Genomic DNA, 71,490 nt, shown 5'->3' with positions numbered 1-71,490 from the left:
CTCGCATGTTTCTGAACTGGGCTGTGCCCCAAGTCGACTGAGAAATGAGAGAGCAGGGAGGCGGCCACAGTCCCAGGGTCCACGGAGGGCACGGAGCCATCTCCCAGGGCAGGAGGCCTGTTGCCCTTCCGCAGCTGCCGCGACAGGCAGGCACCACAAGCAAACCCCAGCTCCCAGGAGTCCAGCTGCCCTGCAGCAGGCCCAGCAGCTCACACAGCTCCTGCTCCTCCAGGTGCGAACCATCAGTCTGTCCTGCCCCCAGGTCCCTCTGTGATAGCATGAACAAACGTGACTCCATTTGGGTTTATGACTTCGTCCTGTAAAACAACCATGCCAAGTAGAAGAGTCATGACTGGAGCAAGATGTTCTTTTCCTTTTGCTAAAGGAACCTTTAAGAACACGGAACTACCTCATGGGGTATTGTTTCAGTAACTAGGGTGATGGGCTCTGTTTCTGTAACTGGGGTGACTGGGCTAGCTGTGATTGGTTAGGCTTCCCTCCGCTTGACCGCACTTGTCCTGCTTCTGTAACCTGGCTGGCTTGCATTGGCTTGACCCCCCCGAACATCCCCTTTGCGGTTTTCAGGCTTATAAGGAGTGCCCTTGCAATTGTTCGGGGCTGATCAGGGGAACAGCTTTATGTTCTGGTCAGCCGCCACCGGTGTGCTTCAATAAAGGCTTGATTCGATTATATGTGAGTGGTCTGGAAGTCAGTTTATGAAACCCTGGGACGAAGCTTGAACTATAACATTTGGGGGCTCGCCCTGGATCCATTCCTTCCCTACCCTCACGCCAAATTTGCCTCCAATGACGGGCCTTTGGACCTCGGCCCCGGAGTAGAGGGGAGCTCCTGAGAGACGTTCCTCAGCCTCACTCCGAGGACGACTCCAATCCGTCCTAGGACGCTCTGAAAAGCCTCCTGCCAGCCTGTCAGTTCTGGTGAGTCGACGCTTCTCTGGGGGAAAAGGTCAGATTGGACGCAGTCGCTTACACCTTCCCCGGGACAGGACAGACGTTGTCACTGTCTCCCTGGAGGTCTCCCTAGGAGGCCTCATCTGTCTGTATCTGGGGCCCACTGGAGGCCTCCCTGGGAGGCCTCATCTGTCTGGGGGCAGGACGAGACGTGGTCTCTGCCTCATTAGAGGTCTCCCTGTGTGATCGATTGTTGCTTGTCCTGTGTCTGTTCTGCTGTTTGTCATTTCTCCAGCATCTTCTTACTGTTTGTCATCTGTCCTGTGTCTGTCCGCCGGCCGTTTGTCTTGTGTTTGTCTATCTGAGTGTTGTGCGCGGGCCCTTTTCTTGTTCCCATAACCGCTCTTCTTTCATCAGGACTCCTTCGCTCCACCGACATCAGAGACAAGGCAGCACTACAGAGGTCTCTACCTGGACCCCTTTAACTTGTTTTCTTCACACTTTTCAGGACTTTGTCTGTTGGTTTGTTTTTGTTTGTTCCCTTTGTGTTCTGTGTTAATTTCTACCTCAGTTTGTTCCTAATGGAAAAAAAATGGTTAAAACGGTTTTAACTGTGCTCACTTCAGCTTGCATTAAATTGTAAAGTGCTGCCAACAGGACTAAAAGAATTGTCAAAAGTAAAAGCTAAAGGTAAAAAGAAAAAGGCATTCTAGAGATTGCCTTCATTTAGGAGCTGGGCCAGGTGGCCAACTGGGTAAATCATGTCACTTCCTATAGAGGACAGATTAAAACTAAAATGTTTTATAAAATTATTATTCCTAAATTGTATAACAAAAAGCATAATTTTGTCTAGGAAATTTGGCTTTTGTCTCTCAGTATTTACAAGCATGAATAACTCCCAACTATTAAAAAATGGTCTAAAGATTTTTCAATGTCAAGCTAAAAGTTGGTGGCCGCTATCCAAGAAACCAGAAAAAACAGTTTAGAATGGGACCCCACCCTGGGGGACTCTCCCAAGGAGACCAATGAAGCTGCGTCTTTGGGAAGTTCCTCCGGGGAAAAATAAGCCCCCTTCGTTTGTCTATGTTCCCTCAACTCTTTTCAGCGTTCATGAACAGGACCACCTCAGGAAAAAGGTCAGAAAACTTTTAAAATTCTATATTTGTTAAACTCATAGTTTTGATCCAATATGCCTAGGTCAATATGTTTTTCTGATGACACTCTGCTTTATTCTGAGGCCGATTTACAAGGGTTAACTCTCAATCTAATAGGTTTTAAAAAATAAGCTACAAGGCTTTTGTGTGTCTGTTTGCTTTGTGTGGGTGCACCAGTGTACTGTCTGTCTACATGTATTGCCATGTCTACACGTATTTGGTACAAAAAATTGACATATGTGCTCATAAATTAAAATTAAAAAAATAGATTCAAATACTTTTGGTTAATATGATTTAAAAGGTTCAATTCAAATTGAGAAAATAGATAAAAGTACAAATGTCTTTAAAGTTACTAATGCACAGTTTTGTTTCTAGATGGTTAAACGGCTATTAAAATGTTAATGTCTATAAAGTGTCTGATATCCATTGTCTCTAGGATTTTTATTCAACAACACACACACAAAAAAAGATTACCAATACTATTCAATGCACTTGTCTGATACCTTGTTTTTTAAAAAAGGATACATACATTTCATCTAAAGATATATGAAATTAATCATGGATGTGTTTGTTAGAGACATCTAATTGGTTTACAAAGTTAAAATGCTGACTGTTAAATATAATATCAAGTACTTTTAACTCCTTAAATTCCATAAGGTAAAATACTTAAACAATGTTGGTGTTTTCATAAATTGGTAAACTGAAAAGGAAATTTGTAATCATTTTGTGTTATTATAAAACAAGGTTACTCTAAATTACAAAGTCCCAACAGGTATAATTCCACATACAAGGAGTCAAGAGGTTTCAACTGTATTTCAATTAAAGTACTGTAAGTAACAAATATTTCATCTTATTAAAATAGATCAATTTATCTAAATTCAAAAATTTATAAGGGTTATTTCAAGATACAAACAAAAAAAGGATCAATGGGTTAAAAAATTATTTAAAAGTTCTAAATATAAAAATATATTTAATAAAAAAACATTTCCAGGTAAAAAGTCTTTATGTGGTAAAATATAATTATAATACATATAAGTAAACAACAAAAGGGTCTAATTAAGTAATATAAAGGTCTATAAATAAAAGACAAATATTAAAAGGTTTATATGTAACTAAGTTGGTTATATATGTAACACAAATAGTTAAAACTATTCAAAGTTGTTCCCCAAGGACAAATAATAATGTACTGATATATTTATATGTTAAAATGACAAGAATTTCTAAAAATATTAATTACATTATGTCTGTTAAGTTTTATCCCCTAGAACAAGTAATCTTGGAGAAATTAAGGTTTGTACATCTGTGGCTAAACAGCAACTGTTATTTTAAAGTATTGTCCTACATTACAAATTTCTAGATTTTCCTTTAAAAGCTAACCTTGGTTAATATAAAAAAATCAATAACAGTGTGGTACATTACTCTTCTTTACAGATTAAATGTGTTCATATCTTTCAGGTATACAAGTCTTTAAGGTAAAAGGTTTAAAGGAACATTTTATCAAGCTGGTATTCTCCAAACTAAAATTGTCTGTAATGGTAATTTAAACTTATAAAGCTAATAAATGTTATTGGGGATTTATTTATATTCTTTGATGTTTTGTAATCAAATCTTATGTTACCTTTTACACTAAGATATAAAAATTTAAAGATATTTTAAAAGTAATGAGAGCCTAATCTATTTAAAGATTAATATTATAAAACTTTTCCACATGTAAAAAAAATGTTAAGAGCTCTCAGCCTTTCCTTAATTAATGTTTCAGATGTATGTCATATTGTGCTACTAACATTCATACAGAGTCAAAAACAATATATGTAAACTTTATAAAATGATATCTAAAAAGAGAGACAAAGATCAGGTTTAAAACTAAAACACTTTACCTAAGATTTGTAAAAGGCCCTGCCTTACCTGAGATAAGGCTCTGCACCCCACCTTACAGCATGTCAAAATAACTTCAAAGTAGGCCAGATTTCAGTTAATTTAAAGTTATATTCAAAGATTAATTTATTACAAAGATTACTGTTATCTCAAATAAAAAATATAATGTATAACTCAGCCAAGGTTCAAAATTATATACAAGCTAAATATGTTTTTACTATTGTTAATTTCACTTTGTAGTTTCATTATATCTAAAAAAAATGTGACCACTGCACTCAGAGCAACCAAGAGACCTTTACTGTGACAGTGTCTGATTAACAGAGAGAGAGAGAGAGAGAGAGAGAGAGAGAGAGAGAGAAAGGGAGAATGAGAGACAGGGAAAGTGAGAAAAAAAGGAGAGAGCAAGAGAGGAGGACCTGGCAAAAGAGAGTTTTTATAGCCAAAATCTCATGGGCTCTCTGGATCTGCAAGCTGCCTTGTTGGCTATAGTGATTGGATCATACAGTAAAAACTAAGGTGTCATCTTCTCCTTCAGGCAGATCTTCAACATTACATAAATTAATAAATAAAATAAGGATATTGTGTTATGTAAAAATTAACTGTAAAGTTATAAAGATTAAAGTTAAAGCCCAGCATTCTTACTTTCAAACTGGAAAAACTGACTTGCTGGATGTTTAAGGCCAAATTTAAATATTAAAGTTAAAATAAAGGGGCCAAAGAAACCAATATTTGGCTCTTGCCCTCTAAGTCAGCCTGGACCCAGGACAGGGGAAAAAGCTTTGCAACTCCGGGCCACATAACCTCCCGATAAGGGAGATTAATGAGACCAATGGAGAACAGAAAGCCAATGAGTGTACATGCTGCAAAAGAGGAGGGTCATTTAAAAAGGAGACATGCCTGATGCTTCCAAGGGAAGCCATATGGTCAGCAAGACCTTGACCCATCCTAATGCAGATGACACTAACAGAGCTAAAATGCTACTCACACTTTCCCCAAGAATGTCCTCTGAGGAAACTCAGCTGACTCTTACCAATAGATAGAAACAAGGTCAGTTTGACCAGCTTGGTCTTAAACACCTAGCAAAAACAGTTAAAACCAAAGCACAGCCATTCCTGGACATTTAAAAAGAAACAACAGTTATTTTAATGTAACTTAAAATGTACCCTAGTGTTAACATCCCCCCAAATAAGTAAGACTGGAGGCAACAAAAGAAAAATTCTTAGGCAAAAATGCCTGATAACTATCAATAAAAAACTGCCAGAAGTTTTTAGTCAGTTTAAGGCCTACAGATCTTCCTAACTTCCTACACAGGTAGATGTAATCAATGTTTATTAATATAATTATCTAGCCTTGAGTAACAAAAGGATCTTTACTGAACACAGTGGTCATGCCAAAAAGGTATTTTTACAAAAATCAGATGACATTACCTAACTTAACTAAATGTTGTGTCTACATTCCTGATAATTCTGACAATGTTAAAGATCTATGTTCCCTAAAAAAGTGCCTTATTAGTCTTTGTTAGGCCTTGTTATGGGGACATTTTCTCAGGTCTTCCGCCTCCTGGTAAACAATTATTAATTTCTGTCATTTTCATGATATTCATGGACAGGTTCCAGATGCTACAACTGCTATTTGTATTACTCTTACTTCAGCACTCGTGTCTTTTTGTTTCTCTCATAGAAGTGCCCACCCCAGGTGAACTGACATCCTGTTCTTCCTGAGCCAGATTTTTACCATGGACTCCTTGACCCACTCAGTTTCTAAAAAGGGACTCCAAACTGCTTGCCCACTGCACATCGCCCCCTTTCAGCTGGAAGTAGCAAGAACGGTCATCGCCCTTTTCCCTTACGGCAGTTGGAGGTCCCTAATATTAGAGGAAAAATTACGGTCAACGTAGATGTTCGCCAATATGTCTAGCTCAGGAAGATGTACCTGGGAAACTACTCCCAAGATCACCCTGGGTGATCTCCCATAAAGAGACTCTTGTTCCACAACCCAACTTATAAGCGGGACAACTCCCCATTCACCAAAAATTGTGCTTCTCAGTTCCCACTTTGAACTCCTTGACGAAATCTCCAAACTGTCAATAACTCTGAACTATGTAACGTACTATTTTGATGGAGTAAAAGGAAAAGAACACCTGGACTTATTAAAAGGCCAGGCCCCACTGATTTATCAACATAGACTGGATACCCCCATTTTAGTTCCCCTCCTGGCTGGTATCTACTGCTTTGGAAACTACAGCTCTTATCACAAGCTCTAAAAATTTTAAGTCCCTCAGCCATCAAATAAATATAGATTTAGGAAAACTAGAAAGGTCAATCTCCAAACTAGAGGTTTCACTAGACTCTCTGACAGAAATAGTCTTACAAAACAGATGAGGTCTAGATGGTCTCTTTCTGAAACAAGGAGGACTTTGTATGGCTCCAGTAGAAACTTGTTTCTCTGCAAACCATTCTGGGATAATAAAAAACAGTTTGGCGCTTGTGAGAAACAGGTTAAAGAAAAGAGATGAAGCACTAGAAACTTCAGGCAATTGGTTCTAAAACCTACTCTTATGGTCCCCTTGGTTGACTACCATCATTTCAGCCATAATTGGGCCCCTAGTCCTTCACCTGATTGGTATTACCGTAGGACCCTGCCTCTTTAAAACCCTCCTAAACCATATTCACAAAAAAAATGTAGATGGGGTCAGACTTATGGTCTTGCGAGCCCAGTATAGTCCCTTAGACACAGAAGGATGAAACAAAAACTGATGCCTCATGATGTGCAAGATTGACATCAAACCTACTAAAACCAGTTGTTGAGAGCCACAGCCGAAGGGGCCCCAGGAAACTTTCAGACTGCCAGCTGATGACTGGCTCACAGCGGCCCCAGCAACTTCTAGCTGATTGGCTCCTCTGTGGGGATGCTCATTGGGTTGTTTCCCCACCCTTTCAGACTACGGAGCTGCTCATTGGGGGACTTTTTTGGCTCCACCCACGCCACCCAGCCAATGGGCCTCAAGAGCAGGAGGAGGGGGGGGGGAGGTGGAGAGGCTTGTGGGAAGCCCGTGGTGGCAGTTGGGCTCTGAGGGTTTTCCTGAGGAGCTGTGTGGTGTGTGTGTGTGTGTTCTAAAATAAAGTTCGTTTCTTTTGACAAGTGGCTCCTGAATTGTGCCCAGCCAGACTGCGGCAACCAGTGGGGAATGTGATAGCATGAACAAATGTGACTCCATTTTGTTTTATGACTTCGTCCTGTAAAACAACCACGCCAAGTAGAAGAGTCATGACTGGAGCAAGATGTTCTTTTCCTTTTGCTAAAGGAACCTTTAAGAACACGGAACTACCTCATGGGGTATTGTTTCAGTAACTAGGGTAATGGGCTCTGTTTCTGTAACTGGGGTGACTGGGCTAACTGTGATTGGTTAGGCTTCCCTCCGCTTGACCGCACTTGTCCTGCTTCTGTAATCTGGCTGGCTTGCATTGGCTTGACCCCCCGAACATCCCCTTTGCGGTTTTCAGGCTTATAAGGAGTGCCCTTGCAATTGTTCGGGGCTGATCAGGGGAACAGCTTTATGTTCTGGTCAGCCGCCACCGGTGTGCTTCAGTAAAGGCTTGATTCGATGATACGTGAGTGGTCTGGAAGTCAGTTTATGAAACCCTGGGACGAAGCTTCAACTATAACACCTCTGCCCCGTCATACTGTCACCCCCAGCACAACTTCTGTGATGCTTCTTCCTGAAACACACTGGGGGCTCCTCCCAGATCACAGGGAGGGTCCCCAGCTGCCAGACGACCCTGCACTGTGGAGCCTTGGTCTTGCCCAGGCTGATGCCCATGGCCCCATATAAACCCCAACACAGTCTCTCTCCCTGGACACCACCTCATGTAGCATAGCTGTCCACACCACCAAGGCCACCCTCATCCTGCCCCACCATCTCTGGAGAGCTGGACCATGCTGAGAGTGGGGGACCCTGGGTCACTCCCTGCCCTTCCTCTGTGTGTCCCTTGCTCCACATGGATTTAACCCCTGCTGCAAGAAGGCCTGGCCTGACCAGCTCTGGGCTTGAGCTCTGGGCCTGGCCAGCCTTAGAGAGCTGCCTCGAGGACCTTCCTGGGGGGAAGCAGGCGGGGAGCATCGTCTGTGCTGGCCTGTACAGCACCTCCAGATGGTGGCAGCAGGTTCTGCCCCAGGCTTCCTCCTGACCCTGACAGGGCACCCTGAGGGCTTCAATCAGAGAGCCTCTGAGTCCTCACAGAGGAAACATCTCACAACTACAACAGCCCACCAGGGACTGGATGCCAGCATTCATTTACAATCTTTGATCCGCGAAGGAAACTCCTCTCATAGCCCTGGACCCCCAACAGGAATGTCTGTCCTAGCCCTTGACCCACAAAGGGAAGAAGCACTTGCATCGGCCCTGAACATCCCCCAAAAGAAATACCTGTCACTTTTCCTGGACCATCCAACAAAAAGCCTCTGTGAATAGCCCCGGACCCACCAAGAACGCCTGTGCTCATCCCTGGATATCCCAGCAAGAAATGGACATTGGGCTGCTAGACTCACCAGTGAAACACGGCTTGATGTAGATTCTGGATCCCCCACAGAGAAGCACTGAACATGGACAATGGGTTTCTCAGAGAGAGCCACCTGTCTTTAGATCTGGTGCCCCCAACAAACTCCCGTCATTTCCTTTGCTTACCTCCCAAGAAATGCCTGCCACAACCCAGTTCCTCTTTCTTCAGGGTCTCCCAGGAAGACGGAGGTGATGGGTTTGCAGGTACAAGGCAGGGGTCTGGGCCGGGCTCCTGTGGCGACAGAGACCTGCGCTGGCCGTCTGTAGGCTGCAGGACCAGGGAAGCCGCCCATGTGCCTCTCACCAAGACCCAAGCCCAGGCCAAAGGCCAGGGAGCCTGGAGGTCTGCCATCAAGGGTGTCCAGCCCCAGAGGGGACACCACCCTTTGGTTGCAGCCTCCCTGCTTGGTCAAGGCCCAAGGCCATTCGATGGTGCCCGTCCACAGGGAGCGAGGCCTTCCCCACTCGGCCCCTGGCCCACAGGCCAGGCTCCTGCAGAAGCACCCTCAGGGACACCCCCGATGGCCCAGGTCTGCTAATCTGGTGCCTCCTGGCCTCCCTTCCAGGAGAAGAGGGTGGCTGAGCCACAGGCACTGACCACGACTGAGCTGGTGACCTGGTGACCCAGAGGAGAAGCAACACCTTGCCAGCTCCCTGGTGCTCCTTAATCCAAATGCCACATCACCCCCCACAGGAGCACCTCCCATTAGTCCTGTCCTGCCACAAGGAACACCTGACAACTTGCGGGTTCCCCAGGGGAAACGTCTGCCCCCAGCTATGGGTCAGGGATCCCGAGGCAGAGGCCCTATGTGGTCTGTTATTGCTCACAGCCCTGTGGAGTTTCCACTCCAGATGTCAGCAGGCGAGGGCCAGCGCAGGCGTCCTCTGATCCTGAGCCTGGGGGGCCAGTGCATCCTGGGCAGTGCTGTGGCCTCCCAGGACAGAGCTGTGGGAGGCGGCCTGGCTGAGGCTGGAGAGGAGGGCGGGAGGTCCTGTCTGCTTGTGGGGCTGGCCTGAGGACCCCTGTGCAGCTGCCCAACACTGCTGCGCCTGGGGCCTGGGCCTGTCCACACGCATGCCACCGTGGGAGGCAGGGCCGACTGGGTGGTGTGGGGGGCAGGCAGGAAGGTGCCCCAAGCTGCCAGGTGCCAGCCCCTGAGGAGCGCACTCTCTGGTAGCTCCTCTGGGTTCTGTGATCAGGAGGCTGTGGTTTCAGCAAGGAGGGGGAAAGGGGACCCTCGGCGGGAATCACAGACCCCACGATTCCACACACGCTACTGGAAGAGCCTGCCCTGGGGATGGGGCCCTGTGTGGACGATGTCCCTCCCCGCCTCCTCACACAGGTGCGTGTGAACGTTGGTCTCTGGGAAGTCCGGGACAGTGATCCCGAGGGACAGGCAGGACGAGGCTGTGGGAATGCAGCGACCATAGGTTCTGTGCAGCCGGTACCACACGATGACCCCTCGGCCCCCGGGGCCCTGCCAGCCTCAGGTGGCCGCCTGCAGCAGGAGCTTCTCGGTGCTAGCTGAGTGCGTCCTGGGTCTCTCTGGCTTCCCTTCTCCTTGATGATGCCGCCAATGCAACAAAGAGCAAGTGAGCCTGCAGAGGTGCCCGGGGCCTGGGGATCCTCCCTGCCCTGGGAGGCGCGGCCCCCAGGCCCAGCGGGGAGGAAGTGGGAGGGCAGCCTGCTGAGGCACTCTCCCTTGGGAGCCAGGGCCATCCACCTGCAGACGTTGACCATGGAGGCCCCTGGCCTTGGGCGGGAGCCCTGCTGGGCCACCCTGCCTCCAGGCTCGTTGAGGTCAGATGATGGCAGGACAAAGAAGTGAGAGTTGCCGTCTCCCTGACCACAGGGCTCATGGGACCCAGGGCGACCCCACAAAGAGGGGCTCGCCTCCAATACCCCGGTGTTGCCCAGAGCCCCAGCCGTACCTCAGCCTGGGTCACTCTGCTCTCCTGCAGGGGACCTGCGTGCCCCCCTCCTGCCCGCAGAGCCCTGCCGCCTTCCCGTCCCTGGCCCTCCCAGGGCTCCAGCTCCCACCCCAGGCCCTGCCCCAAAGGTAGGTCTGCGTCAGCTGTTTCCAGACAGCAGGACCCTGCCCTGTCCTGCCCCAGAGGTGGGAGTGCCCGCCACACGCCCCTGGCCCGGGCTGAGGAGGAAGCCGTGACCTTCTACCTGCCATCTCTGTCCCATGCTCTGCTTTCTGCTGGAATGGGAGGACGGCCTGGGAGGCAGCCTGTGGGGAGGCTAGCCAGGGGCCAGGGGAGGCCCTGTCAGGGCTGGAGTGGGGACGATGAGGCTTCTGGGAAGAGGGGATTTTAATTAGGGACAGTGAGGGGGACATCTGTGGGCCGCAGCGCTCAGGAAGGCCTGCCACATGTAGGCTGGCATCTGTCCCATCGCCCGGGTGCCTCGGGGGGTGTGGGGCACCGAGGGGCTGGCCAGGTCTGCACCCTCAGGCTCCAGGTGCAATAGCCTTCGGGCCGGGGCCAGGAGGACAGTGCTCCAAGGCCCACATGGCCACATGGCTGTGTTCAGCCCCATCAGCCAAAGGGGCCCTGGTGCAGGCTCCAGGAGTGCCAGGACCAGGGCCCGACAGAAGTCCCCGAGGCAGAGGCCAGTATTGACCAGCACAGAGAGGGGCAATTGACCAACCAGGCCCAGCACAGAGTACAGACCCAGCCCAGGCACCTGTGCAGGTGCCCATGGTGCAGCGGGTGCCAAGGAGAGGCCCAGTGGAAGCATCCAGTGTCCTTGTGAAGGGTGGAGGCTGCAGTGTCCTTGTGAAGGGTGGAGGCTGCAGTGTCCTTGTGAAGGGTGGAGGCTGCAGTGTCCTTGTGAAGGGTGGAGGCTGCAGTGTCACCATGTGGAGTGGAGGCTGCAGTGTCACCATGTGGAGAGGAGGCTGCAGTGTCCCTGTGGAGTGGAGGCTGCAGTGTCACCATGTGGAGAGGAGGCTGCAGTGTCACCATGTGGAGTGGAGGCTGCAGTGTCACCATGTGGAGTGGAGGCTGCAGTGTCCCTGTGGAGTGGAGGCTGCAGTGTCCCTGTGGAGTGGAGGCTGCAGTGTCACCATGTGGAGAGGAGGCTGCAGTGTCACCATGTGGAGTGGAGGCTGCAGTGTCACCATGTGGAGAGGAGGCTGCAGTGTCACCATGTGGAGTGGAGGCTGCAGTGTCCCTGTGGAGAGGAGGCTGCAGTGTTACTGTGGAGTGGAGGCTGCAATGTCACCATGTGGAGAGGAGGCTGCAGTGTCCCTGTGGAGTGGAGGCTGCAGTGTCCCTGTGGAGAGGAGGCTGCAGTGTCCCTGTGGAGTGGAGGCTGCAGTGTCACCATGTGGAGTGGAGGCTGCAGTGTCCCTGTGGAGTGGAGGCTGCAGTGTCCCTGTGGAGTGGAGGCTGCAATGTCACCATGTGGAGAGGAGGCTGCAGTGTCCCTGTGGAGTGGAGGCTGCAGTGTTACTGTGGAGTGGAGGCTGCAGTGTCCCTGTGGAGTGGAGGCTGCAGTGTCCCTGTGGAGTGGAGGCTGCAGTGTCCCTGTGGAGAGGAGGCTGCAGTGTCCCTGTGGAGAGGAGGCTGCAGTGTCCCTGTGGAGTGGAGGCTGCAGTGTCCCTGTGGAGTGGAGGCTGCAGTGTCCCTGTGGAGTGGAGGCTGCAGTGTTACTGTGGAGTGGAGGCTGCAGTGTCCCTGTGGAGTGGAGGCTGCAGTGTCCCTGTGGAGTGGAGGCTGCAGGGCTGTCCTTAAGGACAACTTCCTTTGAAGTAGCTACACAGAAGTTACTTCTTTTGCTCCAGCGTTGCAGCCAAATCTGCTGATGAGGCTAAAACACAGCCTCGGTGCTGGTGGGTGACGTGGTCGGCTGTTCCTGGATGACACAAGGCCGTGTCTCCTCCACTGCCGCTGGGAGTCCTCTTTTGAGGATGGCCTTCTGACCTCTCCAAGGGCAGAGCAAGCCCAGGTCGCAGGGCCTGTCTCACAGGAGTCGGGAGTAGGCGGAGGGAGGGCCAGGTGGGAGCACCTGAGGCTCAGGAGAGGTGAGGAGCCACCAGAGCCTGGGGTGCGGCCCGCACAGTGGGCACCAGCATGTTGGGCAGGAGGGAAGAGTGCAGGGGTTGTCACTTGGGCCATTGTGTCGCTGAATCGGCCTTTTTTTTAGTTGTAGGTGGATACAGTACCTTTATTTATTTATTTTTATGTGGTGCTGAGGATGGAACCTGGTGCCCCACATGTGCTAGGAAGCGCTCAACCACTGAGCCACAACCCCAGTCCTGGCTTCTGACACCAAAGCTGTGGCCCTGGGTTGACATGCACGCCCGAGTGCTTGCACACACACACACACAGCCGCCGGGAACCCACACCCAGAGCGCGCAGCCAGGACCTTGTCTGGTAGGTTTGCTCTGCGGAGCTCACAGGTGGGGAGACACTTTCCTGGGACCAGAGTCCTCCTGCAGCACAGGGCTGGCCCCTCTGCCCTGCGTCCCCCCAGCCAGCCTGCACTTGCCCACTGAGGACCTGCACCAGAAGATAGGCCTCCGGGTGCCCATCAGTGATCACCAGAGGCTCCCTGACCAGAGGTTCCCACGTAAGGTCCCAGGGAGGGCACCTAGGAAAAGCCAGCCCTGTAGGCTCACAGCTGAAGCCCCACTCCAGGTGCAGGGAGGACCCTTCCAAGCACAAGACAGTGCTGCCCTGAGCCGCCAGCCTCCTGCTCTCCATCTCCTCCACCACAGCAATGTCCACAGGGTTCAGGGGAGGGGCTGAGGCTGACAGGAACTGGGTCCACACTCTGTTGGAAGAGAACCCATCACCCACCTGTAGGGAAAGGGCAACTCTGGCATGGCCGCTCCGAGTCTGTGGATGGGAAACATGGCCATCAGGATGCCAGCCGGCTCCCTGATCTTATCTGTGCGGCCTCCCCTGGACAGTGGCCCTGAGCTGTGATCATCAGCACTGCTGCAGGACGCCTGGGCAGATGGAGACCATTTAAAAGACAGAGTCATGTGACCGCCTCCATCAGGATGTGTTGAGGTCTTGCTGGGCAGACAGAGGCAGGGAGCTGGAGTCCAGATGTGGGCCCTGAGCCCTGGGGCCGCCTGCAGTCTTTGGTCCTGAACTAGGCTCTCCCTGTGGGGGTTGCAGACCTGCCCGGCTGTGCTCACCCAGTGCTCAGGGGCTGACGAGGGGCTTCTCTCTGCCTGTTAAGGTTGCAGACCTGCCTGGCTGTGCTCACCCAGTGCTCAGGGGCTGACTACAGGCTTCTCTCTGCCTGTTAAGGTTACAGACCTGCCTGGCTGTGCTCACCCAGTGCTCAGGGGCTGACGCGGGGCTTCTCTCTGCCTGTTAAGGTTGCAGACCTGCCTGGCTGTGCTCACCCAGTGCTCAGGGGCTGACTACAGGCTTCTCTCTGCCTGTTAAGGTTGCAGACCTGCCTGGCTGTGCTCACCCAGTGCTCAGGGGCTGACGAGGGGCTTCTCTCTGCCTGTTAAGGTTACAGACCTGCCTGGCTGTGCACACCCAGTGCTCAGGGGCTGACTACAGGCTTCTCTCTGCCTGTTAAGGTTGCAGACCTGCCTGGCTGTGCTCACCCAGTGCTCAGGGGCTGACTACAGGCTTCTCTCTCCCTGTGGGGGTTGCAGACTTGCCTGGCTGTGCTCACCCAGTGCTCAGGGGCTGACTACAGGATTCTCTCTGCCTGTTAAGGTTGCAGACCTGCCTGGCTGTGCTCACCCAGTGCTCAGGGGCTGACTACAGGATTCTCTCTGCCTGTTAAGGTTGCAGACCTGCCTGGCTGTGCTCACCCAGTGCTCAGGGGCTGACTACAGGATTCTCTCTGCCTGTTAAGGTTACAGACCTGCCTGGCTGTGCTCACCCAGTGCTCAGGGGCTGACAAGGGGCTTCTCTCTGCCTGTTAAGGTTGCAGACCTGCCTGGCTGTGCTCACCCAGTGCTCAGGGGCTGACTACAGGCTTCTCTCTGCCTGTTAAGGTTGCAGACCTGCCTGGCTGTGCACACCCAGTGCTCAGGGGCTGACGCGGGGCTTCTCTCTGCCTGTTAAGGTTGCAGACCTGCCTGGCTGTGCTCACCCAGTGCTCAGGGGCTGACGAGGGGCTTCTCTCTGCCTGTTAAGGTTACAGACCTGCCTGGCTGTGCTCACCCAGTGCTCAGGGGCTGACGCGGGGCTTCTCTCTGCCTGTTAAGGTTGCAGACCTGCCTGGCTGTGCTCACCCAGTGCTCAGGGGCTGACACAGGGCTTCTCTCTGCCTGTTAAGGTTGCAGACCTGCCTGGCTGTGCTCACCCAGTGCTCAGGGGCTGACTACAGGCTTCTCTCTGCCTGTTAAGGTTGCAGACCTGCCTGGATGTGCTCACCCAGTGCTCAGGGGCTGACTACAGGCTTCTCTCTGCCTGTTAAGGTTGCAGACCTGCCTGGCTGTGCTCACCCAGTGCTCAGGGGCTGACTACAGGCTTCTCTCTGCCTGTTAAGGTTGCAGACCTGCCCGGCTGTGCTCACCCAGTGCTCAGGGGCTGATGCAGGGCTTCTCTCTGCCTGTTAAGGTTGCAGACCTGCCTGGCTGTGCTCACCCAGTGCTCAGGGGCTGACAAGGGGCTTCTCTCTGCCTGTTAAGGTTGCAGACCTGCCTGGCTGTGCTCACCCAGTGCTCAGGGGCTGACTACAGGCTTCTCTCTGCCTGTTAAGGTTGCAGACTTGCCTGGCTGTGCTCACCCAGTGCTCAGGGGCTGACTACAGGCTTCTCTCTGCCTGTTAAGGTTACAGACCTGCCTGGCTGTGCTCACCCAGTGCTCAGGGGCTGACAAGGGGCTTCTCTCTGCCTGTTAAGGTTGCAGACCTGCCTGGATGTGCTCACCCAGTGCTCAGGGGCTGACTACAGGCTTCTCTCTGCCTGTTAAGGTTGCAGACTTGCCTGGCTGTGCTCACCCAGTGCTCAGGGGCTGACTACAGGCGTCTCTCTGCCTGTTAAGGTTGCAGACCTGCCTGGCTGTGCTCACCCAGTGCTCAGGGGCTGACAAGGGGCTTCTCTCTGCCTGTTAAGGTTGCACACCTGCCTGGCTGTGCTCACCCAGTGCTCAGGGGCTGACTACAGGCTTCTCTCTGCCTGTTAAGGTTACAGACTTGCCTGGCTGTGCTCACCCAGTGCTCAGGGGCTGACGAGGGGCTTCTCTCTGCCTGTTAAGGTTGCAGACCTGCCTGGCTGTGCTCACCCAGTGCTCAGGGGCTGACTACAGGCTTCTCTCTGCCTGTTAAGGTTGCAGACTTGCCTGGCTGTGCTCACCCAGTGCTCAGGGGCTGACAAGGGGCTTCTCTCTGCCTGTTAAGGTTGCAGACCTGCCTGGCTGTGCTCACCCAGTGCTCAGGGGCTGACTACAGGCTTCTCTCTGCCTGTTAAGGTTACAGACTTGCCTGGCTGTGCTCACCCAGTGCTCAGGGGCTGACAAGGGGCTTCTCTCTGCCTGTTAAGGTTGCAGACCTGCCTGGCTGTGCTCACCCAGTGCTCAGGGGCTGACAAGGGGCTTCTCTCTGCCTGTTAAGGTTGCAGACCTGCCTGGCTGTGCTCACCCAGTGCTCAGGGGCTGACACAGGGCTTCTCTCTGCCTGTTAAGGTTGCAGACCTGCCTGGCTGTGCTCACCCAGTGCTCAGGGGCTGACTACAGGCTTCTCTCTGCCTGTTAAGGTTGCAGACCTGCCTGGATGTGCTCACCCAGTGCTCAGGGGCTGACTACAGGCTTCTCTCTGCCTGTTAAGGTTGCAGACCTGCCCGGCTGTGCTCACCCAGTGCTCAGGGGCTGATGCAGGGCTTCTCTCTGCCTGTTAAGGTTACAGACCTGCCTGGCTGTGCTCACCCAGTGCTCAGGGGCTGACGAGGGGCTTCTCTCTGCCTGTTAAGGTTGCAGACCTGCCTGGCTGTGCTCACCCAGTGCTCAGGGGCTGACGAGGGGCTTCTCTCTGCCTGTTAAGGTTGCAGACCTGCCTGGCTGTGCTCACCCAGTGCTCAGGGGCTGACTACAGGCTTCTCTCTGCCTGTTAAGGTTGCAGACTTGCCTGGCTGTGCTCACCCAGTGCTCAGGGGCTGACTACAGGCTTCTCTCTGCCTGTTAAGGTTGCACACCTGCCTGGCTGTGCTCACCCAGTGCTCAGGGGCTGACTACAGGCTTCTCTCTGCCTGTTAAGGTTACAGACCTGCCTGGCTGTGCTCACCCAGTGCTCAGGGGCTGACTACAGGCTTCTCTCTGCCTGTTAAGGTTGCAGACCTGCCTGGCTGTGCTCACCCAGTGCTCAGGGGCTGACGAGGGGCTTCTCTCTGCCTGTTAAGGTTGCAGACCTGCCTGGCTGTGCTCACCCAGTGCTCAGGGGCTGACACAGGGCTTCTCTCTGCCTGTTAAGGTTGCAGACCTGCCTGGCTGTGCTCACCCAGTGCTCAGGGGCTGACTACAGGCTTCTCTCTGCCTGTTAAGGTTGCAGACCTGCCTGGCTGTGCTCACCCAGTGCTCAGGGGCTGACGAGGGGCTTCTCTCTGCCTGTTAAGGTTGCAGACCTGCCTGGCTGTGCTCACCCGGTGCTCAGGGGCTGAGGAAGGGCTTCGCATCGCCTTTTTCTCACCAGGAAGCGATTTGCTTCCTTTTGGGTGTTTTTGTCTCCCCTGGCTCCTCTGCAGGCAGCTTCTGGTGCAATGCTGGCCTCAGAGCACCCTGGGCGGCCTGGGGTAACCCAGTTGGCCTGGGGGGCCGGGGGGCAGTGGAGGGCGGAGCCCAGGTGGACTGCTGTCCATGGACTGCTGTCCATGGCTGCTTCGCCATGCAGTTTAAACCAAGCAGCTGCCCCAGAGGTGAGAGCCCACGGAGTCCTGCCATCCACGGCATACAGGGTGCTGGGCTGGACTAACTTGGTCTTCCTTCTTCCATCCTCTGAAGAGCTCAGTGCCTCCGAGCACCGCAGAGTCGGTTCCCACAGTACCTGACCAGCCTCCTTGGCACCTGCGATCTCCTACACAACGACCCTAGGACTTTTTATAAGTCGTAAGTGCCAGGTATCCTTTGAGGATGCCAGAGAACAAGACCTTCTATTAAACAAAAGCACAGGCCAGTGAAGAGAATGGACGTCGGCTGTGTCTTCTTTGGCCTGCTGGAGGGCCTCATGGACAGGGGAGCTTCTGTTCAGGGGCCATTTTCAGATGAGAAGTGAGGCGCCGTAGAGGTGGAAGGAGCCACCTTGCTGTTCCTCCCTTGGGTGACTCTTGGCAGGCTGGCCCTGGCGGCTGACCCCAGTCAGGCAGAGCAGCAACCTTACCGGATGGTCACACGTGAGATGCAGAGATCCAACCCATAGACTGGGCCGTAGGAGGCACAGGGCCCGGAGGGTGGGTCAGCTCAGACCAGAGGATGGGGACAGCGGTCCACCGGCTCTCCGTGGAGAGGACAGACCTGGCAGAGCTGTCCGAGGTGTGAGAGTTGTACCTGCCGTCCCCACACCTGGGCCTGGCAGACGGCTCCACTTGCTGTGATAAGGAGGTGCGTCAACCTCGAGGCTTGGGGCCTGGCTGGTGGCCGTGAGGCCTGCTGTGTTCCAGTGGCTGTGAAGCCTGGGGCCTGGCTGGTGGCCCCTGGACGTCCTGACACGCAGCTCGGGGGGCCCCCTGTGGTCCCTGCTCTGCAGAGCTTGGGGGGCCCCTTGTGTCCTTACTGCCCTAGCTTGTTTTGAGCACCTTCCGTATGCTGCCCTGCTGGCCCCCTGCCCAGCCCTGGCCTGCAGGGTCCTCTCACTAGGCCTGCAGGGGAGCCCTGTGGTGGAGTCCTCCATCCATGTCCCTGGGCGTTTGTCCCTATGGGACCTGGCACACAGCCCTCCAGGATTCAGGGGTGCTGCAGGAGCTGCCTCAGTGCAGACGGCCCATCTCCTGCTGGACAGCCCTCCCAAGTGGGCAGGCCTGCGGGCCTTGAGGGGCACTGGGCAGCTTTCCCTCCCCCTCCCCGTGTCTCTCCATTGTGTGGGTGAATTGCCAATCGTAATAGGAAAAACATGGAAGCCTCTGAAAAGCCCCTCGTCAGAGAAGCAGTTGAATTGTGGTGCAGACTGAATGTCCCGCAGCCTCCGAGGCTGCACAGAGAAGAATGAGCCCAGGGCGTGGCGCTGCGCAGTCCCTGCCCAGCGTGGGTGAGGCCCTGGGTTTGAGCCCCAGCAGTGGAAAACAGGGAACTTTAGCACGACAGCATATCATCTGGGTGGCTGGACTCCAGTCTCCAGCATGGTTGCGCTAGGAGCCAGGGCCGCCATGTCCTCTGGCTGGTGCCGTGAGTCCCTGGCCCTGGCTCCTCCAGAACAGGGTGCCAGGCCGGGCAGGCGCTTGCTCCATGTCCTGCCTGGGCACCGTCCTGTTGGCTAGAGATGTTCTCGTTCCTGCGTGAATTCCTGGCTGCTCTGCAAACCTCTGGCCATGTCGGGTCAGACCTGGGTTTCCAGTGCCTCTTGAAACCACTTGCAATGCTGGGCTCACACTGCCCACCAGGGCAGCCCGGGCATGGCCCAGCCTGTGTCCCCATGGGCGTGTGCAGGTCCTCTGCACTGCCCCAGCTCGGTGGGCCCACTCAGGGTACAAGGCTCGCTGCCCACATGGAGAGGGGTGGCACAGGCCAAGGTTTCTGACCAGGCACCACCAACACAGGACAGAACAGAGGTAGAAGGACAGAAAGGTCACCCTGCTCTCCTCTTCGCATGGGCGCCAGTTGCCTGTGCGTGTCTGAGATGCCAGGTGCCCACAGATCCTGCCAACCGTGACAGCCCCTTGGTGCCAAGCCCGTCTCGGTCCATCAAGACCAGGCACCCACACGTCAGTGCCCAGAGTCACCACACAGAGAGGACCTGGTCACCAGAAGCCCAGAGGCTCTGTGTGCCCCAGCAGACGCTGTGCACAGACACACACACACACAGACACACACACAGTCACACAGGCAGCCCTATGTACACACACACACACACATAGAGTTCATCACACACAGGCTGACCTGCACACACCCATACACACACACACACACACAGTTCATCACTCACAGGAGACCAGTACACACACACACACACACACACACACACAGAGTTCATCACACACAGGCTGACCTGCACACACCCATACACACACACACACACAGTTCATCACCCACAGAAGACCAGCACACACACACACACACATAGAGTTCATCACACACAGGCTGACCTGCACACACCCATACACACACACACACACACACAGTTCATCACTCACAGGAGACCAGTACACACACACACACACACACACACACACAGAGTTCATCACACACAGGCTGACCTGCACACACCCATACACACACACACACACACAGTTCATCACCCACAGAAGACCAGCACACACACACACACACACACATAGAGTTCATCACACACAGGCTGACCTGCACACACCCATACACACACACACACAGTTCATCACCCACAGAAGACCAGCACACACACACACACACACAGTTCATCACCCACAGAAGACCAGCACACACACACATACACGCACACACACACACACACACACACATACACATACAGAGTTCATCACACACAGGCTGATCTACACACACACACACACAGAGTTCATCACACACAGAAGACCAGCACACACACACACACACACACAGAGTTCATCACCCACAGAAGACCAGCACACACACACACACACATACAGAGTTCATCACACACAGGCTGATCTACACACACCCATACACACACACACACACAGTTCATCACTCACAGGAGACCAGCACACACACACACACACACACACACACATACAGAGTTCATCACACACAGGCTGACCTGCACACACCCATACACACACACACACACAGTTCATCACCCACAGAAGACCAGCACACACACACACACACGCACACACACACACACACACACATACACATACAGAGTTCATCACACACAGGCTGATCTACACACACACACACAGAGTTCATCACACACAGAAGACCAGCACACACACACACACACACACACACACAGAGTTCATCACCCACAGAAGACCAGCACACACACACACACACACACACACACACATACAGAGTTCATCACACACAGGCTGATCTACACACACCCATATACACACACACACACAGTTCATCACTCACAGGAGACCAGTACACACACACACACACACACATACAGAGTTCATCACACACAGGCTGATCTACACACACACACACAGTTCATCACACACAGGCTGACCTGCACACACCCATACACACACACACACAGTTCATCACCCACAGAAGACCAGCACACACACACACACACACACACACACACACACACACACACAGTTCATCACCCACAGAAGACCAGCACACACACACATACACATACAGAGTTCATCACACACAGGCTGATCTACACACACACACACACACACACACACACAGAGTTCATCACTCACAGGAGACCAGTACACACACACACACACACACACACACACATACACACACAGTTCATCGCACACAGGCTGACCTGCATACACACACAGTTCATAACCCACAGAAGACCAGTACACACACACACACAGAGTTCATCACACACAGGCTGACCTGCACACACACACATACACACACACACACACAGTTCATCACCCACAGAAGACCTGCACACACACACAGACACACATAGAGTTCATCACACAGGCTGACTTGCACACACACACACACACACACTCACACTCACACAGGCAGCCCCATGTGCACACACACACATAGTTCATCACACACAGGCTGACCTGCACACACCCATACACACACACCAGAGTTCATCACCCACAGAAGACCAGCACACACACGCATACACATACAGAGTTCATCACACACAGGCTGATCTACACACACACACACACACACTCACACAGGCAGCCCCATGTGCACACACATACACACACAGTTCATCACCCACAGGCTGACCTACACATACACACACACACACACACAGTTCATCACCCACAGAAGACCTGCACACACACACAGTTCATCACACACAGGCAGACCTGCACACACACACACACACACACACAGTTCATCACCCACAGGCTGAGTTGCACACACACATACACACACACAGTTCATCACACACAGGCTGACCTGCACACACACACACACACACACACACAGTTCATCACCCACAGGCTGAGTTGCACACACACATACACACACACAGTTCATCACATACAGGCAGACCTGCACACACACACACACACACACACAGTTCATCACCCACAGAAGACCTGCACACACACACATACACACACATACACACACACAGTTCATCACACACAGGCAGACCTGCACACACACACACACACAGACACACACACACACAGTTCATCACCCACAGAAGACCTGCACACACACACACAGACACACACACAGTTCATTACCCACAGGCTGACCTGCACACACACACAAACACACACATACATACACACACACAGTTCATCACCCACAGAAGGCCAGCACACACACACATACACACACAAACACACACATACATACACACACACAGTTCATCACCCACAGAAGACCTGCACACACACACACAGACACACACACAGTTCATCACACACAGGCAGACCTGCACACACACACAGACACACACATACACACACACAGTTCATCACCCACAGAAGGCCAGCACACACACACATACACACACATACACACACACAGTTCATCACCCACAGAAGGCCAGCACACACACACATACACACACATACACACACACAGTTCATCACACACAGGCAGACCTGCACACACACACAGACACACACACAGTTCATCACACACAGGCAGACCTGCACACACACACACACACACACACAGACACACACACAGTTCATCACCCACAGAAGACCTGCACACACACACAGTTCATCACACACAGGCAGACCTGCACACACACACACACACACACAGACACACACACAGTTCATCACCCACAGAAGACCTGCACACACACACACAGACACACACACACACAGTTCATTACCCACAGGTTGACCTGCACACACACACAAACACACACATACATACACACACACAGTTCATCACCCACAGAAGGCCAGCACACACACACATACACATACACACACACAGTTCATCACACACAGGCAGACCTGCACACACACACAGACACACACACAGTTCATCACCCACAGAAGGCCAGCACACACACACATACACACACATACACACACACAGTTCATCACCCACAGGCTGACTTGCACACACACACAAACACACACACAGTTCATCACCCACAGGCTGACTTGCACACACATACACACACAGTTCATCACCCACAGGCTGACTTGCACACACACACACACACACAGTTCACCACACACAGGGTGACCTGCACGCACACACAGACACACACACACAAACACGCACACACACACACCCGGTCGCATGGGCCTGTCTGGCTGCGTTTCCTCACAGGCTGCATGGCTGGAGCTCTCCCAGGGGAAGAGGCAGAACACCAGGCATCTGAGGGTGAGTGGCCATGCGGGGAGAGTGACAGCTGGTGACTGGCACCTCTGTGCAAGCCATCAGCTGCAGGCGGGCGGTGCATGGCGACCCCTGAGGTCAGGCGCCACTGTGCATGTTCCCAGGACCTGTGCTGTCACCCTGGGAAGGTAGGCAACACCACACATGTTGTCTTCACTCAAAGCCCCGGAGGGAGGAGGGTGCGGACTGACCGCCCAGGGGTGGCAACAGGACACCGCAGGAGGAGGCCAGCCCAGCAGCTGAGTCCAGGAGGGGTTCAGATCAAAGGCTGGCAGCTGCCCTGCCGCAGTGGGGAGGGCCAGCCTTCCACAAAGCCAGCGGCCGGGAGCTGCTGTCCAGGGCTGCTGAGAGCCAGTGTCAGCTGGGGCGCCGGTCTCAGCAGTCCAGGAAAGCCCTCTCGGCGTCACTCTTCCTGGCTGGGCTGCTCGAAGGCTGTCCTGTCCATGGCAGGGGGCCTGTTGCCCAGCCACCATTCCCCGGGACCCCTGTTCTGGGGCTCCTGAGCTTGGAGGCAGACGGGACCCCAGGTCCCCTGAGTGCACCTGCCGTCCCCAGGACACGCCTGGGCGCAGGGCCTCTACACCACGGGAGGCTTTCTGTGGGCTGGGTTGAGAGGGGGCCTGAGAGGCCCTGGGGCCCCTCCAGCTCCCTTGGCCACCAGGCTCTGAGGCACAGGGCATGTGCCTTGGTGGGCACGAGGTGGGCACACAGATCACTTCTTGCGTGGCTCAGTCCCATCTGCAGAGCCTGCTGGCGGGAGAGTGTGGTGGGACAGCCTGTGCCCAGGAGTGAGAACCGGCCTTGGGCAGGGACAGTGGGCACACTTGTCCTCTCCATGGCCCCCAGCAGCTCTCCACCCTCGGAGGAGCTGAGGTCCCTCCAGGTCCTGTGTGCTGTGTAAGAATGAAATAAGGTCCTGGGCTGGACATGGGGACGCAGTGGCTGAGGCCCCGCTGGGGATCTTGAGACCCCCTGGGCAGCAGCTGTCTGTGCCACAGTTGGGGGGACACTCTGAGACACCATGTCCAGATGGACACCATGAGACACAATCCCAGATGAACACCAGGTCCATTTGGGATTGGAAGGGGCCTCTGGGCTGGCATGCTCCAGGAGGGCCACCATGTCCAGGCTGGAGGGATGTATCTGTGTCAGTCACACATGGGGTGGGCAAGGGCCCCGAGGAGTCCCATCCCTGGTCCCAGAGAGACAGTGCAGGACCTGGGGCCCCAGAGCTTGAGGCGGGACAGAGCCCCTGCCTGAGAGGGTCACACATGGAAGCAAGGCAGCCCTCAGTGACACAGGCACCGTCTCCACCAGCTCTGCCTCTGTCACTTGGCTTGAACTGTTTGCACCGGCGGTGTTAGGAGAGGGGCTGCCCTGGGAGAGCCGTGACTCTCCAGGTAAGGGGACAGAGCTCGCACCCCTGACACCCAGGCCCTAGTGGCACAGTACCAGGGGAAGAGGCTACAGGAGCAGGTGGTGACGAGGACTCTGACTGAGCAAGGACCCTGGGGTGGCAGTCAGCAGTCCCCTGGGGCAGCGCCAAGAGGACTGCCCGGGGAGGCATCAGGGCTGGATGGGAGCCCCTTCTCAAGGCTGCCGGGCCCTGTCTGCAACTTTGCTGAGTCCAGGGAATGTCCAGGGCTGTGGGCACAGCGAGGGGGGTTGTGGCCATGCATGCTCAGGGGTCTACTCCCGGTCGCATTCACGTCTCCTGCCTCTCTCCGTGTATGCACACAGCCCACTTCAGATCTGTGAGGAAACATGGCAGGGAGCAGACAGGGAGGTGGTGTGGGGGGCATGCAGGAGCCCAGAGAGCAAAACTGCAATGGTACACTGTCACGAGGAAGCAGGTGGCACCTGCTCTGCACCAGAAGCTCCCAGGGGCCATGGAGCAAACAGACTCCTCTGCGGACCCAGGGGAGATGGCTCCTCCTGCGATCAGCTCACCTCTTAAAACTTCTGGAACCCAGGGGAGCATTCTTCTCTGTGTCCACCTCTTCCATGTTCTGGAATCCAGGGAAATATCCTGCTCCTGTGCCCATGTTTGAAATCCAGGGACGCAACCTTCTCTGAGTCAATCTCTTCCATGATCTGAATTCCAAGAAAGCATCCTCCTCTGGGTCCAACTCTACCATGTTCTGAATTCCAGGGGAGCATCATCCCCCTGTGCTCAGCTCTTCCATGTCCTGGAGTCCAGGAAAGCATCGTCCTCTGTGTCCACGTCTTTCATGTTCTGGTATCCTGAGGAGCACCCTCCTCTAGGTTCACTCTTACATCATCTGGAATCCAGGGGAGCATCCTCCTCTGTGTCCACCTCTTCCATGTTCAGAATTCCAGGGAGCATCCTCCTCTGTGGCCACCTCTTCTTGTTCCGGGGAACATCTTCTTCCTGGGTCCACCTCTTCCATGTTCTAGGATCCAGGGGAGCTCATCTCCATCTTCTGTGGGCCGTGCACCTCTGTCTGTGGCCCCTCTCTCCGTCCTGAGCTGGCAGTGTCCGTATCCTCTGACCTGTGGTCCTCTGGCTGTCCTTTACTCCCTCTCTCACTCTCACAACACCGTGAGCACCTCCACCCCCTGAACAATCCAGAATCGCCCCAGGTCCTATCTGCCTGGCATTGTTGGTGCCCCCACCTCAGCCCTCCTGTCACAAGCCCAGGGATCACTGCCCTGCTGTCCTTCCACCAGGAGTGGCTGCGGGTCTGCAGGAGCAGGCAGTCGAGGAGAGCAGCTGGGAATCCAGGTGCTGATTCTCTTCTCTTCCTCCTAAAGCCATTTTCCAGGTCGTGCATTTTCTGGTCATTTTTATTTTCCATTTTGGAGGCCACGCCCCGGTTATTTCGATTCAGGGTTTATTTTGCCAGCACAGCAGCTTCCAAGATTCCACATCTGTCCAGCCCCTGCCTGGGATGGAGGGTCCCTGGGGCATAGGCACAGTGACCTCTCTGTGGACCATTTCCTGTGTCCTGCATTCCTAGAGAGAAATTGATCTGGGCACAAATCACCAGGAATCGTGGGGAGGATGGGAGAATGGGCTCTGAGAATTATTTTGAAATGCCAAGTGTGTCATTTGACCCCAGAGGGAAGAGACATTTGGATTCTGAAGGCATTCCGGAGCCAGGGAGATTCCCCCAGGAGCCCTTCCGGGAAGCAGGCTGGGGAGGGCCTCTGGGGGCGGGCGGGGCTCTGCTGTGTCTGTGAAGGGCCTGGAAGACAGTTCCCAGCTGCGAGGGGGGGCCTGGGCCAGGGCTGCCCCTGCAGGGTCTTTCTCTGCTGGATTCCAGTGGGATAGAGACGTGCAAGGGACCGTTTGTGTGTGATGCTAGGTGAGGCTTCACCCTGAGGAGAGGACTCTGAGAGCGGAGGGACACCAGCAGCCCCCACCAGCCAGCAGCTCCCTGGTCACCCAGCTGCACACACCCTTCGTGGGCAGAGGCCCAAGCCCTGGGAACAGAGTGAGTGAGTGAGTGGGTGGGGTGGGGAGAGTTCAGTTAAGACTCCTGCCTCCCCATGGCCTGCCTCCCCGAGGTCTGCCTCCCCGTGGCCTGCCTCCCCGAGGTCTGCCTCCTTGAGGTCTGCCTCCCCGTGGCCTGCCTCCCCGTGGCCTGCCTCCCCGTGGCCTGCCTCCCCGAGGTCTGCCTCCCCGTGGCCTGCCTCCCCGTGGCCTGCCTCCCCGTGGCCTGCCTCCTTGAGGTCTGCCTCCCCGTGGCCTGCCTCCCCGTGGCCTGCCTCCTTGAGGTCTGCCTCCCCGTGGCCTGCCTCCCCGTGGCCTGCCTCCCCGTGGCCTGCCTCCTTGAGGTCTGCCTCCCCGTGGCCTGCCTCCCCGTGGCCTGCCTCCTTGAGGTCTGCCTCCCCGTGGCCTGCCTCCCCGAGGTCTGCCTCCCCGTGGCCTGCCTCCCTGTGGCCTGCCTCCTCGTGGCCCTGTGCAGGTCAAAGCAAGGGTCTTGTGGGAACTTGGGGGACGACATCCTCCTGGACAATGGGTCACATGACCGAGGACAGTGATCAGGCTGCTCCAGGGTCTGGCATGCAGGGCAGAGGGAGCCTGGGCAACAGGCCTGGTCAGCCTGGCCCCAGCCTGAGGGGCTGCACTGACTCAGCTCTGCCAGAAGTCACGCTCTCCACCCAGGCTGTCTCTCCCCTCCCCTAATCTAAGCCCTTCTCTTCTTCAGACGTCAGGCTGTGTCCACCACTGTGGAGAGGGGCTGCGGCCCACTTGCTCCCGGTCAGTCAAGGGGCCAGGCTCAGAAGTGCGCCGCTGGGGCTGGGCCTCGCCCTGAGTTTCGGATCCACTCTGCAAAGCAGCGCTTGGCCCACTGCACCCCCCCACCACCCCCGAGTGACTCTGTTCGGACCGAGTGCCAAGGCCGGAGGACTCTGCACCTTGTTTGTCCCAGTCAATGACCAGCACCTGTACAGCACCGCCCTGAGGAAGGGTCTCCAGGTGGACGGGTCGCCGCGACTAAGGGGCCTCTGCCTCCCTGTCCCCACCGCCCGGGCTTCAGCTCCCATTGGCATGTGGTCCTCCCCGGCAACCCCCTGGCCCCGAACCACTTGCCTACTCTGAAGGCTGCTTCCTCCTCTTCTCGGAGCACCTGCCCTCCTTGACATCTGCTCTCTGGCTTGGCTCCCAGTGCAGCCTCTTAAGACCCTGTGGCCTCCTCGGCCTTCTCTCAGCCTCTGCCGAGCACACACCCTGAAGACGTGCACGCACTTCAAGGGGGATGTCTGAATCCACTCTTACATCCACGGGAAGTGAGGTGGGAGATGAGAGAACCTGTGACTGTCCAGTCTTGAGGCTACCATGGCCTCGGTGACTTGTAACCAGTGAGAGCAAAGCAGCCTGTGGATTCACTGTTGTTCAATGAATTCTGACATCGCAGAAAGACACAGACATGTAGGACTATGTCGGTGACATGGCTGCCCACTACATGTCTGGCCTGTCTGCAGGTGACAGCAGCAGGTCTGGACCCACTCCTACACTGCCTCGCTCCTCAGCCCCCACGGCCAAGGTAATGGGTGGGAGCCTTCCAGCCACTTCTAGATAAATTCCGTTTAGAGGCCGAGCTGCACCCTGGTGGCCTTGTCTCAAATGAAAAAGCATTTTGTCAACAGACAGACTCTGTGTGACCCTGGTGGGGGAGTCACCATGTTCTCGTGAGACAAAGCTCTGTCTGCTCCCTTTTCGCCCCCGTGGAGCATGAAGTTTCAGCCATCAGGTTTCCTCCCGAGGAGTCTCCATGGCCCTGGCCACACCTGACTCCGGGGTGAAGGGGCAGCCCCCAGGAGTGGCCTGGGCCCAGGGCAAGCTGTGCTGATTCCTGCCAAAGCCCTGGCCTGAGCTCGGCCCGTCACTCAGGGGGGGATGTGTGCCCAGGAAGCTGGCGGACCCACCTCAGTCCCTCTCCACCATAGCCTCTGTCCTTCCAGCCTGGGTGGACGAGGCCCTGGCCCTGGAGGTCTAAGCAGGCAAGAGGCCCCTCTGGAAGGGCACCTCACGCTGCAGATCAGGTGCAGCCATGTCCCCACAGGAAGGGATGGCAGTGGACCCGAGCCTTCCTGGGACCTGCTCCCTCGCAGCTCCCATCCCCGCAGCTCTGTCTCTGCAGCGGCTGTGCCAGGCAGGGCCCAGGCCCAGAGGGGATTCTGCTGCACACCCACGTCGCCCGAGAGGGACTCTCCTTTGGTGTGGTGGGTGAAGTGCATGAGCTTCTGTGTGAGTTGCAGTATTAAAAACAGATGAAGCATCAATTGATCCATTGAGGTGTCCTCTGGGGGTTACAGGCAAAAAACAATTTGAAAGATCTTTTTTAATTAAGCTCCAGATGGTGGTCGAAGCTGTGTTGGAGGGGCTCTGTACAAACCCAAAGAAACAACAAACACAAACACCGACATCAAAAGACGTGCATGAGCCCTGGGTGTCGGGCTTGGCGTATTCAGGGAGTGCTATTGCAGAGAGCGTGGGCTGCGCCGCGGTGGCAGTCGCACACCACGCGGCTCTGGCTTGCTCTGGCACTGAGGCCTGGCCAGTGAACCGCGTTCTCCTTGGAAAAGCGGGAAACCCTCTTCTCAGGGACATCAGCTCATTCAAAGCAATAACTCGGCCTAAACAGAATTTCTCACATACACCACGATTTCTGATGGGCCTAGACGTGGGGCACGTGTGACGCCACCTTGGGGCCGTGCTGGTTGGAGAGTCTGCTCAGTGCCTGTGCCACAAACATCACACACGAATCCCACTAAGTCGCAGGTACAACACCAGCTCACAGACGCCAGTGCGTCTCCACACACCAGCAGCCAGCAGCACACAGGAGAAGGGGCGCCTCCGAGGCCTCCGGAGGGAGAAGGCACCTTGGAATCCAGGAGTGAAGGGCTGGCCCAGTGACAGCCGTACACTGCTGACACCGAGGAGGCGCACGGCACGCAGAGCCCTGCATGCCGGACCACAAGGCCAGTGCCCACGGCCCTGCGGCCCCAGGCGATTCGAGGGGCAGAGCCATCCCCAGCCGCATCCCTAGGGTGGACTTTTGTTTGTGTTTTCAGAAAGAGAAAAACATCCTGAAATCTACACAGTGTCCCAAGGGACCTCAAATTAAAACAACAACATCTAAAAGCAGCCGCTCTGCTTTCAAAACTTACTACAAAGTTGTGGTGATGGAAACAGCATGATACAGGCACAATGACAGACAAACAGACCACTAGAACAGAACAGAGAGTGATCCTGTGCGTTCATGGCCACGCGATTTCCAAGGCACCAAGGCCACTCGACCAGGAAAGGACAGTCTCTTCAACAGAGCCACCCGCTCACCTGACACAGGGAACCAAGGAAAACTAATGCAAAATGGACCAGAGACCTAATAGAAGGCCCCAAACTCTTACATCGTGACATGGAGATCTCTTAGAAGAGACCACTCCACCTAAGTATCACTGCCAGGACTCAGCGAGATTGGACCCCCGGGCCTGCTGGTGAGAGTGGACGCCGTTACCCAGCTATCCCACTCTGGGCGTAGGTCGGGGTTCCTGGGGCAGGGCCTGGAAGGTGTGCGTGCGCCACGAGCAACAGTACCCTCATGGTTCACGGGGTCCCTGGAGCTCTGAGCCCTGCAGACTGCTGGCTCCTCCCCCACGGCCACTCACGCGCCATGCACAAGTCCCCCACCCCTCCCCAACTTCCATCCTCCCTGGTTTCAGGAAGCACAGCTCCCTCATGTCAATTGAGAGCAAGGGGTGTCTGGACGCCCACACGCTCTGCAGCCAGGGCACAGACCCCGTGTCCCAGGGTGAGGGGTGTCTAGACGCCCACACGCTCTGCAGCCAGGACACAGACCCCCGTGTCCCAGGGTAAGGGGTGTCTAGACGCCCACACGCTCTACAGCCAGGGCACAGACCCCGTGACCCAGGGCGAGGGGTGTCTAGACGCCCACATGCTCTGCAGCCAGGACACAGACCTCCGTGTCCCAGGGCGAGGGGTGTCTAGATGGCCACACGCTCTGCAGCCAGGACACAGACCTCCGTGTCCCAGGGCGAGGGGTGTCTGGACGCCCACACGCTCTGCAGCCAGGGCACAGACCCCCGTGTCCCAGGGCGAGGGGTGTCTAGACGGCCACACGCTCTGCAGCCAGGGCACAGACCCCCGTGTCCCAGGGCGAGGGGTGTCTGGACGCCCACACGCTCTGCAGCCAGGGCACAGACCCCGTGTCCCAGGGCGAGGGGTGTCTAGATGCCCACACGCTCTGCAGCCAGGGCACAGACCCCGTGTCCCAGGGCGAGGGGTGTCTAGATGCCCACACGCTCTGCAGCCAGGACACAGACCCCGTGTCCCAGGGCGAGGGGTGTCTAGATGGCCACACGCTCTGCAGCCAGGACACAGACCCCGTGTCCCAGGGCGAGGGGTGTCTAGATGCCCACACGCTCTGCAGCCAGGACACAGACCCCGTATCCCAGGGCGAGGGGTGTCTAGATGCCCACACACTCTGCAGCCAGGGCACAGACCCCGTGTCCCAGGGCAAGGGGTGTCTGGACACAGAGGCTCCCACTTCTGCTCAGATCATGAGCACCTCCCGTTCCTCAGACTGCACTGTCAGGTGGCCCCGCGGGTGCCCCCCGAGGGACTGACTGGCTGGACCATTTCAGGGGTGCCAAGGCAGGCAGGAGGGGCCAAAAGGGAAGAGAGCGTCAGGAGACCTGGCCACTAGCCCGTGTGCTGACCTTGTCCCAGGCTCCTTGCGGGGCTGTCATGACCAGCTCTGAGGGGTCCTGAGCTGGGGCAGGGGCAGCTGGCACTTTGCATGTGCAAGGGTCACAGTGTCCTGTAGCCCTGGCCAGGCCCTGGACGCCCTCTTCTCCTGATGGGAGCCCACTGATGACCAGACTGCTGACCCCTGGGCTATCTGCTACACAGCAGCTTCAGCGGGACAGGTGGCACCCACCTCTGAGGCGACGGTGGCCTGTCCTAAGCCCTGGGCCCACCTCCCGTGCTCATCTTCTGCCTAACTTCTGCCCAGCCCTTTGCCTGAGGGAGGGAGGGAGGGAGGATGATTGGCTTTGCCTGAACCCCAGCCTGGATCCAGGAGTATGAAATGTGTTCCGAAGATTGTGGCCACCCCTTCTCTCTGCCACAGGTCTCCCAGGTGTGGGGCAGCTGTGTGGCTGGGAGGAGTTAGAAGGCTCCCGACGGATCTGCTGTCCTGACCCTCCTTCGTAAGGGGGGCACATCTAGCACTGGCCTGTGTCACAGTGGTCTGCAGGTGGGTGAGGACCCTACCCCAGTGGCCTCCTGCAGCGACCAAGCCACATGGCACAGAGCAGGACCAGAGGTGAGCGGTCACCCCTCGCTCCCTGGCCAGTGGCTGGGAGCCTGAGCCTGAGGGCCTGGCTGGCCTGGTCAGTGCTGCAGGGAGGCCTCTGGCTGAGGAGGGAGGAGTGTAGTCCTGCTGCTGCTGGGTGCTCACCCATTCCCGGGGGACGTGCACCCTGAGACGGCTGAGCACCGGCTGCACCGCTCTGGTCCCGGGCCTGCGAGTCAGCACCCAGCCCCTGCCTCGGTGCAGAGGAAACTCCAGGGCTGGGGGGTTTCCCAGGAAGGGGGGCTGGACAGCAGCTCTCAGGAGGGAGTTTGCTCTGCGGATGCCGCGCCAGGAGACACTTTGGGTGTCTGTGTGCAGTGGCTTGAGGCCACGGATGCTGAGGAGCATCTGTGAGGGTCAAGGAGGCTGATACGCCACCAGAGCTGGGAGCAGCAGCCCTGGGCCAGAGTGCCACGTCACCCTGTGACCATGGGAACTACTCCCAGGCCCACAAGAGGAGCTGGCCTCATCCCACGTGGTGTCCTGAGGAGCTTTCCCAGCACGAGGAGAGTCCTGCAAAAAAAAAAAAGACAACTCCCTGTGTCGCAACCCCTCGGGCCTCTGCTGCCTGAGCACAGGCTATGAAGCAAACCACCTGGGTTTGCAGAAGGGATGCCACCCAGAGATGGTGGTCCCGGCAGGGCCAGAGGAAGGCACGTGAGTTTGGAGAAGGCTGCAAGCCGGCCGTGGGGACGGGGCTGCCATGGCGTGGGCGCTCTGCTGTGATGTGGGAAGCCACAGTGTTTGAGTGTGACAAGCAGATGGCTGCAACCACGTGGCCGTGCCAGGTGTTTTAATGAGCCCCGAGTCAGTGCCGTCCGGAGCCCAGCATTCCTGGAGTTACCTAGGATACTGCATTAAGCGGCCGCGGTGCCCTCAGGTGAAGGCTCTGAAAAGCGCCTGGATTAGCGTGGCAAAGGGCCGACCACCTGGGGCAGGCCCCAGCCCTGCCTCCTCGCTGCCCGAGATGAAGTCCTGCCTGCCTTTGTTCTCCTGGAAGATCCCTCCTCTGGCCTGTAACTAAGCAGCAAGAGTTTGTGCTCAAAATAGATGTTGTTTGTAATTTTTCACCCCAGTTACCCCAGGACTTTCTCAAACGGCTTCTTTATACAAGCAGACGCCGACCTCCATTGCCACCACCCGCTGGTCCTGCTCCTTGAAGGGATAATGAGCCGGTGTCAGCCGGCCGCCCTCTGCTGATTACTGTTTATTAAGCTCGAGCTGTGGCCTGTGCCCCTTTTTCATCTCCTAATGTGTGTGCTGTGCATATTGTGATAGGAAAATGCTGATTTGCGCTGCGTGGCAGAAGCTCAGATCTGCAGGAAGACCGGCTGGGGAGCCCAGGGGGGGAGCGCTTGGAGGAACCCACACAGCCCACGCGGACAGTAGTGGCTGAGCTGGCGTCCATGCGTGTGAAACCAGTCGGTGGACGTGCACAGGCAAGAGTCTGGGGGGGTAAGCCTACGAGGACTTCCGTCCACTCAAGTGTGACGCATGCGATTTGTACTGGACAGTCAGGGTTCCTCTGACACCGCAGATGCCACAGTCATCCCTTAGGAATCTGTGCCTTTGAATGTGGTCCTCAAGCCTGCCTGGGCTACAGAGGGACCAGGGACTTGGGCGCCTGCTGGGGACCCTTGAAGGAACTCAACCACATGGCCCTGAGAGGTACTGGCCCTAAGTGTGTGTTCCGGAAACTCCTTAATGGAACCACTGCACGCTTCAAGCACCAAGAGCAGCTGAGCTATTAGGAAAGGCCGGTCCAGCGGGAGAGGCCGGTCCAGCGGGAGAGGCCGTTTACATTTCCACTCTCTGGAATGCTGAGGGTTCCTGGCTGTGGTCAGCATTCCTTCAGAGCGAGCACTCACAGCTGTCGGGGCTGTGAGGACACTGGGCTCAGCTACCTCAGAAGTTTGTGTTCCTGAAGGCCAGCCCTGGCGGGTGAGGCAGAAGGAGGCCAGCTAACAGGGATCAGAGCCGGCCCATGAAGCTGTGTGCACCACGGGTGCCACTCCCAGCCAGGAGAAGAGCTTCGGGAATCCCGGGATGAGAGGGGCCTTGGGGACCACATGGCAGTTCCCTCTTTAGCTTGGCTGAGGGAGTCACCAGAAGGCCAGGGGCCTCACTGAGGCCAGGAACGGCTCTCCGTGCCCCGGTGACAGCCCAAGTCAGGCCCCACGTGTGCCTTGGTGGCCACAGGGTCCTGAAGCTGTGGGTCCCATGGAGAGCTGAGTTGTGCAATGCTTTGAACCAGGCCTGAGAAGTTTGCTCAAAGCTGTGGATGTGACGCTTACCTCTGGGAGCCCAGGTGATCAAAAGTGGGGGTCCAGGACCCCCTGGTATGTGGCTGCCGTAGAAGCCACCGGACATTTCATGGACATTTCAAGTCATCTGTAGGCAAAATGATTTTGGCACGAAACACCTCTCTCTTTTTTGAGATGCTGAGGATTGAACCCAGGGCCTTGCTCATCTAGGCAAGACTCTACCCCTGGGCCACATCCAGCCCTCTGCATTCTGTGTGCAAAAGATGGTTGCGTTCACGCCCACAGACACAAACTCCACAGAACACTGTCAGACACACGGTGTCCGCAGCGCCATGGCAGTGCTTGGTGCCTGAGTGACACCCAAGAAATGACCTCAGGTGAGCAAATGTATCAACCAACGTAAATGCTGTTGGCACAATGCCCACCATGCACACAAACACTGTGCACATGTGCTCCAACACATGTACACGCTACAAGGATGCACAATAAACACATGCTTGCACAATACCACATATGTGCATTTATACATGTATGTTTTCACATGCACACAGGCCAAACACATGCATGGATGTTGTTCATGTGTGCTCACACACATACCCAAAACTCACAAGCACACCATATACGTGCTCATGCTCACAAATGCAAAACACACAACACACTGTCACACATACAAGCACATCACCCATGGGATGACATACATGCACACCGTACACACTCATGCATGCACACACAATGTGAAATGCTCCTTAAAGTCTCCATTACTTGATTTACTCAGCCTCAAAACGAGGAAGTACAACATGGCATCCTATGAATATATGACTGTTCGAATAACGGTGAGATATACTTTCAAAGGCAGGGGGTACAATGTTGAGAATGACAGATTGCCACGTGAAGACATTAGATCAGACAGTGGAGAATGAGGTGTGCACTGACCAGGGTTTAAAAACTCAAAGAAAGGAGAAATGATGAAGGGATGCCATCAACCAGTCAGCAGCAGAATTCCTTACCCAAATGTGGTGAGGAGGAGGCACACCTGATACAGCTCTCTGCTCTCAATGTGTAAGTGTGCATGGCCTCCTCATCCAGAGGGCCTGCAGGTGAGGGGAGGCACACCTGATACAGCTCTCTGCTCTCAATGTGTAAGTGTGCATGGCCTCCTCATCCAGAGGGCCTGCAGGTGAGGGGAGGCACACCTGATACAGCTCTCTCATCTCGATGTGTGAGTGTGCACCACCTCCTCATCCAGAGGGCCTGCAGGTGAGGAGGAGGCACACCTGATACAGCTCTCTCATCTTGATGTGTGAGTGTGCACCACCTCTTCATCCAGAGGGCCTGCAGGTGAGGAGGAGGCACACCTGATACAGCTCTCTGCTCTCAATGTGTAAGTGTGCATGGCCTCCTCATCCAGAGGGCCTGCAGGTGAGGGGAGGCACACCTGATTACAGCTCTCTCATCTCAATGTGTGAGTGTGCACCACCTCTTCATCCTGAGGGCCTGCAGGTGAGGAGGAGGCACACCTGATACAGCTCTCTCATCTCAATGTGTGAGTGTGCACCACCTCCTCCTCCTGAGGGCCTGCAGGTGAGGAGGAGGCACACCTGATACAGCTCTCTGCTCTCAATGTGTAAGTGTGCATGGCCTCCTCATCCAGAGGGCCTGCAGGTGAGGGGAGGCACACCTGATACAGCTCTCTCATCTCGATGTGTGAGTGTGCACCACCTCCTCATCCAGAGGGCCTGCAGGTGAGGAGGAGGCACACCGGATTACAGCTCTCTCATCTTGATGTGTGAGTGTGCACCACCTCTTCATCCAGAGGGCCTGCAGGTGAGGGGAGGCACACCTGATACAGCTCTCTGCTCTCAATGCGTAAGTGTGCATGGCCTCCTCATCCAGAGGGCCTGCAGGTGAGGGGAGGCACACCTGATTACAGCTCTCTCATCTCAATGTGTGAGTGTGCACCACCTCTTCATCCTGAGGGCCTGCAGGTGAGGAGGAGGCACACCTGATACAGCTCTCTCATCTCAATGTGTGAGTGTGCACCACCTCCTCCTCCTGAGGGCCTGCAGGTGAGGGGAGGCACACCTGATACAGCTCTCTCATCTTGATGTGTGAGTGTGCACCACCTCCTCCTCCTGAGGGCCTCAGGTGAGGAGGAGGCACACCTGATACAGCTCTCTCATCTTGATGTGTGAGTGTGCACCACCTCTTCATCCTGAGGGCCTGCAGGTGAGGGGAGGCACACCTGATGCAGCTCTCTCATCTTGATGTGTGAGTGTGCACCACCTCCTCCTCCTGAGGGCCTCAGGTGAGGAGGAGGCACACCTGATACAGCTCTCTCATCTTGATGTGTGAGTGTGCACCACCTCTTCATCCTGAGGGCCTGCAGGTGAGGAGGAGGCACACCTGATACAGCTCTCTCATCTCAATGTGTGAGTGTGCACCACCTCCTCCTCCTGAGGGCCTGCAGGTGAGGAGGAGGCACACCTGATACAGCTCTCTCATCTTGATGTGTGAGTGTGCACCACCTCCTCCTCCTGAGGGCCTCAGGTGAGGAGGAGGCACACCTGATACAGCTCTCTCATCTTGATGTGTGAGTGTGCACCACCTCCTCCTCCTGAGGGCCTGCAGGTGAGGAGGAGGCACACCTGATACAGCTCTCTCATCTTGATGTGTGAGTGTGCACCACCTCCTCATCCTGAGGGTCTGCAGGTGAGGAGGAGGCACACCTGATACAGCTCTCTCATCTTGATGTGTGAGTGTGCACCACCTCCTCCTCCTGAGGGCCTGCAGGTGAGGAGGAGGCACACCTGATTACAGCTCTCTCATCTTGATGTGTGAGTGTGCACCACCTCCTCATCCTGAGGGTCTGCAGGTGAGGAGGAGGCACACCGGATTACAGCTCTCTCATCTTGATGTGTGAGTGTGCACCACCTCCTCCTCCTGAGGGCCTCAGGTGAGGAGGAGGCACACCTGATACAGCTCTCTCATCTTGATGTGTGAGTGTGCACCACCTCCTCCTCCTGAGGGCCTGCAGGTGAGGAGGAGGCACACCTGATGCAGCTCTCTCATCTTGATGTGTGAGTGTGCACCACCTCCTCCTCCTGAGGGTCTGCAGGTGAGGGGAGGCACACCTGATGCAGCTCTCTCATCTCAATGTGTGAGTGTGCACCACCTCCTCATCCTGAGGGCCTGCAGGTGAGGGGAGGCACACCTGATTACAGCTCTCTCATCTTGATGTGTGAGTGTGCACCACCTCCTCCTCCTGAGGGCCTCAGGTGAGGAGGAGGCACACCTGATACAGCTCTCTCATCTCAATGTGTGAGTGTGCACCACCTCCTCCTCCTGAGGGCCTGCAGGTGAGGAGGAGGCACACCTGATGCAGCTCTCTCATCTTGATGTGTGAGTGTGCACCACCTCTTCATCCTGAGGGCCTGCAGGTGAGGAGGAGGCACACCTGATTACAGCTCTCTCATCTCGATGTGTGAGTGTGCACCACCTCCTCTTCCTGAGGGCCTGCAGGTGAGGAGGAGGCACACCTGATACAGCTCTCTCATCTCAATGTGTGAGTGTGCACCACCTCTTCATCCTGAGGGCCTGCAGGTGAGGGGAGGCACACCTGATACAGCTCTCTCATCTCAATGTGTGAGTGTGCACCACCTCCTCCTCCTGAGGGCCTGCAGGTGAGGGGAGGCACACCTGATTACAGCTCTCTCATCTCAATGTGTGAGTGTGCACCACCTCCTCATCCTGAGGGCCTGCAGGTGAGGAGGAGGCACACCTGATACAGCTCTCTCATCTCAATGTGTGAGTGTGCACCACCTCCTCCTCCTGAGGGCCTGCAGGTGAGGGGAGGCACACCTGATTACAGCTCTCTCATCTCAATGTGTGAGTGTGCACCACCTCTTCATCCTGAGGGCCTGCAGGTGAGGGGAGGCACACCTGATTACAGCTCTCTCATCTCAATGTGTGAGTGTGCACCACCTCCTCATCCAGAGGGCCTGCAGGTGAGGAGGAGGCACACCTGATTACAGCTCTCTCATCTCAATGTGTGAGTGTGCACCACCTCCTCATCCAGAGGGCCTCAGGTGAGGAGGAGGCACACCTGATACAGCTCTCTCATCTCAATGTGTGAGTGTGCACCACCTCCTCATCCTGAGGGCCTGCAGGTGAGGAGGAGGCACACCTGATACAGCTCTCTCATCTCAATGTGTGAGTGTGCACCACCTCCTCCTCCTGAGGGCCTGCAGGTGAGGGGAGGCACACCTGATTACAGCTCTCTCATCTCGATGTGTGAGTGTGCACCACCTCTTCATCCTGAGGGCCTGCAGGTGAGGGGAGGCACACCTGATTACAGCTCTCTCATCTCAATGTGTGAGTGTGCACCACCTCCTCATCCAGAGGGCCTCAGGTGAGGAGGAGGCACACCTGATACAGCTCTCTCATCTCAATGTGTGAGTGTGCACCACCTCCTCCTCCTGAGGGCCTGCAGGTGAGGGGAGGCACACCTGATACAGCTCTCTCATCTTGATGTGTGAGTGTGCACCACCTCCTCATCCTGAGGGCCTGCAGGTGAGGAGGAGGCACACCTGATACAGCTCTCTCATCTTGATGTGTGAGTGTGCACCACCTCCTCATCCTGAGGGCCTGCAGGTGAGGAGGAGGCACACCTGATAGAGCTCTCTCATCTCAATGTGTGAGTGTGCACCACCTCCTCCTCCTGAGGGCCTGCAGGTGAAGGGAGGCACACCTGATACAGCTCTCTCATCTCAATGTGTGAGTGTGCACCACCTCTTCATCCTGAGGGCCTGCAGGTGAGGAGGAGGCAAACCTGATACAGCTCTCTCATCTCAATGTGTGAGTGTGCACCACCTCCTCATCCAGAGGGCCTGCAGGTGAGGAGGAGGCACACCTGATACAGCTCTCTCATCTCAATGTGTGAGTGTGCACCACCTCCTCATCCAGAGGGCCTGCAGGTGAGGAGGAGGCACACCTGATTACAGCTCTCTCATCTCAATGTGTGAGTGTGCACCACCTCTTCATCCTGAGGGCCTGCAGGTGAGGGGAGGCACACCTGATACAGCTCTCTCATCTCAATGTGTGAGTGGGCACCACCTCCTCCTCCTGAGGGCCTGCAGGTGAGGGGAGGCACACCTGATACAGCTCTCTCATCTTGATGTGTGAGTGGGCACCACCTCCTCCTCCTGAGGGTCTGCAGGTGAGGAGGAGGCACACCTGATACAGCTCTCTCATCTTGATGTGTGAGTGTGCACCACCTCTTCATCCTGAGGGTCTGCAGGTGAGGAGGAGGCACACCTGATACAGCTCTCTCATCTTGATGTGTGAGTGTGCACCACCTCCTCATCCTGAGGGTCTGCAGGTGAGGAGGAGGCACACCTGATACAGCTTTCTCATCTTGATGTGTGAGTGTGCACCACCTCCTCCTCCTGAGGGCCTGCAGGTGAGGAGGAGGCACACCTGATACAGCTCTCTCATCTTGATGTGTGAGTGTGCACCACCTCTTCATCCTGAGGGTCTGCAGGTGAGGAGGAGGCACACCTGATACAGCTCTCTCATCTCGATGTGTGAGTGTGCACCACCTCCTCCTCCTGAGGGCCTGCAGGTGAGGGGAGGCACACCTGATACAGCTCTCTCATCTTGATGTGTGAGTGTGCACCACCTCCTCCTCCTGAGGGCCTGCAGGTGAGGAGGAGGCACACCTGATACAGCTCTCTCACCTTGATGTGTGAGTGTGCACCACCTCCTCCTCCTGAGGGCCTGCAGGTGAGGGGAGGCACACCTGATACAGCTCTCTCATCTTGATGTGTGAGTGTGCACCACCTCCTCCTCCTGAGGGCCTGCAGGTGAAGGGAGGCACACCTGATTACAGCTCTCTCATCTCAATGTGTGAGTGTGCACCACCTCTTCATCCTGAGGGCCTGCAGGTGAGGAGGAGGCACACCTGATAGAGCTCTCTCATCTCAATGTGTGAGTGTGCACCACCTCCTCCTCCTGAGGGCCTGCAGGTGAGGAGGAGGCACACCTGATACAGCTCTCTCATCTTGATGTGTGAGTGTGCACCACCTCCTCCTCCTGAGGGTCTGCAGGTGAGGAGGAGGCACACCTGATACAGCTCTCTCATCTCAATGTGTGAGTGTGCACCACCTCCTCCTCCTGAGGGCCTGCAGGTGAGGGGAGGCACACCTGATACAGCTCTCTCATCTCAATGTGTGAGTGTGCACCACCTCTTCATCCTGAGGGCCTGCAGGTGAGGAGGAGGCACACCTGATACAGCTGTCTCATCTCAATGTGTGAGTGTGCACCACCTCTTCATCGTGAGGGCCTGCAGGTGAGGAGGAGGCACACCTGATACAGCTCTCTCATCTCAATGTGTGAGTGTGCACCACCTCCTCATCCTGAGGGCCTGCAGGTGAGGAGTAGGCACACCTGATACAGCTCTCTCATCTCAATGTGTGAGTGTGCACCACCTCCTCCTCCTGAGGGCCTGCAGGTGAGGAGGAGGCACACCTGATACAGCTCTCTCATCTTGATGTGTGAGTGTGCACCACCTCCTCCTCCTGAGGGCCTGCAGGTGAGGGGAGGCACACCTGATACAGCTCTCTCATCTTGATGTGTGAGTGTGCACCACCTCTTCATCCTGAGGGCCTGCAGGTGAGGAGGAGGCACACCTGATACAGCTCTCTCATCTCAATGTGTGAGTGTGCACCACCTCCTCATCCTGAGGGCCTGCAGGTGAGGAGGAGGCACACCTGATACAGCTCTCTCATCTCAATGTGTGAGTGTGCACCACCTCCTCCTCCTGAGGGCCTGCAGGTGAGGGGAGGCACACCTGATTACAGCTCTCTCATCTTGATGTGTGAGTGTGCACCACCTCCTCATCCTGAGGGCCTGCAGGTGAGGAGGAGGCACACCTGATACAGCTCTCTCATCTTGATGTGTGAGTGTGCACCACCTCCTCATCCTGAGGGCCTGCAGGTGAGGAGGAGGCACACCTGATACAGCTCTCTCATCTCAATGTGTGAGTGTGCACCACCTCCTCCTCCTGAGGGCCTGCAGGTGAAGGGAGGCACACCTGATACAGCTCTCTCATCTCAATGTGTGAGTGTGCACCACCTCTTCATCCTGAGGGCCTGCAGGTGAGGAGGAGGCAAACCTGATACAGCTCACTCATCTCAATGTGTGAGTGTGCACCACCTCCTCATCCAGAGGGCCTGCAGGTGAGGAGGAGGCACACCTGATACAGCTCTCTCATCTCAATGTGTGAGTGTGCACCACCTCCTCATCCAGAGGGCCTGCAGGTGAGGAGGAGGCACACCTGATTACAGCTCTCTCATCTCAATGTGTGAGTGTGCACCACCTCTTCATCCTGAGGGCCTGCAGGTGAGGGGAGGCACACCTGATACAGCTCTCTCATCTCAATGTGTGAGTGGGCACCACCTCCTCCTCCTGAGGGCCTGCAGGTGAGGGGAGGCACACCTGATACAGCTCTCTCATCTTGATGTGTGAGTGGGCACCACCTCCTCCTCCTGAGGATCTGCAGGTGAGGAGGAGGCACACCTGATACAGCTCTCTCATCTTGATGTGTGAGTGTGCACCACCTCTTCATCCTGAGGGTCTGCAGGTGAGGAGGAGGCACACCTGATACAGCTCTCTCATCTTGATGTGTGAGTGTGCACCACCTCCTCATCCTGAGGGTCTGCAGGTGAGGAGGAGGCACACCTGATACAGCTTTCTCATCTTGATGTGTGAGTGTGCACCACCTCCTCCTCCTGAGGGCCTGCAGGTGAGGAGGAGGCACACCTGATACAGCTCTCTCATCTTGATGTGTGAGTGTGCACCACCTCTTCATCCTGAGGGTCTGCAGGTGAGGAGGAGGCACACCTGATACAGCTCTCTCATCTCGATGTGTGAGTGTGCACCACCTCCTCCTCCTGAGGGCCTGCAGGTGAGGGGAGGCACACCTGATACAGCTCTCTCATCTTGATGTGTGAGTGTGCACCACCTCCTCCTCCTGAGGGCCTGCAGGTGAGGAGGAGGCACACCTGATACAGCTCTCTCATCTTGATGTGTGAGTGTGCACCACCTCCTCCTACTGAGGGCCTGCAGGTGAGGGGAGGCACACCTGATACAGCTCTCTCATCTTGATGTGTGAGTGTGCACCACCTCCTCCTCCTGAGGGCCTGCAGGTGAAGGGAGGCACACCTGATTACAGCTCTCTCATCTCAATGTGTGAGTGTGCACCACCTCTTCATCCTGAGGGCCTGCAGGTGAGGAGGAGGCACACCTGATAGAGCTCTCTCATCTCAATGTGTGAGTGTGCACCACCTCCTCCTCCTGAGGGCCTGCAGGTGAGGAGGAGGCACACCTGATACAGCTCTCTCATCTTGATGTGTGAGTGTGCACCACCTCCTCCTCCTGAGGGTCTGCAGGTGAGGAGGAGGCACACCTGATACAGCTCTCTCATCTCAATGTGTGAGTGTGCACCACCTCCTCCTCCTGAGGGCCTGCAGGTGAGGGGAGGCACACCTGATACAGCTCTCTCATCTCAATGTGTGAGTGTGCACCACCTCTTCATCCTGAGGGCCTGCAGGTGAGGAGGAGGCACACCTGATACAGCTCTCTCATCTCAATGTGTGAGTGTGCACCACCTCTTCATCGTGAGGGCCTGCAGGTGAGGAGGAGGCACACCTGATACAGCTCTCTCATCTCAATGTGTGAGTGTGCACCACCTCCTCATCCTGAGGGCCTGCAGGTGAGGAGGAGGCACACCTGATACAGCTCTCTCATCTCAATGTGTGAGTGTGCACCACCTCCTCCTCCTGAGGGCCTGCAGGTGAGGAGGAGGCACACCTGATACAGCTCTCTCATCTTGACGTGTGAGTGTGCACCACCTCTTCATCCTGAGGGCCTGCAGGTGAGGAGGAGGCACACCTGATACAGCTCTCTCATCTCAATGTGTGAGTGTGCACCACCTCCTCATCCTGAGGGCCTGCAGGTGAGGAGGAGGCACACCTGATACAGCTCTCTCATCTCAATGTGTGAGTGTGCACCACCTCCTCCTCCTGAGGGCCTGCAGGTGAGGGGAGGCACACCTGATTACAGCTCTCTCATCTCAATGTGTGAGTGTGCACCACCTCCTCCTCCTGAGGGCCTGCAGGTGAGGAGGAGGCACACCTGATACAGCTCTCTCATCTTGATGTGTGAGTGTGCACCACCTCCTCCTCCTGAGGGCCTGCAGGTGAGGGGAGGCACACCTGATACAGCTCTCTCATCTTGATGTGTGAGTGTGCACCACCTCTTCATCCTGAGGGTCTGCAGGTGAGGGGAGGCACACCTGATTACAGCTCTCTCATCTCAATGTGTGAGTGTGCACCACCTCCTCCTCCTGAGGGTCTGCAGGTGAGGAGGAGGCACACCTGATTACAGCTCTCTCATCTCAATGTGTGAGTGTGCACCACCTCCTGCTCCTGATGGTCTGCAGGTGAGGAGGAGGCACACCTGATACAGCTCTCTCATCTTGATGTGTGAGTGTGCACCACCTCCTGCTCCTGATGGTCTGCAGGTGAGGAGGAGGCACACCTGATACAGCTCTCTGCTCTCAATGTGTGAGTGTGCACCACCTCCTCCTCCTGAGGGCCTGCAGGTGAGGAGGAGGCACACCTGATACAGCTCTCTCATCTCGATGTGTGAGTGTGCACGGCCTCCTCATCCAGAGGGCCTGCAGGTGAGGAGGAGGCACACCTGATTTATTTCACTCTCTCATCTCGATGTGTGAGTGGGCACCACCTCCTCATCCAGAGGGCCTGCAGGTGAGGGGAGGCACACCTGATACAGCTCTCTCATCTCAATGTGTGAGTGTGCACGGCCTCCTCATCCAGAGGGTCTGCAGGTGAGGGGAGGCACACCTGATACAGCTCTCTCATCTTGATGTGTGAGTGGGCACCACCTCTTCATCCTGAGGGCCTGCAGGTGAGGGGAGGCACACCTGATACAGCTCTCTCATCTTGATGTGTGAGTGTGCACCACCTCCTCATCCTGAGGGCCTGCAGGTGAGGAGGAGGCACACCTGATACAGCTCTCTCATCTCGATGTGTGAGTGTGCACCACCTCCTCATCCTGAGGGCCTGCAGGTGAGGGGAGGCACACCTGATACAGCTCTCTCATCTCAATGTGTGAGTGTGCACGGCCTCCTCATCCAGAGGGTCTGCAGGTGAGGGGAGGCACACCTGATACAGCTCTCTCATCTTGATGTGTGAGTGGGCACCACCTCTTCATCCTGAGGGCCTGCAGGTGAGGGGAGGCACACCTGATACAGCTCTCTCATCTTGATGTGTGAGTGTGCACCACCTCCTCATCCTGAGGGCCTGCAGGTGAGGAGGAGGCACACCTGATACAGCTCTCTCATCTCGATGTGTGAGTGTGCACCACCTCCTCATCCTGAGGGCCTGCAGGTGAGGGGAGGCACACCTGATACAGCTCTCTCATCTCGATGTGTGAGTGGGCACCACCTCTTCATCCTGAGGGCCTGCAGGTGAGGGGAGGCACACCTGATTTATTTCACTCTCTCATCTCGATGTGTGAGTGTGCACGGCCTTACCTCTAGAGGATCTCGGGTGGGATGCGTGGGCCTGTTTTCAGTGATTTCTGTGCCGTCTCCCCTGTGGTGGCCCATTTGCTGCCTCCCACATCATGTCCTCTTTCCTCAGAGCCTCAGTGCCCAGGCTCTCCCGGGTTTCGCCCTGAATGGGACCGACTCCACCTCAGATGTGCAACATGCCCCTGCAGTCTGAGTGCTGGCGGTCTGCATCTCCCTCACCCCCAGCTGCCCCAGCTGCCCCAGCTGCCCAGCTGCACAGAACCTCTGCTGCCTGGACCTCCTAGGGGTCTTGGTCTTCTGCTCTCAGTGGTCTGCGTTGCAGCTCTTCTGAGCCTGGAGGGAGGACCGGGCTCATGCCCAGCAGCCACTGCATCATGATGTTAGTGGAGCTGGGTCGCTGGGCACATGGGTAGTGGGCAGTGCTGAAGGCCAGGCCCTATGGGGAGGCTATCTGCATGTCCCATGGAAGGTCAACTCCTCCAGGTCTCTTCTGGCACCACACCACACGTGGACGCCTCCATCTGGGGCCCTGGAGCCAGGCTCCAGAACAGCACCAAGTTTTGCCTCCTGGCCCGGCTGTTCATCGCTGCAGGCCTGTTGACTTGAAGGAGGGGAGGAGGAAGAGGGGGAGAGATGGAGCCACCCCTTCCGGGGTCCATCACCAGGTGCCAGGCCCTGAGAGGCAGCCCTGGAAGACGGACCCTGTGGAGGAGGGGACAACCCCAGCCTTCCGCAGGATCCTTTCTTGATCACATCCAGGCAGCGGCAATGGCGGAGAAGCCCAGGGGCCAAGATCCCAGACAGCGCCCCAGAAGGCCTCTAGGCTGGCCCTGGTGTGGTACAGGGTTCCCGTCTTTCCCTGCAGGTGTGTCAGAGCAGGAGAGAGGATGGCCTAGTCCACTCTGTGGACTGCCACAGCTCTGCCAGCAGGACCGCTGGACCTGGCCAACCACTGGGCCAGCACCTTTGTCCCCGCCTGCTGTGGCTGGCAGGGCCTCTGGTGGACACAGGGCATGCCAGGAGCAGAGCCTGTAGCTAGGGAGAGGTCCATAGGGCAGCAGGAGCCCCCCAAGGAGGAAGCTGCTCCCTTCCACACAGAGCTGTACCTCCTGACCTGATGCTGGCAGGGACAAACATGGTGTCATTGCAGCGGGAAGAGAGAGGAGGCCAGGATCCAGGAAGACCAAGTGTGACCTGGGCAGCAGCACAGGGCTCTGGTCACCTGTGCTGTCCATGTCAGCACCAGGAATGAGCACAGGGTGAGCCCTCCTGGGCCACAGGGTGAGTATCAGGACCTGTGGACGAGTGGACTCTCCTCCCTCAGTACCTCTGGAGGAGTGGACTCTCCTCCCTCAGGACCTGCAGAGGAGTGGACTCTCTTCCCTCAGGACCTCTGGAGGAGTGGACTCTCCTCCCTCAGGACCTCTGGAGGAGTGGACTCTCCTCCCTCAGGATCTCTGGAGGAGTGGACTCTCCTCCCTCAGGACCTCTGGAGGAGTGGACTCTCTTCCCTCAGGACCTGCAGAGGAGTGGACTCTGCTGCCTCAGGACCTCTGGAGGAGTGGACTCTCTTCCCTCAGGACCTCTGGAGGAGTGGACTCTCCTCCCTCAGGACCTCTGGAGGAGTGGACTCTCTTCCCTCAGGACCTGCAGAGGAGTGGACTCTCTTCCCTCAGGACCTCTGGAGGAGTGGACTCTCCTCCCTCAGGATCTCTGGAGGAGTGGACTCTCCTCCCTCAGGACCTCTGGAGGAGTGGACTCTCTTCCCTCAGGACCTGCAGAGGAGTGGACTCTGCTGCCTCAGGACCTCTGGAGGAGTGGACTCTCTTCCCTCAGGACCTCTGGAGGAGTGGACTCTCCTCCCTCAGGACCTCTGGAGGAGTGGACTCTGCTGCCCCAGGACCTCTGCAGGAGTGGACTCTCTTCCCTCAGGACCTGCAGAGGAGTGGACTCTCCTCCCTCAGGACCTCTGGAGGAGTGGCCTCTCTTCCCTCAGGACCTCTGGAGGAGTGGACTCTCTTCCCTCAGGACCTCTGGAGGAGTGGACTCTCTTCCCTCAGGACCTCTGGAGGAGTGGACTCTCCTGCCTCAGGACCTCTGGAGGAGTGGACTCTCCTCCCTCAGGATCTCTGGAGGAGTGGACTCTCCTCCCTCAGGACCTCTGGAGGAGTGGACTCTCTTCCCTCAGGACCTCTGGAGGAGTGGACTCTCCTGCCTCAGGACCTCTGGAGGAGTGGACTCTCCTGCCTCAGGACCTCTGGAGGAGTGGACTCTCTTCCCTCAAGACCTCTGGAGGAGTGGACTCTCTTCCCTCAGGACCTCTGGAGGAGTGGACTCTCCTGCCTCAGGACCTCTGGAGGAGTGGACTCTCTTCCCTCAGGACCTGCAGAGGAGTGGACTCTCCTCCCTCAGGACCTCTGGAGGAGTGGACTCTCTTCCCTCAGGACCTCTGGAGGAGTGGACTCTCCTCCCTCAGGACCTCTGGAGGAGTGGACTCTCTTCCCTCAGGACCTCTGGAGGAGTGGACTCTCCTCCCTCAGGACCTCTGGAGGAGTGGACTCTCCTCCCTCAGGACCTCTGGAGGAGTGGACTCTCCTCCCTCAGGACCTCTGGAGGAGTGGACTCTCTTCCCTCAGGACCTCTGGAGGAGTGGACTCTCCTGCCTCAGGACCTCTGGAGGAGTGGACTCTCCTGCCTCAGGACCTCTGGAGGAGTGGACTCTCTTCCCTCAAGACCTCTGGAGGAGTGGACTCTCTTCCCTCAGGACCTCTGGAGGAGTGGACTCTCCTGCCTCAGGACCTCTGGAGGAGTGGACTCTCTTCCCTCAGGACCTGCAGAGGAGTGGACTCTCCTCCCTCAGGACCTCTGGAGGAGTGGACTCTCCTGCCTCAGGACCTCTGGAGGAGTGGACTCTCTTCCCTCAGGACCTGCAGTGGAGTGGACTCTCCTCCCTCAGGACCTCTGGAGGAGTGGACTCTGCTGCCTCAGGACCTCTGGAGGAGTGGACTCTCCTCCCTCAGGACCTCTGGAGGAGTGGACTCTCCTCCCTCAGGACCTGCAGAGGAGTGGACTCTCCTCCCTCAGGACCTCTGGAGGAGTGGACTCTCCTCCCTCAGGACCTCTGGAGGAGTGGACTCTCCTCCCTCAGGACCTGCAGTGAGGAAGATTGGAGTCTCCTTTATCAGCCCCATGAAGAAGAGTGGACTCCCCACCACAGACTTAGCCAGTGAGGACAGACGTCCCATCACATGACCTGGAGACTCTCTCCCGGACCCTTTGGCAAGAACAAGTCGGCCTCAACACCTGGGGAGCAGGACGTCCCTCGCCCTTCTGGGGAGGTGGTGCGCCCTTCAGCCTGGTGTCAGCATTGCCTTTGCCAAGTGCTCAGCTGTGGGCCCAAGTGCCACCGGCGGGGAGCAGGGACAGAGGCTTGGTGGCTGAGCTTCCCGGGCAGCTTCCTGCCCTGTCCTTGTTCCTAAAGTGGGAGGTATCAGGACTGAGAGCCCCTGCAAAGACCGTCTCTCCAAATGCCACACACCCCTCTGGAGCGCCTTCAGAGAAGGCGTGTTGGCGACACCCCGCCCACCAAGGTGGGGCGCGGCTTCCAGATGCTGGGCAGACTCAGGGCACGCTTTGTTTTCCCCTGAGGTCTCACGGATCAGAGACAGTTGGCGTCTGAATCAGTTAGTGGTTTCTTCCTTCCTCTCCCTCCCTCCCCCCCACCCTCTCTCTCTTCCTGCTGGGGGTGCATGCTGAGGAGTGGACTGCAGGAGTGGCCTCTCCCCCCTCAGGAGCTCTGGAGGAGTGGTCCCTGTGCCATTCCTCTTTTTATGACTTGTACCACAGCTGACAACGAAACCCTGATTTCAAATAAGGCCGTGCAGTTGTGGCTCACCTGGCCGGAGACCGGCCCTGGATGAATCCCCCGTGGCTCAGTGTTCTCATTGTCCTGCGGGGGTCCAGCTGTGGCAGGAAAGAGGGTGCTCAGAGCAGACCCCCGTCAGCACCCACCTGGGAGGTGTCCTGGAAGCACGTGGGGCTGAGTCCTAAGAAGTGAGCACCTTCTCTAGAAGCTGTGCTTGGCAGCCGTCATGGCTTTTAGCCAACGGCGCAGCCCAGCGGACGCCATTGAGCTCGTGGCTGCGTGTGGAGTCTGAGAGGTGACTCTGCCAAAAGAAAAGCCTCGTCCTTCCTTGGCAGGGAGTCAGTTCCCACGTACCAATTTTGGGCTTTTAGGGAATTCCCTTGGGGCCTGCCCCATTTCCTCCTATTTCTTCTAGCTGTACCCACGGTTTTGCCATCCAGCTGTGGTGGCCCACAGGGACTCCTTCCCTCCTCCACGTGTCCCCAAGGCAGCAGAGACCTCTGAAGAAGGAGCAGCCCTTCCCACCCAAGTGCTCCCTTGACCCGAAGCTCTCCAGTCGTCCAGGGTTGTGCAGCAGCTGGCGGTGGGTGGGAGGTTTCCTGGGGCCTCACCGTCCAGGGCAGGTGGGCACGGACCGGCCTCTGTGTGGCCTCCGGGGCAACCGCAGCTAGCCTCAGTGGGAAAAGAGGGGAGCCAGGAGCAGTGCGGGAGTCCAGGGGCAAGAGGGGGCTTCCACAGCAGAGCAGGTGGGGGAGAGCTGGGGGCGCTGGGGAGAGCCGGGCTGCAGGGGGGCTCCTGTGAAGCGGAGGTGGGTGGGGCCTCACCTGCCCCCGTAGGCCTGAGGGGAGCCCCTGAAGGAGGCACAGGGTAGGAAGAGGTGCAGGGTCCCTTGAGGGCCTCCCTCTGGCCAGCAGCAAAGCACCGTGGTAGAGCTGACGCCAGACAGGGTGGGGCTGGAAGGTTCCGTCAGAGGTGCTGGTGGCTGGGCCACAGGGGTGGTGAGGCTGGTCACGTGCACAGAGGCCGGCGGGCTCAGAGACAGTCCCGGAGGTTGGCCTGCAGGACAGGGACTGTGGCACCAGGTTTTGACCTCCAGAGGGACCTCTCCCCACCTGTGCTGACCGGCTCCTGGTGCCAAGCCCCCTCCCTCACCATCACCATGGCGGCCAGCCCAGCTAGCTGAGAGGCAGGGGTCGCAGCCTGCGTGGCCCCCGGCATCCCGAACCTCACTCCTGCCTGAGCCGGGGTCCTCCAGGCCATCTCCCCTCCAGGCGCAACCACAGCCCTCCCTCTCCAGAGGTGCTCAGCCCCCAGGGCCCCCAGGCGCTTCCTGCCACCCAGCCTGGTAAATACCTGTGGTGAAGGGCCTCCTCCCGTCCTAAGACCAGATCGAGCCCCTGTCATTACGCCTACGCTCACCCTCACACTCACGGCAACATGCAATTGTGAGTTTGGGTGTGTGGTCATCTGCTCTATATTTAGCTTGTCACCAAACTGTGACCTGCACGGGGCAGGACCCCCATGTCCATGCCCAGGGGCTCCACGAAGACACAGCCTGCACTGCGCAAAGCTCAAGTGGGAAGCTGCAGGAGGGAGGAAGGGCCGGTGCCAGTCCCCGGGTCACGGGGCCATGCCCTCAGCACACGTGGGGCAGGTCTGGGTGGAAGACCCAGGAAGACAGAGAGGGGTTCACACTGTGCAGCAGCCACCCACAGGCCTCTAGGCCAGGGAGGCACCAGTCCTCGTGCGTGAGCGCAGAGTGCCGCCAGTGGGCCAGAGGGACCCATGGGCCACGCCCCTCCACAGCCTTGCAGGATGAGGGCCCAACCGCCTGGGCAGGGCCTGGACCCCACTCCTCCTCCAGTCACGCCTTCGGGCCGCTCCCCACCCAGGCCTGTGAGGGGGTGCTGGGAGAAGGGAGGGGCTGGTGTCGTTAGCCGGCAGGGGGACAGCCAGAGATGACCACAGGGGGAGCCCAGGGGTGCAGTCAGGAGGCCAGGGGCCCATCTTCTCAGGATTCTGTCCTTCCTCGGCTCAGCCTACCTCCAGCTTGGCCAAGGCACCACCACCACAGCTGACCCTGTCCCTGTCCGTGATACCTTCAGGTTCCGTGGCCTCGGACGAGGTTCACTGTCCCCCGTCCACTCCCAAGTATGGCTCGGTGGACACGGGAGCTTCAACCCAAAGGGCCTTTGCCTGTCACGGGACAATAGCCCATACTGTCCATTCGAGCCTGGCTCCGTCTGGCCTGTCCATCTCATAGAGCTGGTGGAGAGCTGTCGCAGCCCGGGGGGTACGTCTGGTAGGACAATGTCCTGCTGAGCCAATCTGTGAGGACCTGGTCCATCTATGGGCACTGTGCAGCCTCGGGGCTTCCTGTCACCCCTGTCCGGACCTGTAGTGGTGGAGCCCGGGGACCGTGCTGACCCGGCCACTCTGTGTCACTGCTGCTCCTGCAGGTTGCTTTGCTGTTCTCAACTAGCAGCTGAGGAAGTGCAGACGGGGGCCAGGGGCCAATTCAGGTCTGCCTGGCCTCAGCCCACTCGGGGCACGGCCAAGTGCCACCTTCCTGAGCTCTGCAGGAAGTTCCAGCAGCAACTGGCTCCTCTTCTGAGCCTCTGTGGGTCCCACAGGTGGAGGGATGCAGGACCAGGAAGGCACAGCCAGCCTGAGGCACTGGAAGGGCAGAAAGCCACCTGGCCAGAGCTCGGCACCTCCCACCTTCCTTCCTCCCAGTCAACCAAACGGTCCTGACACCCGTGTGCAGAGCAGTGTCCTGTGAGGGGCACTGGGCAAGGTTCCGGGAGTCAGGAGCTCTGAGCAGTTCTAGGGCTGTGAGTGTGTGTGTGAGTGTGTGTGTGTGTGTGTGTGTGACTGTGTTCGAGCAAGTATGGGTGTGGGTGTGTGAGTGAGCCTGTGGGTGTGTGTCTGAGAGTCTGTGAGTGACAATATGTGTGTGTGCTAATATTCCCAGATTGTAGGACATGAAACATCTCACGAGAATCTCTGAAAATCATTATTCATTTTAAATACCCGCACTCTGCACACTAACGCTTTCTGTATAGTTGTGACATTCACCCGCAGTGGTAAGGCTAGTGGCCACACTGTCATCTCATCAGTGTGGTCTGGGGGCAACTCACACTTAGGAAAGTGTGTACCTGTATGGAGATGCAGAAGCCGGACGCCACATTTCGGAGGTGCAGGTGAGCTCCGGGACAGCAGGGCAGACCACACTGGGAGGTTGAAACACCGAAGTCAAACCCCAGGGCCCTTCATGGGCACTGGGCCCTGGAGGACGGCGCCTGGCCTACTGGGCGGGCCAGCTGCACCCCAGAGCAGGGCTAGAACTGGGGCTCAAGAGGCACCCAGGCTCTGGGCCGTGGCTATGCCTCTCCCCCAGAGGCAGTTCCCTCAAGGCCTCAGGGTTCGAGTGACTCCACTTGGAGCATGTGGATGGGACCTGGGGGTCCTGTAAGCAGTCACTCTGGAAGTGTGCGCGTGTGCCTGCCTCCCCTTCTGCCTGACCAAGAGCCCTGGTGCTGCCCGGGGACCCTGGTGCTGCGTCTCAGCTGTGCTCCTGGGTGAATGTGGCCTGCGACCCTCCAGCTCCATGGCCTCGGGCTGAGGGGCTGAGCACGCGGCACACGCCTGTGAGGGACACTTCAGGGTCTCTTTTTGTCTGGTCACTTCCTGGGCTCCATTCCAACTGGACGATGGGGCTGAGAACAGCACTGCCCAGGAGCAAGCAGGGACAGGTAACCCAGGAACTGCGTCTCCGTCAGTCCTGGGAACTGCGAGTTACGGACGTCCCCGTGTGTTCAAGACCACCACCCAGCAGCCCACTCAGCAGTGTGGACACACGGCCAGCCTCACTCTGGAGGCCCTGAGGGGCAGTGGATCCTCGTCCTCGATGCCATCATGAATGGTTTCCCAAACAGGGCGTGTTTGGGAGAGGGAAATGCTGGTTGTCTGGCCGGGATCTTCACGCCTGGCCTGTGCTGAGTTGTCCCTCGGTGGCTCCGGCAGGTGCGTCTTGTGTGTTGACTGGAAGTTCAACACGGAGAAGTGTCGTGCTTCTGTTCTCTGTTTTCACGTAAACAGCAGGGAAGGGTCAAGCCCTCCAGTGTTCCCGTGAGAGTCCCTCGTCCTCGGTGCTGCTGAAGCTCACCTGGGGAGCAGGGGCTCGTGCACATCTGCCCCACGGCAGCACAGCCCGGCCTGTCTGTGGCCAGACCTTCTGGGCAGGACTCCCAGGGTGGGGGCGGCCATGCTGGGGCCTGGAGGATGCGGCCAGGTCAAGGCCTGGAAGAGGTCCACTTGGCCGTGAGGCACTGAGAACCGGGTGCTGGGGGAGGTGGCCCCTCTGAGACGGTGCAGTTTCCCTTTCAAGAGTGAAGAGCACCTGCCACATCCCGTTCCCGTCACCCCACACCATGGCCAGCGTCCAGAAGCGAGCGGCGAGGGCATCCCTGCTTCCCATCCCTGCTCGTTGCACGAGCCAGCGGAGGCCACAGGACCGTCCTGCCCCTCCTGGTCTGTGCTCGGTCTGTGCCTGCACCGGGGCATCCCTGAGCCACAGTCTCCCGCTGGGGCGTGAGGTCCTCGCAGGGCCCACGGCCTCAGGATGGACAGACAGTGTTCTGCCAGTCCAGCCCCCTAGAAGTCCAGCTTCTCTTCCTGACTGGGTCCAGCTCTCCTCCAAGCTCAGGAAGCCAGGGACGGTGGGGCTGCTGACAGACAGTGAGGGCGGGAGGCCTGCAGGCCCCAGAAGCCGGCCTGCTGAGCTGTCCTCCCACCACAGCCTGTGACCAGGCGCCTTGGGCTGAATTTGGGGGCTGTTGGCTCCCAGGTGGGGGCCGGTGCCAGGCCCTGAGGCAGGCTGGAGAAGCATTCCTGGGGACAGCCCGGACCTGGGGGAACCTGCCAGGGCGGCCCTCTCCCTCGGCACTGGGGCCCTGTGCACCTGGACGCTGAGTCACCTCTGCAGAGCAGATTCCACAGTGGCCACAGCGGCATGTGGCGCCTGGGCCTGCCCGCTCAAGTGGGGTGCCAGGGGTGTGCGTGAGCAAGTGGGGGCATGCACAGGCAGGCACGGCCTCCGGGAAGTGCCTGAGGCCCCAGGGCCAAGGGCCACTGACTGGCCCATGTTGCCCATGGCCCTGACCCTTCCAGCTGCCGGCCTCCAGGACACGTGGCAGGAAACCCTGTAGCCTTTTCGGTTGGTCCTTGAGGAAGCAGAGGCTGATGCGTGACAACGTGATATGTCACCCACGTGGCTGTGGCCCTGGCCCCAGCTACATCCCGCTCCTGCACCAACTCACGCTGTCTGACGCAGACGGGGATCAGGCCCGACCCAGAGCTCCTTCGAGGGAAGGTCCACTTCCCGCATGGCTAGGACGCCCAGACGGCCCTGGGCTCGGTGGCACTGGGCGCCACGCCTGCTGCCCTGGAGCCCCCCTCAGCACCCACATCCGGGGGAGAGCCTGGCGCAGCAGGTCACGCATGGATGGGCTGCTCCCGTGGACAGGGCGGAGCTGTAGGGGCTCGGGGTTGGCGCTGGGTTGGCGCTGGGCTCCCCCCGCGGCTTTCCTGCAGCAGACCTGAGGTGGCAGAAGGTCCACTTGCACTAACTAGGACCCGAGACCTCTGCCTGCCACCTGGGTGTGGCTCTCAGGAGACTCTCACCCAAGAGGAGCGGGACTCGCCAACAAGGGAGAGACAACCAGGGAGCAGTGAGAATCCAGAGTCGCTGTTCCTCCTGAGTCAGAGAGGGCCGGTGGCCTGGAGGGGAGGCAAGACAGGGGACAGGGAGACGGGGACAGGGAGACGTGGAGACAGGGAGACAGGGAGACAGGGACAGGGAGACAGGGACAGGGAGACAGAGACAGGGAGACAGGGACAGGGAGACAGGGACAGGGAGACAGAGACAGAGGGACAGGGAGACAGGGACAGGGAGACAGGGAGACAGGGAGACAGGGACAGGGACAGGGACAGAGAGACGTGGAGACAGGGAGACAGGGACAGGGAGACAGGGACAGGGAGACAGAGACAGAGGGACAGGGAGACAGGGACAGAGAGACGTGGAGACAGGGAGACAGGGACAGGGAGACATGGAGACAGGGAGACAGGGACAGGGACAGGGACAGAGAGACGTGGAGACAGGGAGACAGGGACAGGGAGACATGGAGACAGGGAGACAGGGACAGGGAGACAGAGACAGGGAGACAGGGACAGGGACAGAGAGACATGGAGACAGAGAGACAGGCACAGGGAGACAGAGACAGGGAGACAGGGACAGGGAGACAGGGACAGGGAGACAGGGACAGGGAGACAGGGACAGGGACAGAGAGACATGGAGACAGAGAGACAGGGACAGGGACAGAGAGACATGGAGACAGGGAGACAGGGACAGGGAGACAGAGACAGGGAGACAGGGACAGGGAGACAGGGAGACAGGGACAGGGAGACAGAGACAGGGAGACAGGGACAGGGACAGAGAGACGCGGAGACAGGGAGACAGGGACAGGGACAAAGAGACATGGAGACAGGGAGACAGGGACAGGGAGACAGAGACAGGGAGACAGGGACAGGGAGACGGGGACAGGGACAGGGAGACAGGAAGATGTAGGGAGAGGTAGGAGGAAGGCGGTGAGGGTCACCGAGTGGCAGAGACAGATGCCAAGGTGGAGACGGAGAGGAGGAGAGCTGGTGCCCCTCCAGTGCCCCCTCCAGTGCCCACTGCAGGCCCGCGCAGAGCACTCCTGCCCTCCTCCACTCAGAGTTCCCAGCCTCCTGAGGGTGCGAGACCCAGAAGCCGTGTCAGGGGAGCCAGCAGGAGGCTTTCTGGCGGACAGGAGAGTTGGGGCCTGCAGGGCTCCTCCTGGCAACCAGCCCAGCACCTGGGCGCTGACCCTCACAAGGCCCCTGTCCACAGAGGCTGAGAGGAGCCCCAGGAACGGGTGCCCTGGAGGGGCCTGGGCTCAGCCACCTTGGGGCCAGCGTCTAGACGCCAGGGCAGCTTCCGCTCTGCCTTCTGACGCGGTCCAGCTGCAGCCTTCGGGGGCAGTTTCAGGCAGGGCCAGTGTGATTCAGTGAGTTCTTGTTAAACAAGAAAGCTGCCAGGGCCAGCCTCCTGGGCGGGCTGAGGTCCTCAGGCCCCGGGCAGCACCCTGAGTGTCCTGGGGTGGGGAGGGGGAGTGGGGCTTCCTCAGAGAGGCCAAACCCTGGGGTGGGCCACACCCCAGGTGGCCTCTCTGAGGATGGTCCCCTCCCTGCAAAGGCGCTCTGGAGCCCAGCACCACCGTCCTGGTGGAGCACGTGGCCCTCGGCCGCTCTTGCCCCAGGGCCCCGTGGGGATGAGATGGCCCATACCCAGCACCTCCCAGAGCCCTGGTGTGGTGGTGCCCAGGACCTGTGACCCCAGCTCAGCAGGTGGGGATTGCAGGGAGAGGCAGGAGGCAGGCAAGGGGGGCACAGGACCTCCCCTCGCCCTTGAATCCGGGCGACCCCTGAGCAGCCCGACCTCATCCTGAAACAAGCCGGATGACCCCAAGCTCATGGAGATTCAGAATGGATGTCACTCCCGCCCTGGGAGGGGACACACCACTGCCCCCAGAGCTGCCCGTGTGGCCCTGCCCACTCTACTCCCTGCGAAGCTCAGAGGGAGACCCACAGGACCCAGGGCACCTGCAGGTGCCACACACCTGTCCACTGTGTGGGTCCAGGCTCTGCCTGGCTCAGGCGTGGCCTGGGGTGGCTCCCTCCAAGGAGTGGCCCCTCTGGGCTCAGGTCCTGGCAGGGCTACAGTGTGCCAGTGCCCCTGGCAGAACACGGGGGTGGGCAGGCAGCGCACAGAGCCTGGCACGGCTGACAGGCACACGCGTGACCACACCCTCCTGACCATGGAGGGTGGAGGCCTCTGTGCCTTCCCCACAGGAAAGGACCCAGCAGCCCAGGAAGGGCCAGTAAGTGCCTGGGCATCCCCTCCACCCCATGGCTGCCACGGGCCCTCCCGCAGCCCGAGGCCTTGGGCCCATCTGGTTCCCAGAACAGCACAGGGGCACTGCCCGCAGAGCGCACGGGAGCTCTTTTGCCATCCGCGCCGTGGACGCAGCTCAGAGCCCTGTGGGAGGCCCTGTCGGTCCCCGAGTCGAGGGTAGGGTCTGCTGTACAGAGGGGGCACCGCTCTGGGGTCCAGTCACCTGTCTGCTCTGTCTCGAGATCCCTGGGTCTCAGCCGCAGCCCGGCCAGACACTGGACTGCCAGGCTCAGGAGCCCGCCCTGAGGACAGCAGTGAGGCCATCCTGCGGCCACCCCAAAGGCCCCTAAAGCCACTTCTTTCCTCTCTTTACCTCCAGCACCAAGGCTGCCACGCCCCCCAGCCCAGTGTCCCTGCCCTGCCACGCCTGCAGCTCACGTCCCGCTCCCGGAGCACAGAGCTCCACACCCCACTCAAACAGTGAAGCCACCGCTACAGGGAGAAGCCACTCGGCCCTTCCCTGGCTGGCCTCTGGTCTCAAGCTCTGGCTCAGCCTCCGACCCTCCCTTCCTGCCCTGCCTGCCCACACAGCCTTCCCTCTCCGAGTCACCTCCCTGGGACGGCCCCTGGCGCTGACCCTGCGAGGCCTGGCTGCTCTTCTCCGGGGTGTATTCACAGCCGCCCACTCTCTGGAACGGCTTCTGGCCTGGGAGCCACACGGTAGGTGTTTCGTTCAACCAGGGATCCAAGCCACCTCGGGAGAAACCTTGGGCGACGGTGCCTGTTCCAAAGCTCTTCCTTCCAACATCGCCCGCCTCCTGCCCCCACTCTGTGGGTCTGGGGGCAGCAGAGGGAGGGGATCTCTCCGTGGGTGATAGATCCCATTGGGGCGGTGCCCACTGAGCCTTTGAGGGTGCACCTGCCCAGATCCTGCTCACCCAGCTCCTCTCCAGGAGCCCGCGAAGGCCTCTAAGCCCAGGGTGCAGCACGGCTCTGGCTGGGACCCAGGTCATCCTGTCCTGTGCTCAGCCCTGATGGTTTCCAGAGACACATCATGTGCGTTCCCAGGTGGCTCTGCAGGAGGGAGCCCCTGTCATAACCCACACTCCGGGCCCTCAGTGAGAACGCTGAGCCAACGTCCCTGGAGGTTCAAGCATCAGCAAGTGTGGTGCACACCTGGCTTCCAAAGTAATTCTTACGCTGTATTTAATTTAGGACAGGATACACGTTAAAATACGGAACGATTATCACACGACATGCCCCGAATCACTTTCACCACCCAGTGTGGAAGCTCTTCTGCTCCAATCCTCTACCAGTCTGTGCGTCTGCTTCCTGACCCTCCTGCTTGGGTCCTGCTGCAGCCAGGGCCTCTCAGATGCTGCATGGAGCTCACTGCAGACCACACATGGGTGGCTGGCTCTGGGTATTAAGGAGAGTGGAAATCAGAATGAGACATGGTCATTAGGACACCCCTGGACTGTCAGGGAGGAAAGAAACCCCGACCTGTTGTGCAGGAGCTGTGCAAACTGGACACAATGTGCAGGCCTGCTGACGTGCACGTGCAGAACCGCTACCATTATTTCAGCGCTTGTCCACATTGCTCATGCTTCCTAGCAGCCTCTGTGCACGTACACTGAACATGGGCGACGAGCACTGAAACTCTAAAGCTGTTGGGTGACAGTGAGCCTGTGCTCACAGTGTCGCACTGCATGTGCTCATCCACCCCCAATAATTTCCAGGTGTGCTAATCTGACAAGCACTGTAGGTGCTCAAAGTAGTTCCTTTGTAAGGGAAAACAATATTAAAATTCACTGGTTGTTAAGGGATTTTTTAAGTCAGTACAGATTGAAGTAGCCATCTCTGTCTCTGAAGACCTGACACTCTAGGACAGTGGACTCAGGGGCCTTCCTTAACCCCTGGCATTCCCAATACTCCTGAGGGACCCATCTGCAGGTGTGCATCAGAGAGAATCTGCAGCACTGAATGTGAGCATTCCCAGTAAGAGCGCCTGGGACGGTTTGACTTCCAAATGAGCCCCAGGACATCCCCAGCTCCTGGCCCCTCACCCAGGACCCCCAAGACCCCCAGACTCCAGGCCCCTCCCTCAGGATGTCCCCAACTCCAGGCCCTTCCCCCAGGACCCCCAGTCTCCAGGCTCCACCCCCAGGACCCATAGAACCCCAGTTTCCAGGCCCCTTCCCAGGACCCACAGGACCCCCACTTTCTAGACCCCTCCCCAGGACCCATAGAACCCCCAGTCTCTAAACCCCTCCCCCAAGACCCACAAGACCCCAAGTCTTTAAGCCCTTCCCCAGGACTCCCAGGACCCCCAGTCTCCAGGCCCCTCCCTCAGGATCCACAGGACCCACAGGACCCCCAGTCTCCAGGCCCCTCCTCCAAGCCCCCAAGACACCCAGTCTCCAGGCCCCCCTGGGCTCCTAGCCTTGCAGTCTGGCTGGGTCTTTGTCTCCCTCTGACAGAACTGCACTGGTGGCCTTTGGGTTTCTGGTGTCAAACCTGGTGGCCCCCAGCACATGCCCAGGAACCTGGGGCTGCAGTGACCTTCCCAGCCTGGATGCGGTGTCCCTGCCTAACTGCCGCCCGCCTTCCCAGCAGGCCACTGCCCCAACATCCGCCCTCAGGTCTGCTCCCTGTTGTTTCAGTTTCCCAGTGTCCCTAGTGCGCCATCCGCCAAGCCTTCTGCCTCCTAATTTCCCAGCTAGCGGGCCTTGGACACGGCTAGTTTATCTTAGCTAATGTCTCAAACATCCCTTTCCAACAGCGCCACACAGAAGTTGGCGCCTTGTGCTTTCACGAAACAGCTGTCAGTTCCGTCCTGAGAGAAGCTGCTTCCGGCCGCCTGTTCCCATCATGGGGAGGGAGCAAGGAGTCGTGCTGTCCCTGCCTAAGCTGGGCAGCACCTCCCACAGGGTGGGACAGGGCACCAACTGGGATGGCCACACGCTCCTGGCACTGACCTATGGGTGCTTCCCACAGAACACGCCCCCTCTGCTGGAGTACTTCTGTGCGGGAACAATCCAAGGCCTGGGGACTGGGCTGTGCCCTGCCGGGGTCACAGGGGAGAAAAGGCTCTGAGTGCCCGGAAGCTTGGCCAGAAGGCGTGCAGTCAGGATTGAGCGCCTTCTGCACACGTCTGGAGGTGTCATCCAAACAGGACAGGCTCTGCCCCAAGGCTTGCAGCTGAGGAGGAGACGGAGCGTCAGAGGAGTTTGAAATGCCGTGTAGCAACCGGATGGTTGAGTCAGGGAGAGGCACAGATGTGCAGGCTCTCCTGGGTCAAGCTGAGGCCGGGCTTCCTTGGGAACAGCAGAAGGCAAGGAGTGATAGGACCTGAATCCCTTTCTGGGGCCCCCTGGCTGACTCAGGCACCATGGAGAAGGTGAGACAGGAAGGCAGGCTTGGAGTGCACAGGATGGGGGGGGGGATGGGATGGAGCTGGGAGCCCATCAGGAGACGGGTCAGTGGTGCATGGGGAACAGCACACCTGGCCCTCTGAAGGTGCAGCATCGAGTCTGGGATATGCCCACAGTGAACAGATGGACAGGAAAGGTTTGAACTGCACCACCTGCAGGAGTCCCCAGGGCTCAATAAAGGGTCAGTGATTGAAAACTCTACAGCATCCGAACACAAAAGGAAAAGGGCCAGGGCTCCCCGGGTGGCAGACAGACCAGGAGGGCCAGAGGACATGGAGGGCAGCAGAGTCTCAGCTGAAATTCCAGAGCAGGTGGCAGTCAGGCTCAGCCATGCACCTCCTTCCCAGCGACACTTCACTGGTCCTTGAGGCTCCAGAGAGGGACACACACATACAAGCTCCTTGTGGAGGACCTGCCACAGCCAGGTGGGGATTTTGGAGGAGTCCCATCCTCCCACCACCCCCTTATACTCTCTTTGGATCAGTAGGGGGAAAAGTGAACATGGGGGTAGCATCTCCTGTGCTTTTGAGTTGGATGCTGGGTGATGAGAGGTGTCCACAGTGGGCCCAGGTTCTTTCAGGCATGGACTCCTGGGATAGCGTGGGTATGGTGCTGCACAGGATGTTGGGGCCACACAGAGGTCCAGCTCCAAGCCAGATGGGCTGATGTGGCCTGATGTTTATCCCCAGCTGAAAGGTGGACAACAAGGCTCATTGGAGGGCTGGCCCTCATTCCAGGGAACCTGCAAAACAGGAGGCTGCATCCAGAAAAATTGTCCTCCATGACCATGGAAGTTTTGTCCAGGGAATCCCAATTCCACAGAGCCCCATTTTCCAGCAGGACTTGTGTCATGATTTAGATATTAGGGGTCCCCCAAAAGCTCATGTGTGAGACAATATAAGAAGGTTCAAAGGTGAAATGATTAGGTTCTGGGACTGTAACCTAGTCTGTGTCTTAATCCTCTTATATAAATTAACTGGGTGATGGCTACAGGCAGGTAGTGTGGCTGGAAGAAGTAGATCACTGGGGTGAGGCTTCAGGTTTATATATGTTCCTTTGAACAGCTCTCTCTCTCTCTCTCTCTCTCTCTCTCTCTCTCTCTCTCTCTCTCTCTCTCCTTCATGGTGGCCATGTCTTGAACTGTTTTCCTCCATCATGAAGTTCTGACTCACCTTGGGCCCAAAGCTATGGAGTCCACCATCTATAAAATGAGACCTCTGAAATTGTAACCCAAATAAACTTTTGCTCCTCTAATTGTTCTTTTCAGGTCTTTTAGTCACAATAACAAAAAAGCTGACTAACACAGAGAAGTGGGTTTCTTGCTTGACTAACCAGACATGTGGTTCAATAGCTTTTGGAAATTTTTAGAGTTTGTGCAAAGACTTTTGGAAACTTTGGAGATGCAAGCTGGAAAATCTTTGGAATGTTATAAGCAAAACTTAACAGGCAATTCTGGTGATAATTCAAAAGACCAGAATGCAGATAGGACTGTGGACAATAAAGACTGGGCTCATGAGATTTCAGGGAGGAGGACTGTATTGGAAATAATAGTCATTCATGTTATGTTCTAGCAACTAAATTCTGCACATGTCCAGAGATTTTCTGTGAGGCTGAACTTAAAGGTGACAAACTAATTTATCTGATGGTGGAAATTTCAAAGCAGTACAGCATTCAGGGTGACATGGGTAATGTTGGCAGCTTTAAGCTAAGTTTCCTGTGATGATTAGAAGCAGAAAGCAAAGCAAAAAGATGTGAAAAACTTGCAGTTTGGTCAAAAGAATGTGGGTAAAACTGGGGCTAAGGAAATTGTGATGGTCAAAGACATTATAGTCACTAAAGAAATGCTACTTTGATTCTCAGACAAAATAGGAAAGATGGCTTGAGGACATCTTAGAAGTTGGCAAGACCATACCCATCTCAGGCTCATGGGTATAAAAATAAAAATCCCTTTGAGAAGAAACCAGTTGGGCACCCTGCTTGCACAGAGGGGCCCAGTGAGTAGTTTCACTGTGCTCAGCCATTCAGGCACTCACAGGGTGCTGCAGCCATGGTCCCTGGGGACTTGGCTATTGCTCAAAATGGCAGCAATCCTTGGTGCTGGTTCTGCAGGAATGCAGAAAGCTAGAGTTAGGGGGTCATGGAGACTTCCACCAAGATTTCAAAGGAAGACTCAAGAGGCCAGGCAAGGGATAGCAAGGCCAGAGTTCCTGAAGGAAGCCTCTGAAAGGGCACTGGGTGGAGATGTGAGGGGGAAGCTGAGCTGCAGTGGAGACCCCAGACCAAGAGACGCCGAGGAAAGTTGCAGAAATCAGCAGAGACAAGCCAAGAGAGAGGCAAAAGCCACGGGGGTGGAGCTACATAAGCCCTTTGGAGAGAACATCAGCAATGCCATGTGCCCCGGATGCAGCACATGGAGCTGCAGGGCTTTGCCCAGCTGAATTCCGTCTTGTTTTTGTCCCTTGCCTTCTTCCTTTGTGGAATGGGAATGTTGACTCTGTACCATTCATACTGGATACATACAACTTGTTTTTTGTCTTCACAGGGGCTCACACTGAGAGTTTGCTTTGAGTCTCAGATGAGATTTTCAACTTGGACTTTTGGGCAATGGTGAAACTGTTAAATCTAAGGAGACTCTTGAAAATGGACTCAATATATTTTGCAATGTGAGATGGGCCTGAGCTTCAGGGGACAGGAGGCATAACGTGATGGCTCAAGTATTAGGTATCCCCCCCAAATCTCACTGTGAGACCATGCAGGACTGTTCAGAAATGATTAGAGTATTACAGTTTTAACCTAAACAGAGGAGTAATCCACTGATGGAGACCAACTGGGTGGTGACTGTAGGTAGGTCAGGTGTGGCTGCAGGAGGTAGGTCATAGGAACAGGCTTTGGGGTTCATGTTTTGTTCCTGGCAGTAGAGGTCTCTTTGCTTTCTTCTTGCCATGCCCTGAGCTGCGTTCCACCACCATCATGTTCTGCGTCACCTCAGGCAAGAGTTAGGAGTCAGCTGACCAGGGCCTGAGCCTCTGGGTCAGGAGCCCAGATAAACCTTTCCTCTTGTAAGTTGCTCCTTCAGGTCTTCTGGTCACAGAGATGAAAAATCTGACTGAACACCGAGCTTCTCACAGAGCCGAGCTGGTGAGCTCTGGGCTCCTCATCCCACGGCTGTGCTCTGCTCCCAGGTGTGCGCCCTGCTGCCAGACAGGGAGAAGCCTCGCCCGGCCCAGCCTTGTGGTGCCCCCGGGGACCCATCTGCCTGTGGCACCTGGAGAGGCGTGAGGTGAAGAGGCCCCAGAGCCAAAGCCCACTGCCCTGGGTCCACACAGAGGCTCCAGGGGTGGGCAGACTGAGGCTGGCCACACACATTCCCCGGGGTCTTTCCACGTTTGCCGCTGCAAACACGACCCACAGGTTCTGTCCGGAATGCGGTCACGGCCGACCCGTTCTCGCCCCGTGTTCACAGGTCCCGGGGAGTCGTCCTGCCCCTCACGGCTTAGATTCCTGGGAAACAGTTGGAAAGAAGGAAGGGAGTGGGGATGGAGAGAGGAGCTCAGGTGGGAGATTCCCTGGGCGCCTCGGCCTCAGGGAAGCAAGAAGGAAAGGTGGAAAGCCATTTTGTGTTGCGTCTTCTTGAAGTGTAGAAGAGCCTCAAGTGTCTGTGAGCTGCCTGGCCGGGACCTCAGTGACTTCACCAGCTGCAGGCTGTGGGCCTCTCCCTCAGCACGTGGGCACTCGTCTGAGGGTAGCTGAACTGTGGCTAGGCGAGGGTTCCCTGCTCGCTGCTCTGTAGAAACGCACTCATTTAACAGACCGGCTCCATTAGGGTGGGCCCGAGGGGCCTGTGCCCACTCCTGTTGCAGGCCAGAACCAGCAGCCACATGTTGGCTGGGCTTCCGAATGGGACTTTGCACGTGGGCAGAGCAGGGCCAGATGACCCTGCGCCTGTTCTCTACCTTCCTGTCACCAGCTTGTGGTGCTGTCCCCACACCTCCACTTCCCCACCATGGAGGGTGGGCTGGGCACACTGTCCAGATGCTGTGGGGTGCTGTGGCTCCAGCCGAGTGGTGGGGACCAGGGTCTGGTGGCCAGAGCAGCCACTGTGACGGCATGACAGTGTTTCCAGCCTGGGCACGTCACCAGCCCTGGCACTGGGTGTAAAACTTCAAACTCTCGCAGGTTCCCCACAGGTGCCTGGGGCTGCCGCATCCTGGGGAGGCCCCAGGGGCTGGGCAGAGGAACAGGAGGAGAAGTCTCAGGGTGGCAGTTGGTGGGAGCAGGTCTGCGGGTGAGGGTCTCTGCTCTCCCAACCCCACCAAGGAAGCAGGAGAGCTGGCCTGGAAATCACTTGCCTCGGCCTCCCAGAGGGGGGAGGTCACTGCTCGGTGCCCCTGTTGGGGATGGCCCGGAGCCGAAGCAGATGGGTCGCAACAGGAAGACGCCAGGTGACCTGCACCTGCCCTGGCCAGGCCCAGTTCAGGTGGGAGATTCCCTGGGCGCCTCTGCCTCAGGTTCTGCCATCAGAGTGCCCAGCCCTGCCTGCCTCCTGAGTGCCTGGCTTCCTCTCTGTGACGGGGCGGCACCAGCACCTCTTTACTGGGTGGTGAGGACCAAGTGGGGGATGGGGATCTGTGCTTTTGAGGGCTGGGGAAGGACACTCATCGTGGTCATTCCAAGTGGATGCAAAGAGAGTCACGCGCGGAACACAGCTAGCAAAGAGCCCTGCTGGGCGGCCAGCTCACCCTTGCTCTCTCCAGGCCTGGGCTGGTCGAGGTGGGAGTTAGCTGGCTGTGTCCACACGCTTTCCTGCCCATCACGAGAAGGGTGGCCACGGGCCCTGCACATGTCTGTGGAGGCTCTGCTTCCCGAAACCTCCTGTGGTTTGGGGTCCTTTGTTAATTCCTTCTTCCTGTGAAGGGCCTGGTTTGGTCTGGACGGGAGAGTCCATGTGGCAGGACTCTGTCATGACCTCACGCTGCAGCCTCTTGTCCTGTGGATGGCGTGAGGGCGATGTGTCTGTCCACTCCATGCTCAGGAGATTCCCGTGTTGGACTTTCTTGGAAATGAGGAGCGGAGTCTTGGGCAGTTCTCAGAAGTGAGCTGCTGCAGTCCCTGCTGCAGGAGGCTGGTGGGAAGTGGGTGGCTGGCTGCCGGCAGCTGGACTGGGCGCCGTGCCTCCCCTGCACATCTGGAGGGCGTGGGATGGCGGAAGCCGTGGCTTCGTGTCTGAGCAGGAGCCTGCACTCAACCCAGCAGTCAGCCCGGCCCGGCTTCACCCTCCAGCTCTCCTTCTGCTGGATCAGGGTCCCTTGGGTAGCCCAGTTCCCACCCCTCACACCAGGCCAGCTGGTCTCCAGTCCCCTGTCCTGCAGGTGCCTGTCCCGGCCGGGGGCAGAGGACCTGCAGCCCCTTGCAGCCTGGACACAGCGAGCCCGCCGCTGGCCGAGGAGTCCCCGGGTGGTTCTTGCCCTGGCAGCAAGGTGACCTGGGAGCAGGCCGGTGCTCTGGTTCTCACTCACAGCTGTCGGGTGCCACTGGCCTCTTCCTCAGATCTCCACTGGATGTGCTCAGAGACCCAGGCACCCTGGACCACGGAAGACCATGTGCCCCAGGGCCCTACTGAAGCTCACCTCTCAACACAGAGTCCACAGGGACCGAGAACTCTAACCATGCAAACAGAAGCAAATGACTGAACAGTTGATAAGGAAGCCGTGAAGATACCATTCTCTCCTGCACAAGAGCTACCCCTAGACTCAGCCCTGCCCAGCGGGGTGAGACCACCGTTCTGGTGTGGGCCATACTCTGACATCCCTGCAGCAAGAACAGAGGGAAGGGACAGAGTTTCTTCACAGTGGGGACCCCTTGCCTCGACTGGGAGGTGTGATAGTGACAGTGTGGCTTCGGCATGCCAGAGCGGCCCTGCCTCATTCCCTCAGGCCTAGGTCTTGCCCCTGTGTGAGGCCCAGGGGGGAGTGGAGGGCAGGGCTGTGGGACTGACCATGGCGCATGATACCCTTCCTGCGTCTCAGAGGCCTTTGGGAGATGAGGGAGAACAGATGCAGGTCAGGTGAGGATGCTGGTATCCAGCCCCTGCTGTGGTCCAGGCCACAGCCCATCACCCTCAGGCCTGCGGGGAAGGTGTTGTTCCTGGTGTCAGCTGGGGCAGTGCTGAGCCGGGCGCTCAGCCAGAGGAGGCTGTGGGTGGGAGGCAATGGAGGCCACCTTTCTTCCTGTGTGTTGGTTCTGGTCCTGACAGCAGGACACAGGGCAGGCCTTCAGGCCACTGCCTTCCTCCTGCGGGAGAGTACTTTTTATAGCACAAATGGCCTTTTCTGCCCTGCTCTGTTCTGAGACACCATCTCTGCAGCCAGAGGAGAGAGGCTGCCCCAGGTCCTGAGTCCAGACATGGCTGCTGGGTGGGCACAACTGGGCAGAGCCTGCCAAGCCCCAGGCTCACCCCACGGCCCCCTGCAGCCTCCGCTGTCCACACCAGTGGGGGAGATGCCCCTGCTGCACCACCCCGCACCAGCCCTGTGGCTCCTGCACATCCACAGGAGGGCCTCAGCTCTGCCTCCCCCGGGGGCCCGCGCAGTATGCCACAGTCTGGCTGGGCACAGATGCCGCAGTCTGGCTGGGCACACAATCACGAGCCACCACACAGCTTGCAGATTCAAACAGCAACTCTTTATTCCCGAACTCACACCAGCCGTCTACAATCACGTTCTGGGGAAATCCACGTTCTCTGCCCAAATCCACCTCCACTGGGCTTCTGTCTCCCCAAAAATACTGTCTGAATCCCGTGAGAACTCAAGGGGAACTCAGGCAGCAGGATACGCCCTATTCCCAGCAGGAATAACCTTAAACCTTAAACCTGGAACCTAAACCGGGAACGCCCTAAACCCGATTATCCTAAACCGGGAACACCCTAATCCGCCCTGGTCCTTGAGCAAAGTCACCTACATGCAATGTCACTGCAAAATGTCCTATTTCCACGAGTCCTTCCACTAAGCAACATGGGGTACGCTGGCAAGGAAATTGTCATGCCTACTTGGCTAATGGCTCCCAGCAGCAGTACACACCACCTTTACAACTGGACGGGGTGGTGGGGGCCACATCATCAGAGGGGATGCAGAGTCAAAAGAGTCCCTGGGGATTCAGAGGTCTCCATCACAGCACTGGAGCGTCCCCAAGGTTGCACCAGGCTTGTCCTCCTCCCATGTTGGGACAAACTGAGTTGAACCCAGATTAGGGCAGCAAAGCAGGCCAGGTGCACTGTATGTGACACTGACCACCACCAGGGCGAAGTCCCGAGGCACAGGAAAGCAGGAGCAGCCAAGTGACCTGGGGTTCAAAGAGAGAGCTGCCTCCACTACCTGCCCGCAAGAGGGTCTTCTGCCTGAGGATGGAGGGGCGGCGTCACAATGGCCCCATCGGCCTCCTTGGGCACCCTTGGGGTTTCTGGGTGTGGTGCTGCTTGCCTGCTGGTCCTGGTCTGCAGTCGTCTTATGGACAGGAGGTGTCAGGCAGCCCTGGCCTCTGCCCACCTGCTGCCGAGGCACCCTGGGTCAGATGTCCTGCTTCTGCACTGCGGCCATGGCTGGCAGCAAATGTCTCTGCTCCTCTGTATTCTGCAGTGTTGGAGAAGCGTGCGACTTTAACAAGACGCTTGGCTGGAAACCAACCCTGCCCAACAGCCACTCCCAGGAGCTCCGTGTCCCCAGCACCTGCACCAAGAGGGGATTTCTCCATCCGCACACTCCTGTCCCCCCACTTTCTCTCCTCCGCTTCTTCTCTGCTCTGAGCAGGTTGCACTTTCTCTGTCCCTGTCTCCATCTCCTCATCTCTGTCTCTGCATCTCTATCTCCCTGTCTCTGTCTCTCCCTGTCTCTGTCTCTCCCTGTCTCTGGGAAAGAAGGGACACTGAAGCCAAGCCAGGCCCGGAGGCTGCCAGAACGTCCCCTGTGAGGCGAGGGCAGGCTGTGGACAGAGTGCAGGGCCTCCCCCAGGCAGAGCCTCACTGCTGGCCAACTCTCTCCACAGACGGCTCTTCTCCACCAGGGGAGCCGAGTCTGCTGGGCCTCACTCGAGGGGTCCTGTCCCTCCTGCAGCCAGCAGGTGTCCGTTCCTGTCAGTGGGGGAGAGTGACCTCCCAGGTGTTCTTGAAGGGCCTTCGCTGGGTGATGTCCACCAAGCACCAGCCTTCTCTGCCCCTCAGGGTGTCGGCGAGCTCTGGATCTGGCAGGCCTGTGATTTGCTGGACACCTGGTGGCTGGCGCAGCCTCCTGGGCTGAATGGGCTGCTGGACCTTGGGGGGGCCCCTCCCTTCCCATCCTCTTCTCTCCAGTGCTGGTACCCCAGCGGTCTGTCCCAGGCTCACTGGGCTTGGGAGGCTACAGGGAGTGGCCAGAGCCCAAGTCGCTGCTCCAGGTGTGGAGGGCAGATGGGCTGCTGAGGTGGCCCTGGGGGCTCGGCTGTGTGTCTTGGGGCCTGCTCTGTGGTGGGGTGCTGCCTTCCCCACACACGGACAAAGTGGGCAGGCAGCGAGGCCAGGTCCTGGGTCCTGCCCACGGGCCCCACTCCTCTCCATGCTCCGGAGACCCCAGCCCCTTGGCTCTGAGTGTCCCTCAGGGGCTCTGTGAATGAGTGGTATGGATGCCCTGGGGCTTCCTGAAGGAGAGATCAGGAATTCCCACTGGCTGCGGGGCAGGAAGGAGCCTCCTCTGTGGCCCATAGGGATTCTCTGTCCCACAGAGGACCTGGTTCCCCTGAGCGTTCCCATGTCATGCTAGGCCCAGAGCCCAGCCACCACGGAGGCTGAGTGCAGGATCCACCACTGACTCTCCACCCAGAGGGACCACCACTCTCCAAGGGCCTCCACAGTGTGGCTGTTCTCCTGCCCAGGGAGTGGACCAGGGTCTAAGTCCACCTAAAGAGCCATGCTGAGAGCTTCTGCAGAGGCCAAAGTGGGGACACACGGAGAGTGACCAGCCCCAGGGACCCCTCCTCAGGCTCACGTGGGGACGTGTGCCGTGTGACCTCCTGTGGGACGAGTGACTTCATAGGACCTTACCTGGCAGCTCTGCCTTGGGGACTCTCCAGCGGGAGGGGAATGTGCAGCCCGGGGCCCGTGAACAGAAAGCAGAGCGGGGCTGGGTGCTTTCCCTGATGGTCCCTGGCCTGAGCAGAATTTGCAAGCGCATCTGGGGCTGGGAGGCCTGGGCCAGGGCCTGCCTTTCCCTGGGAGGGCTGCGTCTGTAGGGCCCGCTGCACTCCGAGGCCTCGGCCTGTAGCAGTGTCCACTTCTTGCCTTGAGTCCAGCCCTTGCTGCTCTTCCATTTTTATAAGGACATGTCTCTTCCTCTCCTCTCTCCCGCTCCTCCCTAATCCCAGGGGAAACAGCACCCCCTTTCTCCCTCATCCTAGGCAGAGTTGTCTGTCCTTGAGCACCCGCCCACCATAGGAAGGAAGTGATACAGACACTGGAGATGGCACCAGAAGATCTCAGAAATGACCATCCCCCGAGTCAACAGAGAACACCTGGAATGGAGCCCTTGAACCACCTCTTTCCAAGCCCCCTGTTCCTGCTGATGGACAGAATCACGGCCTCTGAGACAGGAGTCCCCGTGCTTCTCCTTTGCTAGCAGAACAATAACCTTCTTTCATTGAGACGATGACTATGTCCTCGTGATGGGATTGGCATCGGGGGACAGGGGCTGAACTTTCAGCCACACATGTGGCACCCAGGGGGGGCTGAGAGCAGTCCCTGCTCAGCTTTCTTGGGCAGGATGGCTCTCAAGGAACCCCACTGCCTGCTAAGGATTCACGGTGCTCTGCAGGAGGGTCAGGAGACGGTGAGTTTGCCATCCCTGTGAGTAAAGGGAGGACCTGAGGGACTGTCCTAGCAGCTGGCAAAGCTCCTTTGGCTTCGGGGAACTCCCGCCTCCTCTCCCTCAACAGGACAGACTGCCGCTCCTCCATGATGCACTCTGAGAAAAAGGAAACTGAGCTCAGAATGTCATGACACCTTTGGCCATTTGGTCAGTGCCCTGGTGTGCAGGCTGGGACTTTGATTCCACACATCTGGGGACATCCGTGGTGCCACTGTTGTCGGAGTCACAGTCAAGCGGGACTCGAGAAGCCGGGGATATGTACTCCCTCGGATCTGCCCTTGGGCTTGGGGAGCCTCTGGTTGTCTGTTTTGTGTGTATCTGTTACTGCTCCTTCTAAGACGTGGCCAGTACTGATCCTGTGGGCTGTCTCTTGGGAAGAGCTGGTCAACTAAAGCTCCCCTACGTCGGCCGTGGTCTGGGAGCTCCTCTCTGGCGTCCCTCTCTGGCTTTCTTTTTTGTACAATTGTGCAATTTGAGTTCATCTGTCAGAGGTAGAGTAAGTTGAAGCAAAAGCCACCTGTAGGTATAATCTTGTCTGAGATAACGTTTTACCATGATAATCTAGCTTTCGAATGACTTTCTGGATATTGTACAATCTTTCAGTCGGAGCTGGTTTTTCGAAGGCAATGTAAGTGGAAGAAATTCGAACCTGCCGGCCCGTCCGTCTTAGAGGTTCCCATGTGTCAGCCGTGATCTAGGCGATCCTCTGTCTGTGCTCCTTGTATCTGTTACTGGCCCTTGAAGACCTAAGCCTTGCTGCCTTGATCTTACCATAGTTTCCTGAGCAGAGAGGTCCTGGCTGAGAGAAAGATGGCTTACTGTAGCAGAATCTGACCTTTAAATGGCTTCTCTAGATTATCACAATCTTGACATTGAAGTTGGTCGGTCTGTCTGTACAGCGTTGACGCAGTTGCAGGACAAGGAGTCTGAACCCTCAGGAGCTACGCTGAAGGGGCCAAAGGCACAGCTTCTGGTGAGCGAGGACAGGGGGGCACCAGCAGAGAGGGTAAGAAGACTTCCGTCTTTCCAGCCCAGTGCTGGCACCCAGCACGCTCCTCAGCCTGGCCCAGGCAGCCCCGATCGTCTCACTCTGCTCAAGGACACCACCTTAAACTGGAAAAGAAAGCCCCGGAAAAGCTGCCTGGCTATAAAAAAAAAAAAAAAAGGCCAAAGGGAGCTGCCTCTGTGGCCTTTCAGCCCCTCTGCCCTCAGAGGTCGGAGGCTGCGGCCATGAGAATGTGCCAATGGGTTCCAACACTGTCCGTTTATGACCTGGGTCCAGGGACAGTCTCCCCTTTCGCCATCTGACAGGAGACCCCATTTGGCCAGGGGATATTCATCACGGGGGTGGGGGGGGCAGAGCGATTCTTGCTGTAATGGTATCCCATCAAACTCATGCTGGGGAGACTGGCAAGATAAATACTGCACCCAGAAAAGACAAAGACAGAGACTAAGGCCCACCTGGGTTTTGTAGGCAGCCTCTGCAAAGGACTCTCAAGGAAGCCTAAGAG

This window comes from Marmota flaviventris, chromosome 6 (assembly GCF_047511675.1).
Source record: "Marmota flaviventris isolate mMarFla1 chromosome 6, mMarFla1.hap1, whole genome shotgun sequence".
In the NCBI taxonomy this organism is placed as follows: domain Eukaryota; kingdom Metazoa; phylum Chordata; class Mammalia; order Rodentia; family Sciuridae; genus Marmota; species Marmota flaviventris.
Note: the sequence above shows the minus strand (reverse complement) of the source record.